The sequence below is a fragment of the Ochlerotatus camptorhynchus genome, unplaced genomic scaffold, assembly GCF_037179485.1.
Source record: "Ochlerotatus camptorhynchus isolate MF236.1 unplaced genomic scaffold, CSIRO-AGI_Acam_v1.1 ptg000586l, whole genome shotgun sequence".
Taxonomy (NCBI): domain Eukaryota; kingdom Metazoa; phylum Arthropoda; class Insecta; order Diptera; family Culicidae; genus Ochlerotatus; species Ochlerotatus camptorhynchus.
In genome coordinates, this window is record NW_027041066.1 from 255,224 (window position 1) to 327,312 (window position 72,089).

The following is a 72,089-nucleotide window of genomic DNA, read 5'->3' on the forward strand; positions in this document are numbered from 1 at the left end:
CATGAAAATTCAATATCATTGGGGACTTGTGCAATTGTCAAACTATATTGTTATCTTTGTCGGACGACAGGGTATTTGTGTTTGAATGCCCAAATTTGATCTTTGACGCTAGCAACAAATATTTACACGATTGAAGTAGGTACTACATGTCGAAATAAACTTGCATTGTGACATGCTTCTCCTGGCACTTGGTGTGGTTGGACTTTAACGCATTTTTGTGAAATCATAAAATAAAATACTGTATGGTACAATTTTAACAGACGCATTTAAATAGAAAATGCTTACCAACTATTGAAACGCAGCAGTTAATTCAAACAGTAAATGCACGGATTCACAGATGAATTTTTTGATAGATAAATTTTGAAAATTGACAACTCAAAAAAAAAAGAACGGCGATACGAAAACCTCAATGAGGTCTTGCAACTTTTTTTTATCATTTCAGCTATAAACTTTCTTCAGTATTCGAGACTTTTGACTGCATAGAATGCAAATGGAATCTAATTTGCAGAGATCCTGGAACTTTTTCATCTTTCAGAATTGGAAAACTTGTCGAAAATATTGAGCTTATTATATAATCTTTGTTCGACCGTTCTTCAGTACTAGTTCTGTATTATGCATACATCCACAGATGCAGGGTACGGCGTATTTTTATTAGTTTTCAACTAACAATAATCGCACCTCCCCCCCCCCCCCCCCAGCGTATTTGCTATCATCGATGCCATTCATGCTAAAAGTCACGAATGTCCCAAGACAAGTCACGAATGACGTTAAAGTGATAATTGAAAAACAAAACAAAATTCGCAGATGAAATAATTTATTTTTCAATATTTGACCATCATGCGTATGGTTTTTAAGCAGATTAGCAACTTACCGAAAATATTGTTTACAATTGCATACAATATTTGGAATTTTTCATACAATATCTCACAACTTTAAACTTTTTTTATAGAGACTTTCAGCCTTTAGCTGGTTCGTCTCTTTAATGCAAACTTTTTTTTTTTCGAACAGTGTATGTATGTACAGAGTATGTATGTATAGGGTTTTTTCTTTTATTTTATTTTTTCGATTTGTTTTCCGTACTGAGTACAAATGCTACCGACGCCAGGGAGGCAGCTCCCACTCCCAACCCTACCTATCGACCCATCAACTCATGAACCGGGGATCAACGGCTCTTAAGCCTCAGAACATCCCGGCGGCGCCGACTGGGATTGAACCCAGTCCTTTTGGGGTGAGAGGCAATCACGCTTACCATTGCACCACCGGCACCACTTTACGTCATTTTGTAGAACGTATATATTTTTGAGAGCAGATCTTATGTTTTCACTCTTTATGTCTATTTTTTAGCCAGCATGAAAATTTACAATAACTTCTTGGATATTAAACCAAAAGGAAATGGAAGGTGGGTAAAAGTTCGTTTGAAGGTTTTTGCAGATCGTGTAAAATAAAACTCAATTGTTTTGGGCGGTCTTTTAAAACCAGACTTTCAAAAAAAAAAAAAAATCACAAAAATTTCCGAAGAATTATAAGTTTGTGTAGGAATGATAAATTAAAACATTTTAGCCAACTTTGGGAGTGTACAACTAGAAAAAAATAATAGTGAAGGGGTAATTTTATTTCAATAAATGGAGCAGAATGTGCCAGAAAACCATTATCTGAGCACAAACATGTAGCTGTGGATACGTCTATTAACGTCTCTTTAAACTGTTCCCCTACAAGAGGAGAATTTAGTTCATTCGAGACGGGTTTTAAACATCAGCTGTTTCATCATTGTGTCCCCCGTTAGGTCGGTCGTCCTCCCTCACACACCTTGGTCTTTAGGACCTTAAAGACTGCCTCTTGTCGAATGAAGTGGCATGACTACCAGTCATTTTCTTTCTAATGCCACTTCAACTTACTCATGCTTATATCATATCGTATAAGTCTATCGCCCTCAGGAAGTTGAGTACAGTTTACTCTGTACTCCTGTCGTTGAACAATACCTCACGGATTGTACCAACGACACCCATATCTTCCCTTAATTGTGCTCTTGCCAGGCACTCCACTAATAGATGATTTACATCTAATACCACACCGCATCCCTGGCAGTAGGCCACACTGCCGCTAAAACGAGGTCCATGAGTGAGCCGTGTATGACCAATCCTCAGCCGAGTCAGAACTTTCTGATCTCGAGAATTAGGTGCATCCTTCCACTCTTGTGTAGTGTTCTTGATACGACGCAGGAATTCATCATGGTTGTTATGCCAAGACACATTCCATGCGTATCGCGAGGTCTGCTTCACCCAGCGGGTAGCGTCACTATAGGGCACCGGAGTGGCCTCTAGTCGAGCAAGACGACCCTGGTTAGCTAGTTTATCAGCAGCCTCATTCCCTGGTATACCTGCGTGTCCAGGTACGCATGCAAAGGTTATGTTAGCGTACCGTTGCACCTCTAACAGCCACGGGTGTCCAACCTGCCCATGCTCAAGGGCAGAGAGACAACTCGCAGAGTCAGAAAATACAACAGCCTGAGACCCATTTGCTAGCCTACAAGCTTGCAGGAGAGCATAGGCCTCAGCTGAGAAGATACCTCAGAGACCGGGTAACCGGCCGCAGCGGCTTATGTCCTCCCCAGACACCCAATAACCAACCTCCTCTTCGATTAATGAACCGTCCGTAAATAGCTTGAGCCTTCCCTCGTATGAGGCAGCGACCTCCCTAAATGCAGCTTTCGCCACACTAGAGCTAGCCCCCGCCCCGCACAGAGCTTTAACCCTCGAATCAACTTTCGGGGCAGTAGCATCCCATGCCCGTTGCCACAGCCTAGCTCGCTGAGCTAACGTGGGAAAATCTACTCCCGTCAAGTCGCTCCACCATTCTCTCGCCCTTGCAACCGTGGGCCTATCATTGAGAATGGGATCCCTTTCTAGGAGCCTTAGCGCCTTGGTGGCCAGGTCTTCGGTGACAACATTCACCAAAGGAACCTTTCCATTCTCCACCAACGGAGAAGCTATTGGTGAAGACCTCAGCGCTCCCCTATAAATTCTGTACGCCTCATTGTACTGAGGTTCCAGAATCTTGAGCAGGGAGACACCACCCCTGCTCCACAGTTCCGCCCCGTAAAGGATGCTAGGGACAAACAGAGCCCTAGCAACCTTAGTCAATGTACTACGAGAGGCTTCAGAGAAGCGACCATTTAGGGTCCGAAGGATATTCAACTTGTTGTTGACGTTATCCTTCACCAACTTGGCGTGCTTAACAAATCGGAGTTTGTTATCGATAGTCACACCAAGCAGTTTCATCTCGCGTACGGCCTTGACCGCATGCTCACCGATACTAACATAAGGCAGGTTCGGTCTGTGATGATGACCAAAGCAGACGTGCAGCAGTTTGGACTTCTCGGGGGAAATCACAAACTCAACACCATCTGCCCAGTCAACGACAGACTGAACTGCATCCTGCATCTTGTGCCTAACTACCCTACCGTATTTACCTAACACGATAAGGGTAATATCATCGGCGTATACAATGATGTATACTTCCTTGGGAATGCGTTCAAACACTGAGTTCATCGCAATGAGAAACAGTGTAACCGAAAGGACAGACCCTTGCGGGATGCCATTCTCCAGCAACCTCGAGGAAGAAGTTGCGCCAGCGTTCAATACTCGGAACCTACGGTTCTGTAGAATGTTTTCTACGTAGTTAAACATACATCCTTGGAAGTCCCAGCTCTTGAGGGAAGTCAAGATAGAAAGCTTCCATGTCATATCATATGCCTTGGACAAATCGAGGGAGACTACATCTACATGCAAATCTTCCGACGAGGCCTTGTCCAATAAATGATCGAGCTCAGAGAAGAACGTCTCTGAACCATAGCCGCATCGAAATGCGTGTTGCCGTGAGTGGATCCGTCCTTGCCTCTCCAGCTCGGTTGACAGACGACGTTTAACCATCCGCTCGAGTGTTTTTCCCATGCAGCTCAGCAGGGTTATCGGTCGATAACCCTCTGTTAGGGTTTTATCCTTCCCAGGTTTGGGAATAGGAATAACCAACCCTTCTTTCCACTCGTCCGGTATCTGGCCAGAAAGCCAGACTTCGTTCATAGTAGCAAGAAGAGCCAATCGGCCGACAAGGGGTAATCTCCTAAGCAAGGGATACCCGATGTCGTCAGGGCCCGCAGCCTTACCAAGGCCGCGGCGCAGGGCCCAGTTGAGCTCTTCAAGCACGAATACCCTGTTGTAGTCTTTAACTAGACTACCCTGCCTGTCACGGGAGTAGCGGTACTACCCCTCAGCCAATGACTTTACACGCAGGAACTCATTACTGTAATTGCTGTTTGTCGACACCTTGGCAAATTGATCAGCAAAGGCCCCAATGATAAGTCCTGGGTCTTTCGTGTAATCGCCATCCAACTTAACAACCCTCTCAACATGTCTGTTCTTACCACCGACAGACTTTACCTTTCGCCATAGCTCACCCGAGCTAGTGGTTTCCGATATGTCCACGGTGAAAGCAGACCATGTATCCCGCTTTGCAGCTTTGATTACGCTTCTAGATTTAGATCGAGCAAGCTGAAACTCCCTCAATCTATCGGCCCTAGAAGGATCATCAAGCTGCAACCTACGCAGCGCCCTCAGACATTTACGTCTAGCCTTAATCGCTGTATGAACTTCTGTCCCCCACCAAGGGACAGTTTTCATACCTCCTCTCCCTCCAGCCTTTGGGATGTGACGATGAGCGGCCTTACTCAAGATTTGGGTCCAGTCACCTGGTCTCAATATCGTGTCATCACCAGGCAGTTGGCGACAGACTCCTTTGCCAAAGCTGTCCCAATCTGCCTTCTCAAGGTTCCATCTCAGTCTTGTCACAGTAGACGGGAGGTCTACAGCCTGTGACAATGAGATAGGAGGGTGATCACTTCCGTGTAAGTCATCGTCAACCCGCCAGATAAACTGGCTGGCTACATCCCAAGAGGCTATGGCCAGATCAATCACGGACTCCACCCCGGTGGTGGGATCGAACCGAGTCGGTCTGCCATCGTTCAACACTGAACAACCCAACGTGTCCAGTAGCTGATACAACCTCTCACCACGAACGTCAGTCTTATGTGATCCCCAGGAGGGGTGATGCGCATTCAGATCGCCCACTATCACATAAGGGACAGGCAGCTGCGAGATGAGATCTTGCAGTTTGCCGATGACGTTCACTTCCTTGCCAACCCTATTCCTCGGAGCCATGTATAAGCTAACAATAGTCAGCTTATACGGCAAATGGAATGGTGACCGCGGTGGCCTCCAGTTCAGTATCCAACTGCTCTACCTTATGTGGTATATCTTCTTTAATAGCCAATCCAGTGCCGTGGATGTAGGCATTAATGTGAGGCTTAATATACCATTTATATCTACCACCGAGATAGTTTGGAGGTAGATCTGCTACCTTGGCCATCGTTTCTTGGAGAGTGACGACACAAGGGTTCAGTTTCTTTGTCAATAGCTGGATCTCAGATAACTTTGATCGCAACCCATGGACATTCCATTGAAGTATTACGTTCGATGCTCTTTACCATTCTGTTGTGGGACATCAGACATGGTAACTACTTTTTACCGGCAACAGCATCGCTTTCGCGCTCTTATACCGAGTCCATAGGGGGAGAAGGTGCTGTATTTTCTCCTTTTTTCCGGCTTTTCTTGCCGGCGGTTTGATTCCGTTTTCTACGGGTCACGGGAGCAGTAACCTCGCTCTCATCAGAGTCGAGGTTAACGCCAACTCTTTCGAGTTGTCCAACAAGGGAAGCACATTCCATCTCAAGGCGAGTCTTGGACTCCTTGAGCTGTTTGATCTTCCCCTTGCCAAGGGCGACCTCTTTACGTAGACTTTCCACCAACTTTTCCAGGAGCTGTTTGTCCTTATCGGTTGGTGTTTCGGCATCAGGCAAGGGGTCGGTGCCAACCTCTTGGGTTAGCACTTTGCCCTCCCTACCAGTAGTCTTTCCACTCTTGGTGGCAACTTGCGTAAGACCAGCAGGTGGACTAGCACCAACCTCAGTACTCTTGCACTGGGTAGTCCCCTTTTTGCCGGCCTTCGCACCCTTTGCAGATGGAGCTCCGTCTGTTCCCTTGCCCTGAGGGTTCGACTTCGCAGCACCCTGCTTGGCCTTCTTCTTCTTCTTCTTCCCTTTGGAAGACAAAAAGGGCACCTGCTGACCCTTACCAACAACAGGTCAACAAGTCAACAGGTGCCGTCCTAGCAGCAACCGCTGCATAAGACTTCCCGCTTCGCTCGTCGCTATAAACCTTCTTGGCATCCCCAAAGGAGACACCAAGGTTAGTTTTGAGCACAAACATGTAGTGTCTTCGCACCGGTATGGGGAATTTAAATACTTGTAGTGGCAAAACTTCTCAAAAACTGCCATGAAGTTTGTGAACCTTTGTCCCATTAATAATTAGAACTTTTGCCCCATCGGCACGCCAAACACTTCCGAAAAAAAAAATCGTTTTAGCTACGAAAAAACTGGAAATCATCAAAGATTTGTAAGAAGGGATGAAATTGGGATTAGGTTGATTCCAAATGCTTGCAGTTCTGAGATAATTTAATTTATCAAGTAAGATCGAACATTTGCCCTAACTTACTATATTTTTTTTCGAAGCTCTTAGCTTTGAATAAGTTGAATCAATGATTATATTGAATTGGTAATGTTTCTTTTGATTTTTTGAACAGTTTGATTTAAAGTTGGACTTGATACCCCAAGGATTAGACACACTTAATCCGGAGATGTGTGTGTGTAAACAAAAATAAAACTCTGTTTGGGATACTTGAACCCCCAGAATTTTCACACTTTCCTTCCCGGGATGTGTGTAAAAATTAATTTGAAAATACAAGAGGATCAAGTGTAACTATAGGAAACAGAGTTTTCTGGAAAATTTTAGAAAAAAAGTACCGTAAAACGGGGTAACTTTGAGAGTTTTTTGAAGTGAATTCTAAATATTTTTCACAACTATTATTGTTTTTTTTTAAATATTATTGTTTTAGTACTGATGATCCTAGAGTCAATTTGTTAGTAATATGTTTAACTGAAATTATTACATATGCACTATTTTTTTGGTCTTGTGACAGAGAATCAGGTTTTTGTTTGTTTTGGCGTTACTTTGATAATACTCGATGAATTCAGAGAATCATGCGAATCTCGAACAATTTAGTTCAAGAAACATGAATCTTTGAATGAGTATATAAACAGAAACAGCATAAACAATAAGAATACGACATTGAATTTGTGATGGGCTATTTCGGAAATACATTTAATAAGTGATTGTTAGAGTGCCTTTTAAATCAGGCGAAAAACAAGAAAATGTATTTTTTTTAGATATTTGGAACATATGTAAAACATACTTTGTAAAAACTCTATACGATATCAAAGGTAATACCCTTAATATGGAATAGGGATCTATGAGATTAAGTAAATCCAGACATTATAATGCCTTTTTTTAATGAATTATTGACAGTGTCCGTCTTGCCATGATGGTAAACTATTAACAAAAATGTCTCTAGTTGAAAACGTAATAACAAAATTTAACTGAGGTCCAGAAACAGGAGAGTACACTATGTTGTAAATATTTTTCTGTTTTGGTGCTTTACAACCTAGGAATGGTAATGTACATCACAGCACCGTTAGAGGAATAACTTTTTGTTCTTGTTTATATTTTTCGTGAAAAGTAGAATATTGGAGAATGCTTTAAATATCGTTATTAAGAGTGAGTGTGACCAAAACCCGACTATTCAATAGTTAAGCCTTGAAACAATCAGGAGTCCATGTTACCTCCACTATCCGTCTTACCTCGAATACCCCTACTTTTGAGAATTTATCATTTGGAGGTTTTAGAATATTTATAAAGTTACTGTTTCGGCCAGAATATATTTTTATACGTTGTGTCTGATGGGGAATGTTGGAGTTCAGGAGAGTCTTAATTATATGTTCTGGAGCACAAATAAAACAAATATAATTATTTCAAATTTATTTGTCTCCGAGTGGCATCTTCCCGGCTCGGAGGTCCGAAAACTTGTGTTTTTTACATGTAATTTTCTTAACTTGAATAATACAAGCAATAATTAATTGTCTAAGAACACAAGTTGTATCTAAGAAATCCATTCTACAAATAGTACACGGAGGACATTTGATATTGTCATTTTCCAATATTCAAATAGAGCCCGGCGCCAATGGTGTGATCCAACAGCGACATATGATATTTCCTGACATACGAATTTGCTATGAGATCCCAAGACTTGTAAAAGATGTTCAAAATTCTGTCATTTTTGATAAGACATCGTGATATCGGATCTGAACAAAATATCATGTACCAAAACACAGAATGTTTTGTTTTTACGATTCAATTCACTGTTTTTTTTTTCAATTCTTGCAAATTGGTTGTAATTTTATTTTTCGCACAATATTAATGCATTTTACCAAATTTAAATTTTTGGTGAAGCACAGAAGGAGAATTATAATCCACAGATTTATTATAGAATTGATCCAAATTTTACATATAATAAGTTTAGTTATCAATTACTCGTTTTTCACAATCATAACGAATTCCAGAACTGCCGCCATAATACCATCCCCCATTACCGTGTGTTTGTTTACAGTACCGCTCACTTATTTGAACGACTTCAAGTCAGCTACCTGATATGTGTCATGTAGACGACGACAATACATTAAAACATAACCAAATTGCTTATTTTATTATGAATGGGCAGAGTGCGATCTTCTTTCGGTGTATAAAGCTTCCACTTGCATTGCGACAGAAAACCGGCAAAATCGCAAACGTCCTTGATTCAATTACAACCAGTCAGTAAAGCAGCTGTGTGGTGAGAGCGCAAGTGAGTGCTTATTTTATGAGCCATATCACGGCTCAGCGCGCAAACCAAGAAATACTTGCACTTTTACTTAAGACCTAAGACCGTAAGACTAAACTGGGGTGGGATGCTTCAGTGTATTAGTAAACACAGTATGAATTGCGCCATTCTTGCAGTGCAGTGCTTAAACCCAACCTGTCCGCCTGGTTTCGCGTACGCGTTTAGCGTGGATGCAACTGTATGCACTGTATGCAACTAAATATGCAACTTAAAACCAGCGCAGATCGAACTTACCGAAGCCGGTTTATCTTTCTTTGGCCTTTCTTGAACAAGGTACGGTGACCCTTTTTTCGGAAACAGAAAAGTCACTTTTACTCAGTGCGACAACAATATGCCGTATTTGTCATAATCAAACATGTACAGTAGAAGGTTTTCCACATGATTATTTTCAACGATAAATAGGATCCTAGTCGACATCTTCATGCGGAAAAATATCGAAACATGTGCATTTTAACTTTCATGATTTTCTAATTGAAATTTTTCAAACAAAGTTTTAGAAGAAAGTTCAGATTTTTGCTTCAACACACATTTTTTTTCCTGCATCTCGGAAAATTCTTTGCTGAGATCTCAGTAAAATTGATTGCCGAACACTCAACTGTGCAAATAACGGCAAAAAAATACTGAGCTGACGAAAAAAAAAACCAAGTGCGTAGGTGATGCAATTCCCTTATGCCAGAATAGGATCGTATAGTCATGGCTGGTACATCTAACCTATTGGCAATTGTTACCACGTAAGCATAACGCATATTTTCAAACATTGGCGGAATCTAGCAATATGCAGTGCAAGTATTTTGGTATATGGTTGCGAAGGGGCGGCCTGATTTGTTCACCATTTTTTTATAATTTTTTAACTGTCATATATATATATATATATTGTACAGTACATATCGTTACTGAACTGTCTGCTCGTTTTTGCTTGTTTGGGAATTATTGGTATTGGAAGTTGCGTGATGGTCTGGAGTAAAGTTGTTTAGATTAACACCCTTATACCATATCATGGAAGTTTTCATACCAAGAAATACTTCTGTAGACATCAAACTTCTTGAATCAACCATTTCAGCGTAAATAATAAATCGTGCGTTTTGAAACCCCTGGCCCCACTGTGCGTCGCTTGCTTTTATTGATCTATTCCTGAAAAACGAAAATCCTGAAAAACATAGAACGTACACATCAGACAAACATGAATCAGATGTTCCGTCGGGTGGTTGTATGAACAACAGGTTCCCTATGGTTCGAAGGATAACCTCTAATATTTTGAAATAGTGCACAAAAAAAAAAAAAAAAACACCAAAAATGCATTAAAATCCCTAAAAAGGTTTAAAGGCGGCCTTTTTTTGGCGATTTTAATGCATTTTTGGAGTTTTTTTTTGTGCGTACTATTTCAACAGCATGATACAGTTTATGAGCAAAAGAGGGACGCACATTTTTTGCCTGTAGACTTGGAGACATACATCTCCGCGTACATCGTACGGGTTAGGCAAAAGATGTGCGTCTATCTTTAAAAACTGTCGCATTAATGGTCTTTCGCTCATTTTCAACTTCTATCCAATTTTCATACTGCCGTACTCTAACGGAACTATCCACCTACCCTCTTCTAAAGATCATTCTCTAGCTAATAAATTATCACACTAAAGCTTCATGTTAGCATTTCCAACCAACTCTGAACATCGCTAACTTCGCGTATGAAGTAACATAAAAAACACTTTGAATGATACAATAGCCTATTATCGTCAATGACTTTAAAAACAACAAAAAAAGGCATAGAATTGCCATAATAAATTTTAGAACGCAAAATATACAGTGATAGTGTCAATATATCCTTTAAAACGACAAAACAACTCTGAAATTAAATGAAAATAGCCCTAATAACGCCCAAAATTTCAAAAACATTTAAAAGTGCCGAATTGTTTAATGCTGATAGAGGGATGTTTTAAGAAGTTTGATTAAGTATAAGAAAATGTGCTTCGTTAAAAATTTCAGAAACTTTACGCCCAAAGCTGAAAGTCTCGTTAATAAAGAAAACTAAACTAAACTAGGAACTTTTTAATGATTTGAAATTCAATCAGATTTGATTTATTTATTTATTTATTTATTTATCTATTTATTTATTTATTTATTTATTTATTTGTCGTCAATCACTGTAGACCGTTTTACAATTGTTGTCTTAAGTGCTATTTTTACAATTATGTCTTTGTTTATATTTTTATAATATGTCTTAAGAACAAGTTAAAACATTACTTCTAGTTGACGTTATGCGAGGAATTAAAATATTGCTTTAATTTGGTTTTTGTCATTGTAAAGTCAATGTTATCGCAGTGCTTATTATATGTATCCATCATTTGGTTCAAGGGTCCAAATTTGGCATAATTCGTACGATGACGATTTGTAGCAAATATATTTTTATTTCGTAAATGCCTAGATGGTGTATATAAATTTAAGGATGACAAAAGTTCTATTGAATCAATTCGATGTGATACGATATCGTTTACGAAAGAAATCATAGCAAATTCACGACGCTCCTTTTATCATTTCATTTTAACCTAGGTGCTCTATATCGTGGTAGGGGTAAACAATAGTTGCAATTTCCAAACCTACGACTGGATGCCTTCCTTCAAATAACAACCGTAGTGCGGTAAAAAATCGGTAGAACTGTTTCAAACACACAGTTGGTACTTGAGCGGGTCGGTTTTCATCTCTTTTTGCCAGTGGTGGCCGGGGGGACACCCCTCACCATCCCTCTCCAAAGGGGGAGTTTGGTAAAGAGAGAAGAAAAACCGATTTGTACCTTCCTTAAAAGTTGTCCTAGCTCGCTGTTCTAATATCTATATGCAATCTTCACACTGCCGTACTCTAACGGAACTATCAACTCTATGCTTTCATCTACTCCATCTATCGTATAAAAATTACCACTACAGTCTGTTATTTGAAATTAGCATCTTCAACTATGTAGGTGCTCCAGTTACTGCAGTAACGTACCAGCCTTAATTGTTATGATATATATCTAAGTGTTTTTACGTTGTTCATGTCTTGACAATTCAGTATTTTAAACAGGTTTTTTAAACCTGCATGTCAGTATAACAATTGATATCTTAAAACTAAAAACTAAAACTAAATCTTATCTAAGTATAAAGGGAATTAATCGTTGCAATTGAGGATTGCAACGATTTTTGCCTGAAGTTATTAATTATTTTGTTGGACATTTGTTCTAAAGTCTCAACATTCGAAATTCTATGTACCTGTACCAGGGAGGCAACTTCAAAATCATTTTCAGAACTTTGTTCTGAATCCTTTGAAGTGCTTTTTTCCTGGTAGTGCAGCAGCTAGACCATATTGGCACAGCGTAAAGCATTGCCGGTCTAAAAACTTGTTTAAATATTAAAACGACGTTCTTTTAATGTTTGAATATTTATGAGCATACACCGAGCTGTGTAAGATGGCAGAGGAAATACAGTCCAACCTTACTTGCGGAGAGCATACAATAGAAACTGCTTTTGAACGGACTCTATTCTTTCTTCGTGTGTGATTGAAAAAGGAGACCAAACTATGCTGCAATATTCTAATATCGACCTTACATAAGCAATGTACAATGTTTTTATCGTATACGGATCGTGAAAGTTATAGCAGATACGTTTTATGAAACCAAGCATGTTGTTAGCTCTGTTAATAATTGTGTTATAATGATCGGTGAAAGTAAGTTTTGAGTCCAAAATAACACCTAGATCCCTGACTCTATCACACTTTTCTACGATCTGGTTTCCTAAAGTGACTGTTATATCGGGTAGCTTTTGTTTTTTACTAATGGTAATGGAGTTACATTTTTTTATATTTAATTGTAGCAGGCTTTTTTGACACCAAGTATGGAATATTTGAATTTCCTCTTTGAATGTGATGATGTCTTTGGCATCTTTTATTTCCAAAAAAAGTTTAATGTCGTCAGCATAGATTAAAACTTTCAATTTCTTAATAATGAAAGATATGTCATTGACGAGGATAATAAATAAAAGTGGTCCTAAATGGGAGCCTTGAGGAACTCCTGAAGTGACATCAACGGGATTTGATATCTTTCCTTTGTATTTTACTATTTGATGGCGGTCAGTTAAATATGATTCAAGCCACTTGAGGAGTGCAGCTAGCTAGCAACTCAAAAATCAATAGCACAAATGTAATTCAATTTTTTTTCTCGATTAGTGATTTTTGGCATAGTTCCCGGCAAATTAATCGAAAAGTAAGTTGTTTTTTTTGTTCTGAGAAGAGAGTGTGGCATCGTCGGAAGAAAAGATAAATCTGTGCGATTGGCCATTTGAAAACCAATTTGCGCATCATGGTTGCGTGGTCACGCATACCTGCTCACGTATCATCATCATCGAGTGTGAGCACCCAAGGAAGAAGTGTTAGTATGTTTACTAAAATGAACTATGACGGATGTATATGGCATGTTTTGTGCTATAATCAACCCTTCTCGTGTTTACTCGTGAAATTCACATCAAAGATTGATCACTTGTGTAGGAAATGAATTTTGCAAGGCATTTGTGACCAGCATACACCTTACGGTTGCATGAAACAGGTCCAAATCTGTTTCAATTCGTCCGTATTTTTTGTTTGTTTTCGCACTGAGATTTATCGTAAAAAGTCCGAAGCGTTTGAGTTTTTTTTTTTCAAAAACGTGGAACACCCGTGCATTACGAAGCGTACTCGGCTCTTGCACGCGAGCTCAAGAGCCTCATCAAAGCCAAGAAACGCGAATACTGTCGGCAATTTGTGGATGGATTATCGCGCGTCGATGGAGAAGCTTTGGAACGCGACGCGAATGATGTGTAACCGGTATTCAAACAATTCAGCGAGGAGTACTCGGATCGTTGGATTCTTAAGAAACGATTAATTCGGTAGATGTGATCAACCGGCTTTTTTCAATACTGGAGCTCTCACTCGCGTTCCTTTCTTGTGGCAATTCGATTCCGAGGAATGATAGGATTAAATTCATCTTGTTGAAGAACCTCGAATATGTCGATAAGAGGCGCATGTTGAAATTGTTTGGTTAGTTCCTGGAGCATAATATTTTCCCGGATGATTGGAGGAGAATGTACTATAAGTTAAAGCCATTAAAAGCCTGGAAAACCCGCGTCAGATCATAACTCGTATCATCCCATCCCGATGTTGTCGTGCATACGAAAATTGTTGGAAAAAAGATCTTTTTTCGCCTAGACAAATGGGGTGAAACGAAGCACGTACTCTCAGATACGCAATTTGGTTTTCGTAGGGATAACGGAACGAACGACTGTCTCGCGTTTCTTGGATATCAAGGGAACTTTTGATTCAGTTTAGGTTGAAGTCCTTCAGCCACAAACTTCACGCTTGTGGCCTTTCTCTCAATAACTTTTTGCATAATTTGCTGTCAAATAAACATATGAGCTTTTCTCTTGGAAACTCTACAACTTTTTGATTTAGCTACATGGGTCTCCCCAGGGCTCATGTTTAAGCCCCCATATGTATAATTTCTATGTCAGAGAACTTGCAACTTTCAGATGACGGCGTTGCGTCTGTCACAGGGCAAAAAGGTGTCGACCTGCAAGGAAGCATAGCCGAAGCTTCAACTTTTGCGTAAACCGATCACTCATTATATGTTTTTCAAATATCTTGGGGTCTGGTTCGATACCAAATGCACCTGGAGATCCCACATTGAGTATCTGAGACGGAAATGCCAACAAAGGATCAATTTTCTCCAGACAACGGTTTTATCAGTTTTAGAGTAGGCGAAAGTAGGTGAAAAGTAGAAAATATGGACACTTGACACTTCTCATAATTTATGAATAAAAATGTTGTTTTATGTTGTATTTTAATGATGCAGCATCGAATCTGAAAGCGTAGCAATAATTTTGAGAATCACTATTGACATCAAACAAGCAAACTGTCAAATTTGTAAACAATGGATCTAATTTTGCGATTTTATCGGTTTTAGAGTACGGCAGTTTTTTTTTTTTCAGTCGGCAGCTAACACTCACATCATCATCTTCTTTCCTTTATTCAACGTCGGTCTCTGTTCCACAATCTAGTGCCAATCACCGACGGACATCGATTGCCATCCATTGACGACAATCAAATGTGCAGGAAGGCAGCTTCCACACCTGCGTAGGATATCGCACCCATTCATCAACACACATGGGCCGGGACCAACGGCTTTACTTCCCTTCCGAAGGAAGACGTGACCAGAGATTTTTAAGCCTCAGAAAAATCCCACCGACCTCGACTGGGATTGAACCCAGACCCATTGGGGTGAGAAAGCAGTCACGCTTACCACTACACCACCGGCGCCGGCTAACTCACATCATCAAACTGGAACGGTATATCGCTATCTTCGTATCGCGTTAGGATGCATGCACTCCTTGATCTGTTTTCGAATTTGTCCCTCAGGTGTGCAATTATGAATCCACTGTACTGGTGATTGCAAACTTTGAGAATCTTCCTGAGCTAAGCCCTCAAACTTGTTTTATGTCATTGTACTACGTGTACATAACACAGGATATCAGTCCTTCGCAGCATAATCCCAATCGTGTTTGCTTCTCCGACTTCGGCAATTCTGTTTAATTGGATTTATCCATGACGCGGGAGATTCATGAGATCCCCGAGCATCATCGCTCCATGATTGCTCCCTCAATTTACTCTGCAAAATTTGGCCAAGTTGATTCCTCAAGATCGTTCTTCGCAGATGGATCACTAATAGAGGCGACCGCCTCTCGATTGCTTCAAGCTCCTTGTTCCGTATATGTTGCTGAGCTGGCTGCAATATTCAACGCTACAAACTATCGCCTCACTTCCAATGGATTACTATTTCATTTTTACTCCTCGTATTTGCTCATGAATAACGAGAACTTCTAAATGCTTTATCTTAAAGATCTTATGTCTTCATCTTTGCATAGGTCCCATCTCATTGCTCGATTCGGGGCAAAGGTGGTGATATTTACAAACCATAAATGGCCTAAAATGATTTTTTCTTCAATTATCGTCAACAGTCACTCGCCAACTGGCAGAATAAATGGAGTGAAAGGAATTTGGGATTATGACTATATTCGATCATCCCTAAGGTGTCGAAGATTCCCGTCGGGCTCGAGATAGACAACCAAATGTACCAGTTAGGAATATCTGGAGACGCGATCTGGAGTTTATGAAACTCATATATGTTTCTTGAAGAAAATTAACCTTTGATTGTATTTTGATTAACATGTGTTTAGTTTGTATTTTGTGTGAGTGAGTTTTTTTTTTAAATGTTTGTTTTTAATAATTGTATAAATAAAACTGCTGATATCAAGTTGAATAAAAATAAGTTCATGTTTGAGGAATAATTAAATATTTGTATCTTAAATCGACAGCAAGTATTCGGTTTCATTCCTTTAACTCTAGATTTAAAACATTAATTATGTATAACGCAAATAATAACTTAGCTCTGTCAAGTTTATTCAATTGAGCCTGTACAAATAAATTAATTTAAATAAAACAATAAACCTAATGAATGTCAACCAATGCCAATTAAGGATAAAACAATACAAATACAACAGAAGGTATAAACACTAAAATTATCTCAAGTGCGACCATGTTATATCGAATAAATAAAGTCAAGCCTTCAGTCTGTATCAAAGTCAACTTAATAACTACTGCTTAGCAAAACCAAAGGTCACGTAGCAGTAAACCCTGTTCGCAACCCACAAGAAATTCAACTAGCCAGCAGCGTTCAATCGTGATATGTACCGTGCACTAATCGAATAGAGCCATATTTACTGGCCAGTGATGCTTACCATAAGGCCTCTTTGCTCGATGCACTCGGTCCATGGAATTGATAAAGCTATGCAATTTTCTTGTACATGCAATTTTTGTTTGCATAATCCTACAAAAGGTAGGTGTTGTTGTGACTCGTTGAATCGGATGCGGATTTTTTAATCGCATGCCCGATCAATAGTTTGCAGAGGTGGTGATTATGAGGGAGCAGGTGACTTTGTGACACTTGACCATGCACCGCACCGTGATCGACCGGCATGTTGATAATATATTAGTTAAGTATACCAATTGATCAGTAAACATTGTTGCTGTGCTTGTCAAGAGTTAACAGTCTGTATTTCTTCATACACACACTCTTTGGTTGATGAAATATTTTAAGGTGCAGTACAGGTAACGTAGTACAAAATACAACCAGAATACTTTTGCGAGACGAACTATACCAGATAATCTAACAAAGGTGTATTTAGGTTTATAAATAGGGAGGGGGGGTGTGATTTTTTTACTATGGAGGATCTAGCCGAATGTCAAAAACCGAACGCGAATTGGCTGACCGCTTTAATGTTGCTGAGTTAAGGCAGTCCCCCTTCTGCCCGGACTTGCTACGTCTATGTTATTCATAGTTGTTTTTGTTTTGCCAGTTTTCTCTGAGAATGAAATGAATCAACTATCTTTCTAATGCTCTCCCCAAAAAAAAAACTTCAACACACTCTCCAGACCGTTTGCTCAAGTTTAGTTCACTCTCCGCTGCGGCGGTTGGAGTGCAACAGAAAAGTGTTAACAGCTGAACTGGTGTTGAGCCACGATCTAGGTTTTGATGCTCCTTGCAACTTCATTCATATTCCGAACGTCGAGTTGTATGTACGTTCGATTGGATTCGCGGTCGCGCGCGCTTATACATGTGCCTCTGGAAATCGTGTGGTGAATCGGTTGCATAATTTTCGCAGCAATCTTTACCAAAGATCCACGCTTGACTGCATGGTTGATGATTTGCGAAAGTGGCCTATTGAGTGAACGGTGCTATTTTTTGGATTGGTTGCCAGTGTGATATAGGCAAACGAGTTCAGCATTTGACAGCAGCTGTTCCTTTTAGGAATTCCTCGAGCTCCAAGAAGATCAGCGATGGCATGGAAGAGATTATAGTGAATCTTTTGTTATGAGTTGAACAAGTTGCTTAAGATAAGCAACGTTTGATTGGAGTGTGGCGTGTCGGATAACTTAGAGTTTCTTACAGTGCAAAAGTCTATTCGTAAAAAGAAATCATGGTGATACCAGGGATCCCATTCATTAAGCTTGTTCCCTTACTAGGGGGAACAGCTTTGAAGGCTGTCCCGGCCGTAGCTGCAGTTACGGCAACTGTTGCGGCTGCTGTTAAGACTGCTACCGCGATAATAGGGGTGGGAAAGTTGGCGATCATACCGATACTGATTGCATCGTTAGCGTACTACAACTATGACCTGTTCGATCCCGAGAATCGACCGTTCAATGTGAAGGAGGTGGATCGAGAGTATGATTTCATCGTTGTTGGAGCAGGGTCCGCTGGAGCCGTGGTGGCTTCGAGGTTATCGGAGATTGGCGACTGGAAGGTGTTACTGCTAGAAGCGGGAGGTCATGAGACGGAAATTTCGGACGTGCCAATATTGTCGCTGTATTTGCACAAAAGCAAGCTGGATTGGAAATACAGGTAGGACATTTTTCTTTCTGTTTTTCATTGTTTAAAATTTATGTGGCAACCTTTATAGATGTTATATTTTTCTCCCAATTTTTGTGGGGATTCTTCAAGATACGTGGAAATAGTTATTTACGTACATTTCATGTAAAACTCAAAACATCAAGATTTCTTGCAAAACATGTAAATGTGATATCAATTAAAAATGATTTCATTTCAGCTGGTTCTATTATTCTGATACGCACTTTATAACACTCGTGATTGTTTCTTCATTGTAGGGAAAATAATGACGGGTGAATGCAGAGATGCCATTCATACGGGAAAAAATCGTAGTTTTACGGAATTGTTAAATATCTACTGATTTAGGGATTTGATTTCATCCTACAGAAATTTGCGGTGTGATTTTTTACATGTCTTTCTAAATATTTGCTCCAGAAATTTACTTTCTTAAATTAGGTTTCAAGTAACCAACTTTTCCAGTCAGTATCCTATAACTTTTCCAAAAAATCAGTTAATAATTGACTTCAAAGTCGTTAAAATAATAAAGTAAAAATCCCTGATACATAGGATAAGGTCCAGTAGTATGAGGCTCAATATTGACGAAATCCATTTTCCATACAATTTGTATTACCACAAATTTTCAGTTAAAAGACATTTATCAGCCAAAAGGACTTGATTGTACACTGATACATAACGCATTACCCGAGCAAAGTCGGATATCAAAACACTATCAAAATGATGTCTAATTTTGTTTTTGAAATCATGTTGACAAAATATTTTGATATGCTATTTTTTTTTATTTCGGTTGAATTCATAATTTGATATTATTTTGATATTTCTAAAAAATAAAGTTAAAAACATAATTTGTAATTTTAAATGAAAAAAACGCATCCACATTTATCACTGAAATCTACATTTTTTTTCGAACAAGTCAATCAGGTTCCTTTATGAACATCACAAAGACAATTATGGCATAATGAAAATTTTACAGTGTTGTTTAACAACATTTATTGATGTTAATCTACCTGTGCATTGAATTTATAAATCGATATAAAATTGATTTCGTCCTGTTCGTCTGTAATACTTATACTAATACATTGTTGAATATTGTAATTTAATTTTCGTAGGTTTAGTCGGTTTCTTAGCTCATAATTAAACTTGTTGTCATAAATCTCATTAACTTTCAGTTCTCTCCCAACAATATAAATATCGTCATTATCGTCGTCTGATAAAATATGTTCGATGCGAAGGAATTTATCATTCACAGTAATATAAGGGCCATCGTAGACTAATTTTTTTCATGATTCATGTGTCTTATTTCTATATTGAATATAATTCCACTAGCATTTGTCATTAAAACGAAACTCTAAATTTAAAAACTTCTCATCGTCTTTTTCTATGCTATTGGATCTAATAAACTTCAATCGTCGTTCAATTTTAACTTTTGTTATTTGTCTATAATGATAAAAGCGATTCTTGTAATTTGTCCCACTGGGTGATTATTTCCAGTTCTGTACTTTAATATGGCACCATTCGCACTTGATTGACAACATTTTTTTGATTTTGAAACTTGATATCAACCAAAAGATTTCAAAACATTCAGATTACTAAATTTGATGTCATGATATCAAAATAATAACTAATTTAGTTTTTTTTTTTTACTTTTTTGTTTTCCTACCATATTTGTAATAACATATTGATTACTTATTTTGTTTAGTTTTAACACAATTACTAATATCAAAACGCATACATGGATTTGTTATCAAGAAAACATAATTTGTTATCTTTTTAATATCCTTCATATACCATTTAGATCTCATTTTTGTTATGATTACTGTTAACTTGTCCACACGGTAGGCAACATATGTTATCACGAACGCTTATATCAAAATATCAAACTTAGTTTTCATTCTTTGCTCGGGTAGACATCTGGTTTGAAATATGAAATGCATTTCAGTTAACAATGCTGTTCGATAGGTGAAAAGTCTACATTTCTCAGTTAGGGAACGTCAAGGGTAGTTGTTATGAGTGATACTATTGGTAACTGGTTTCTGGTACTGGTGATTAATGTTTCATCATAGTTTGTTCTATATCTGATGAAATTTCAACGGCACCAACAGTAGGGAATTTATATTTTAAGAAGTTTTTATCGTTTATGTAAAGTCTGTTCCAGTTAGAATTCGGCCGCTTCTTTTTAATTACTGTAGCGCCTCTAATTGTCGTAGCAAGAAACTATTGACAGCGTTTTGATCCGGAAGGATTGTTTATTTAGTATTGAAAATTCATCAGGATTTATATACTTGTTCAAAAGTTATTGAAGATTGAACGTGATCTGCACTCTCAAATTTTGATGGACGATGAAACTTACGTAAAAATGGACTTTGGACAAATCCCAGGCCACAAATTTTACTTTGCTAAACGTAAGGGGGATGCTCTGGATACATTCAAATTTGTCTTTGCAGATAAATTCGCTCGCAAGTTGATGATTTGGCAAGGCATGTGCAGTTGCGGAAAGAAAACAAAGATTTTCATCACTGGAGCGACTATGAACGGACAACTTTACAAGGAGGAGTGTCTCCAGAACATAATTTTACCGTTCATTTAATCACAAGAAAGTCCCGTAACGTTCTGGCTTGACTTAGCCATCTGCCATTAAAGCCGCGATGTCATAGAATGGTATAAGCAAAATAATTTCGATTTTATTGTGAAAAGCATCAATCCACCAAATTGGCCAGATTTTCGTCCCATTGAATTTTTTGCCATAATCAAGCGCAAATTGAATAAACAATCAAAACACCATCTGATTTGGAGAAGTTGTGGAAAAGGATGGTATATGAGGTTGACAGTAATACTGTGCAAGAGGTATTCCGCGAAGAGTTCGAAAATTCATCCGAAAAAGCCGACGAATATTTTTTCTTGTATTATTTACTTAAAGCTAAATAAAAATCCTACAAAACTAATACCTTTAGCGTTTTTTTACAATATATTTACCCTTGGAGAAATGACCTATTTTGTGCGGCCAAATACTAAATGGAACAGACTTTAAAGTATACGATACGCTGAATAATCCCCAAGTCGAAACCCAAGAGATGTGCTCATGTTTATAATGAAATCGATACGACATTTACGGTCGTAATAATTATAATGTGAAGGAACCTGAACCCACCAACACTCAGTAAGCAAAAACAGTCACATTACAACACATCACTTATCGCGTTGTAGCTATTATCATTGTAACCCTGCGACGAGGATGAAAGCTTAGAGAACTTAGAAATAACTACTTTTACACGAGACGTAATCCATATTGGGCGTAAATTATGGAAAGTAAATAATCATTTCATGTAAAATTGAGTGTACTCAAATCTAAATATAAGCAGCTCGACGAAGAGAACGTTTGAGTGATTTGATTTTCTTGTTTCTTTCAACTGATTTTAGTGTCAAAAAGCCGCTTCCATGTGTCGGTCTCAGGAAACTGAAATTTACATGACTTTTTTGTAGTGTGTATATTGTGAAGAAGCCTGAAACTGAACCTACTCTATTCTGCAAAGTAAGCAAAAACATTCGTCATAAGGCCTCCGATTGCCTTAAATTGCAATACATTAGAAACCTCCAGATAAGCCTCATGAGTCCAGTGGCCTTGCCGCTTAATTTCTTTGACCTTAAGGTGATTCGTTGAAGATGCCACTAGAATGAACACGAAAATTAAAATGTTTTTGCCTATCTGTAAGCCTCATCTATTAATCAAATTTCGATATCTTTGAACAATTCCTGAAGTTTTGCATCTTAATTAACACTAGAATTTTAAAAAGATTAAAAACTGTTGGTTTTGAGAGTTTTTGAATGTAATAATTTAAGAGTAGTAGGAGTCTACAAAAGTTGTTACTGGTCATGTATTGAAGGTAGGGAACAACGTAAGAACATAGATAGAACAAACAATACAACGTTAGAATGTAGATGTTTCCATACATACACGCAAATAAATCCATGAAAATTTATTTAATATTTTAATCATGCCTTAGGGGTTAAAAACTGGAGCACTAATGTTATAACTGGCACGCTTACCATATAAGAAAATTCATCACAATGTAGATTTAATAAATTGATCATAAAAATAAAATTTGGCTTATATGCCAAACACAAAACACAATGTTTTATGCCATAAATCAATAGAATTACGAAAATATCGTAAATGCAGCTATGATAATTATCGTTGAAAGTGATGCCATTGTGTTTAAAAATTTCTAAACATTTGCTCTCGAAAAGCGGATATTAGACAATTATTTTTTATTTATATGGCATATAAGCTATTTCCAATTTTCAATCCGTAGCCTCCAAAATTCAGTTATCAGCAATATTTTACCACACGGTCATGGATACAGATTATACCTGCCACGTGATGCAGTTTTTGGTGATTTGACATGGGTGGCATAATAGCCGTTTCTTCGTTTATGGGCAGATCTGGTCTTCTGCATTTTTAAACAAGCAAGTCAGAATTGCTTTTAAATTATCTCGGATATAAGCACATGATTGACCACCCGCTGTTGCTTCTTCGTTAGATTAGATCAGTTTTCTTTATTATAACGACTTTTAGCCGTGGGTTGGTTCGTCTCTATGCTACTTCGTTATTGGCAGATCATCTGTTATCACACAGAAAACCAACAGATGATGCTTGCCACTAGCATTCAACCTGAATGTGTAGAAACAGGTGACATAATACCATAATTGTTTTATATTATCTCGGACATTTGCCAAATAATATTCTGAATCTTTTGTTTGTTTCAATTGAACTTTTATTGATAGAAATTTTAATAAAAAAATCAAATAAATTACAATCTACTGGTATGAAATGAAAAGGTTCTCTACTCATGGCTCTAAAGTGACAAAAAAAAAATGATTCATTAATTCATTAGGTATCGCCATCGTATCGGGGTACTCATATTGGATACCTCTACCTCGAAAAAATCTGGCATCACTGATGTGGTGATATGAGAATTAACAAAAGGGGCTACCCAAGTAGACAGTTTTTGAGGGACATTAAACCCCCTCTTCTCCTGCATATACACATTTTTCAAGGCTCATAATAGGGTGCATCCTGTTGTTAAATAATAGAAATACAATAGCAGCTACAATTTGATTAATATGAATATACCTACATTTTGCTTTTGGAGGATATTAATTGCAGTTCAATTATTTTGACGCAGCTTCACAGTCTTTAACGGAATTGATATTATCTTTACGCATTTCCTTCTCGATATCACCAATTGATGGATTTTTTTAGTTTTACTTTCATGATCCCTCACTCGTAAGCTAGAACACACGATGATGTTCAACACACTTGTAATGGTGTGATTAAATCACTTTTTTTATCGGAAATTCTATTTTAAATAGTAAACGTTAATTTTCGCCTTAATGGTGGTTGAGACGCATTTGCGTTTAGGTGTCTGACCCATTTTTTCTGCGTTTTCACCTTCAAACTAACTAAGATCTTTAAGTTAGATCACAGCGTGCTATTTAATAATTTACTCCACCAGAAAGTGATCACTTGGAAACGAACACTTGCTGAAGCGAGACGTTGATCAATTTTTTTAGCAACTCGCCAATCCAAGCAAAACCGACATTGAAATTTGGTGAACGAAATGGAATCCGTTTTCGGTTCGTTCGCATAACGACGTTTGGTATTAATAAAAGCATAATAACACCTTTGAAAAACTCTTCAACGACTGAGACCTACATTTGATCGTATTGATGAGTATTGTACACACATACAATAGGCAGCGGGAAGAGAAATCACCATGATTACTATGAGCAGGTGGCATGTAAACACCGTTGGGCATGGCTCACTATTTTCCTCGTGATTAGATACTGGAAGGTAAAATGATGAAAGTGTGATTTTGTTGGTTCCGTTGATTATGCGTCAATCTCACATAAGTTATGCATAATTTATTTACGTACCCAGCACAGAGACTATGGGCAAGCTATGGTGGATTAAAAAAATACCATATTGATCCGCCTGCCGATGCCTATGGTATTTTTAGATTAATAATATAGCCATGCGCGGGTGTGACCAATATGATATTAGCGTCACTGCCGTGCAAGACATTGCTGCTCAGATGGACATCGCGTTAAATAGGGGGATGGGAAACATTAGCCAAACGCAAATGGTCTTGAAAAAATAATTTGTGAGAAATTGGACAGTATGACAAGCTATTTTTTTTTAAAAAACAAGCAGAAAACAAACTAGCTGTAACAAATGATCAGCGCAGTGCATATAGGACGAGTTAGTCGAAATTGAATCAAAATACCAGACGCAAAAAACGTTAATTCTAAAATAGTGATAATGATGATGATGTTTTTTGTTGCTATTTATGTCAAAGAATTAGTTCAATTCAACCTTTGTACCAACGAAGCTATTAATGGCAACTGGTTCTTGGGTATTACAGTTGTGCGGAGCATGAAGATGGATAATTATGACATTTTTTATCGTTCTCCCAGTTCTAGCGACCAGCGTTTTGTTGTAAAACTTCTGAAAACTGGCTCCAGACATTCCTTGATTCTAGTAAATTAAATGTATTGGTTGGTGATTTTAATGTTAATTAACGTGATAGCTATATCCTTTGAAGCGATTAGCTGATTTTTTTTTCAATTTAAAACAAACGGTAGATAAGTATAAGCGAATTTCCCGGCACAGAAGCACTATAATGAATCAAGTTTACTCAAATTTTGATTTAATTTGTCCAGTTCCAGAAAGTGAAAGTGATAATCGATCATGAGACCTTATAGATTAATGTATTGGATATTATTAATAATAACGAGAGTTTTGTAAAATTGAAGTGCTGGAAGAAATATTCAAAACAGTCTGTTTCGAATCTTGTTGAGAGAAACTTGAAATTTCCATTCGTGACCTGTAATTTAGTTGAATCTACAGCTGTTATAACTAACGCTTTGAAAACGTGTACCAATCAATTAGTTGAGCAAAAGTTTGTTTATTTGAAAAACTCGACAATTTGGATATTTTGCATCTTAAACGGAAAAGGGAAAATGGTACAGTTTTGTAGATCAAATAGTGACAATCATTGGAACAGGTACACAATCGCGTGTAATAAACATTAACAATCGATAAAAACACACACAAACGACTAGAACTGATCAGCATCAAAACAACAGAAAAGAGTTATGGAAAATTTGAAATCTTAATTGCTGCCTAGAAATTGCAAACCGCGGTCAATAACTTTTAATAGCACATTAGAACAATCAGAACAAGTAATTGCATCTAAATTTAATGATTATTTTGTCAACAGTGTTTCATTGATTAATCTATACATTGAATTGGTCGATGAACCTCACGAAATAAAACAGCCGGGTTATAATATTTAGTTGTAGATTTGAAGATTTTCACCTAATTACATTAGATGAACTTAAAGTTATTTGCTTTTTATTAGGAAAATCGGATGGAGTAGGTAATGTTAATGCTGAAGATATTCAAGATTATTTTCATGTAACTGGCCACATTTTGCTGGACATTATAAATGAACCATTGCAGACTGGACATGTACCAAAAATTTGGAAGGAATCCTTTGTTCCTATTCAAAAAGTTGCTGAAACGATTAAAGCCGAAGTCGAACATGTTGCACACATTAGAGAAAATTTTAGAACTTGTTGTGTAAACGCAGCTGCTGGAGTATTTAAATAGTAATAGTTTATTGATACCAGAACAACCGGGATATTGGAAATGGAATTTTTGAGAAACCGCGTTGAATTTGGTATTGGCGAAGTGGAAAGATACAATTGTTGCTGTTTTTTGGATCTAAAACGTGCGTTGTACAGTGCTGCAAAATCTCGACAATACACGGCGATATTCAAAATTCTGCTTTGGTCACTCATTCGAGCTAACAGTCATCGTCATGGCGAACGATGTCAATTGTTTGTGACAATGCTTGTCAGTGGCGAGCATGTGCTGATTTTTGTATTTATGTTTTAATTACTAAATTTGTAACGAAATTAAATGACTTGCGCAAAGCAATTACATGGAGCCGTTAAAGCGAATAAGCATCTTCGTCTTGAACTGCTTGGATAACAATAATGTGACACAAATTGTACGAGATTACTCTGTTTTTACCAAGTGAATCTTTGTCATTGACGAAAAAATTAATGAGATTTTGACAAAGGTTTTTTTTTTGAGGATCAAGTCTATCATTGGCTATTTGTCAATACCGCGCGAAAGTCTGTCAATGACAATAAAAAACGCAGCACTGGCGTTGTAAACCATCTAGGCCCTTATTGTTACGATCAATCAAGCGCTTTGAAGTTACGAGTAAATATTTTAAAAGCTATTTGTGTAACATATGTTTTTAATGATTGTGTTTCCAGTCCCGTGGAGAAAAACCTTGGAGTGCCCCAGGGAAGTGTATTAGAACCCCTTTTTATTTATTCTGTATATTAATGATTTGCAACGTGTTTGCCAATTTTGTCACATTCATCTTTTTGCAGATGATACTGTGTTATTCATTGCTGCTAAGGATTTCAATTTTTTTCCTTGATTTGTTTTCCGTCGATCTTGTTTTCCGTGCACCAATGCTACCGACGCCAGGGAGGCAGCTCCCACACCTGGACCCTACCTATCGACCCATCAACTCATGAACCGGGGACCAACGGCTTTACTTCCCTAGGATTGAACCCAGGCCTCTCTTAGTAGATGGTTGAGATTGAATATAAGTATTGATCGCGTATCTTGGCATGATTATTAATGACAAACTTAAGGTCAACTCTCACATTGACAATGTCATCACGAATTTAGTATGGAATTCTATGACGATTGAAAAACGGTTTAACTATTACCAGTAAAATACAGTTATACAAATCTATCATAGCTCCTCTTCTAGACTTCTGTCCTCCCATTTTATGTTTGGCCAATGCAACACTAATACCGAGATTACAGCGCTTGCCGAGAAAAACGTCGTTGAAATTTATTCCTCCGTAGACTCTTGGGGACAACCAGAAGGAGCTTCTTAAGAAGATTCTGAAAGAAGCTTATTTTGGAAGCTAGTTCCAGATGCTTACCCATCGCTCCACTCCTCTAACTAAAAAAACACGAGCATGACAGTACATCTATAGCTACAGTCTACAATCGTTTTTAATGGACAACGGCTTTCTGATAAAAACCTCCACATGGGACTGTTATGCTTTTATGTGCAGTATACTAATAACAAGTGTTTATTTTTTTGAAAAACGGATGCTTAGCATAAAGGCGTTACATGAGTATTATTACAAGACACTGAAGAAGTCTGCACATTGTAGACGAAATACGCGTATCTGTCAAGGATAAGCAAATAAGGTAATGAAATTAAATGTAAATTACTAAGCCTTCTCTCTCTCTCTCTCTATATATCTCTCTCTCTCTCTCTTTATACAGGTATTCCACTTAGACGCCCACAGGATTGATATTTTTATTAATTATCTTATAATCAACACCAATAATCAATTAAATCTGCCTCATTATGTTTTACTCTTAAAAAACAAATCAATTTTAAGAACATTAAAAATACCAAAGCCCAGAATCTTCTAATATGTTTGAAATGCAGTTTCTTGTTTTTTTTTTAACAAATATAACTACAAGTCTCATTGACGGGAGAATTTTTTCAAGCCTGTATACAATCTAAGTCTTGGAATCTTTAAAATTTCAATAAGTCCCAGAATCTTCAAGATCTTGTCTGCAATAATAAAAAAATGTTGTTTCCGCGATCTCGAAATGCTTTCAAGAAATTCAGTTTGTTAAATTGAAGGATTAAAAAAAAATAGTCAATTCTTCACTATTCTTCTCCTTTAGCATTATTACGTATCTACTGGGACTTTACACAGGTTCTCAATTGAGCGTTATTTTTATTGTTAATTGAGAACTTTCAAAGTCAGTACCATTTTTGCATTAGTATAATTGTGTGGCAGCAAGTACAGTCATACATATGCCCAGGAATGTTGAGAAATTTTTCATCACGAAAAATGTTTAGACCGGACTTGGAATCGAACCAAGCCGCCTCTTGCTTTATAGCTGCGCCTTTACCGATTGAGCTAAAGGAGGCCCCAATCTTCACTTTGCAATATAACATCGTATTTATGCGACTTTAGTCAATTTGAATAAAAAAATTGCACAGTGGCACAAATAACCCTGGCAACCATGCTTGGCATGCACAGTAGTACACACCAACTGCTCATTTGTTAATAACTTTTCATTCAGTTGTTGAAATTTGTTTTTCTTTAAAGTAATTGATAGATTAGGATCATAGCTTACTATAGATATGCAAAGAGTAGGTAAATTTTAACATTTGAATCAACACTAATCAATTTAACACTTAAATTCCGAGATGAGTAGTGAGCATTTCTCACCTCATTTGTACAACTTAAAAACAAATACAGTTCACTACTAGCACTAAAATCTACTTTTTTTTACATATCTATAACAAGCTTACACTCTATTCTATCTACTGCTTCAAAAAGAACTATGTTCCGTCAACTGTGTGCACAGTTATTAGCAAATGAGCAGTTCGTGACCAAAGCTGTGTATGCCAAGCATGCTGGCAACACCTATGATGAGCCTAATGTCCATGATGATGTAAAAAGAAAACCAATGAAGAGAAACGATCAATGGATTTTTACTATGTATATACAAAATGGAATCTGTTGGAAACAATATCTAATCAATAATTAAGCGAATAATTGAGATATGATGCACAAACAATGCGGTTGAGTTTCAGAATTATTCCAAATCTAATCTTCAGTTTGTTTAAAGGAAAAACAACTGTCCTCGATTTTTATTTCTTTAATTTTCAAACTGGTCGAGCATCGTGGAGTAAGAATCAAAAGGTGTTTTAATAGAATCAACCGAGCGATCGTGATTGTGATGGACAATAAATTCAAGCAGAACATGATATGAGCCTTATGGTTAGTTTATTTTCAATAAAACGCGTTGTAAATTGTAGAGGATAGCATCCTTGCCTCTCACGCAAACGTGCACGTGTTCAAATCTCATCCCCGGACATGTCATGAATGACCTAACATGTTTTAGAGCGACTTTAATACACCAAATTTGAAGTATAAATCTTCCGCAACCAAGTCCTTTAGAGCTGCAGGTGGCAAAATATTGATGCAATCCGAGTGGATTGGAAATTTCCCAGATTACCAGTATTGCCTAAAACGCATGCTTCTAATCGTGTCATAAATTTCATCTACCTAACAAAAACCTGTTCCATGGTTATCTTGTGAACTTGACACGCTGTATTATGAACTTCGCTATTTACACACACCCGCCTGTTGAAGCATTTCTTTTCCCCCATAAATCAACCATCCAAATCGAACCGGTCTTCGTGACTCGATGCAACAAGGAAAAATTGACTTCACTCTCACTGACACACAAAAAGCACGCCTTCCTCGAGTTTTCCTGGCAGTTATCTAATCGGAAGTGTGCATATCGTTCACACGCATTACTCAAATGTGCACGAACGATCAGACCGACTCAAAATAAAGTCGAGTTGACTAAATTTCGTCAAAAGTGAGATTAATTTTCCGGGCTTTTCCAGGAAAAACTTCTCGAATATGAGGAAAATCGATAGAGGTTTCACTCAGTCATTAGTATATTTTTAGGCTGAGTGAAACCTCTTTCGATTTTCCACATATTCGAGAAGTTTTCCTGGAAAAGTCCGGAAAATTCAACTCATTTTTGAGTAAATCCACCCTTGACGAAATTGAGTCGACTCGACTCAATTTTGAGTAGGTCTGATCGTCCGTGTGTATACGCATATGAGTTTCCATGCTTTGGCTTCTTTTTGGGTTTGCAACGTGCCGGTCGCTGCATTTCGATTTGACCGATAATCGGACACACAGAAAACTCTTTCTTTCTTGAGTGTGGCCATCGGAGCGTTCCGCCGTATGCCAAATGTTCACGCAAGACATGCCTACATGAAAAATGGGTGATGGCTGGCACGATGGACGAAAACCCGTAACTGAATGTGTAATATATCAGTAAAATACACGTGTGTGATAAGCAAGCAACTAGTGAGCTAAACGAGAACATTCCACTTTACGGACTGCCTAGGAAATATGATTGCAATTGGCGGGCTAAAAATGGGGAAGGGCCTAATGCGTATTATGTGTGGAATTTCCTGGTCATAATTGATACGATTAGGAATTCAAGTGGTTACCAGGTCTATGTGTGAAAGCACAAATACATTTTTAGTTTTTTTGTAGAGTATATCGAAGTTTAATTCATATAATACACTAAATAAAATGTGAATAATATCTGTGCGAATAATAGAGGTATGAAATGATGATGTTTGTTACTGGACAGGAGGCCCGAAAAAATCACATACGAAATATTTGAATATTTAAACCTTTATGAGCGCGAGAAATTTATTACATTTTTCTACACTGTGTTATTGAAAGGGGAGCTGGGTACCCCGTCGTGCATGTAACGGATAACGATTAATATAACTAAGGGAATATGCATAAATGACGTAGCAAGTAGGGGTTCAAATGTTGTGGCCGGCCAATGTGTTCCGTATATAAAACGAGGCGAGAAGGGGGATGCGAGTATGAAATCGGTCAAAACATGCAACGTCATTTATCGATGATCCTTTAACAGATCACGAGGCTCATCGAGCCGTTGATGCACAGACGAAGGGCTGAAAATTCGGAGTGGAATGGTAGAAAACCATATTTTTAACGCTGAATAGGCAATGATATAGGGGAAGTAGGGGCATACTGAATAGGTAAAGGAATAGTGAACATTTCGCACTTTGATTCTGGATCTCCAGCTTCATGAAACAAATCAACTGGTAGTAGGTTCAATATCGTTATGATATTGATCCTACCACCAATCAATTTGTTCCGAACGGCAGGAAGACTAAGCTGGGGCATGGGATGCTCACTATGCCCCTCTTACCCCTACCACCTATTTGGTAAAAAATAACAAAATAACTGGTTGTTGAAAATTGATTTGCGTCACTCCACCTTGAAGGATATTTTTGATTTCTTGGAAAATCATATCTGACAAATTTCACATACAGTGAAATCTCGTTTTTAATTAATTTGTTTATTTATTTATTCATTTGTCGTCAATCAAGAGAAGACCGTTTTGTTACAATTATAATTAAATTTTATGTCTAACTTTTAAAATATATACTATAAAAAAGGCAAGACTAAACAGTATCTTGTTTACATTGTATTACTTTTGCGTGTTCGTAATTAACTAATAGAATTGAAGCATTACTTAAATTTGATTTTTGCAATTATAAAGACCTGATTTAAAAGTCCAAATTTGGCATAATTTGTACGATGGTGGCTTGAAATAATTATGTTTCGATTCAATAGTTGCTGAGTTTTGAAAAGGGGGTTTTTTTAAATTATCGTACAGGTTGGGGTGAAGGTTCTGGCTACTATGAAATTTCGCCTACAGGTATAGATTATGATCATATGAACCAAACATAAATTCGAAATATTTGGCCTCATAATAAGAACCAGTACTCCTAAACTGTATCTTATTGAAAAAATGTTGAAAAAAAATGCCATTTTAAAATATTTACAGTTCAATAAAAAAAAATTCGAATAAAAGTTCAAAATCGTCAAAATCGAGATGTTTTCAACTTGTGCTATAATAATTTAATACCATTTATAAATATTCCCAAGCGTGTAAATTCATCAAATGGAGCATAATTTTTGAAAAACAAAATAATTTTAGAATTCATTCTGTAAAATTAAATTTGTATGTTGCCAAAAACGAATACTTTACACTTGCAAATTATTACCGACTTCGGTAATTTTTTTGAGAACTTTCAACTGCTGTACGTTTGGTAAAACTTTGACCCTCATTCCAAAAACTGTTCCACTTAATTTTAATTTCAGAACACTGTCAGCCTTGTTTTAAATAATCAAGTCTTGCCATTGTGGTGAAGTTTTCCTAATTTTGAAACTTTAAAACTAACGAATTAATATGCCTGACTTTTACCAAACAGTGCAGCTATTGAAAGTTCGGTAAAAATTACCGAAGTCGGTAATCATTTCTAAGTGTTTAGGGAAAATGTCTCTAATGTTGACCTAAATATTGGGCCCATGGATAGATTCTGTTTTGCAATTTTTCCTAGAATTAATTAATTAATTTATCTATATTAGGGAGGCTTTCAGCTGGTTCGCCTCCATTTTTTCCTAGAACAATACGTCACAATGGACAACATAAATGGATATTTTGCTGCTAGTGAAATAGGTCAAAAAATACTTTCCTTCGAAATTTATGTATGGGGATCTTAGACCGACATTAGGGATACTAATCCTATATCCGAAACAAATATTATGTTCTGAAATTCGATTAAAGGTTGCGATTTAATTATTTTCAAATAAATAATGTTTTATTTAATATGCAATTAATTGCTAATATTAGTAATACTTGCTTTATATTGTTGACTGTCTGCAGTACCGTACTCAGAAGGTGGCGAATGTGGCACCAAAATAATCCCAAGGGTGGAATAGCTAGGATTTTACAAAACTAAATAGAGATATTTTTTATTTAAAGGCGAGATCTAAAATAAATGGCAACCATGACAAATTTCTATTCCACAACCTTTAGATCAATAATGTCGATAATACAGGGATATTCGAGATTGATTTTCAAACTGTCGCTAAGAAGCTGAAAAACTACCGACGAACCGACATGCTACTGGAGCACATGCTCAATGAAACTCTTCAAAGTCACATGTTTCTAAGGAAGCTTTCAGGAAAGTTCTGATACTTTCGAGGAAGTTCTGTGAACAATAGATAAGTTTAGCGAACTTCATTGGAACTGCAATGAACTTTTGGAAAGTTCTGAAATTCTAAAAACGTTCTGCGAACTTCAGTTCAGAAAAATATTACATTCTGGAAAATTTTGCGAAATTCAATAAGAACTTTAGTGAAGATTTTCGACCTTTAGAAAAGTACTGCGAACTTCAAGAAAACTCTATAAGCAATACACCCAAAATCAAATGTATGGATAGATTTCTTACATCATCTGCACTCTTTCATACAACACATGAAATAACAATTCAAACAATGGACGGTAGCGTTCGAGCATCTTCACGAGATGATTTTCTAGCTGCAGTGCATTTGGAAAAAAAAACATTGTAGATTTACTATAATTTAGCTTGCATAAAAATTACAAATCAGTACAGTACAAACCAATTATTAGCAGTTTTTCCATTACATATTTTTTTAAGACACTAAAACGTCAATGATATCTGATGGAATCAATAGTTAAAAATAAAGATAAATAAATAATGTAAATTAATTGGCCGAATATAGCACCAATTGAAAAGATTTTGTGGAGTAGTCAATAGATGAATATTGTACCACTTTTACAAAATTGTATATTTAGAGCGGTATAACATTAATTTATTTATTGACGTCAATCAGATATAGACCGATTAGTTACACTTTCTCACAGTTTTTGTCTTATTAATAATATGAAGTACTTTTTTATCATTACATAAGTTTGTCGAACAGTAAAATCTAACGGAGTCGTGATCAACTCCACTTCAATGATCAACTTCAGCCCGTTTTACAATACATTTCTATAACAGGTACACCTAATAGATTTCAATTGACGTCTTTACGAAGCACAATTACTACAGCAGAACGGGGAATATATTTTATTTATCGCATGAACTACATTCAAGCGTCAACAATAGATGACATTGCACTTCTTAAGCTGCATTAAAACAAACAATGATTTTTTCCTAACATGTCATTGTATTTGCTTTTCTAGTGACATTATGATTAAATTCCTCATATACCATTTCATAATGTCTGTCTCCATCGCATTAACACACACGAACCGTGAATTGTTTTAACTGAAATGCCGTATATCTTTCCAACCTGAAGAAGCCGGTTGATTATTTTAATGAGATGTACAAAAGTTGCGTGGTTTTCATGAGCTACGCTTCTGGTGTGGTATACGATACAACATGAAGTTCATTCGACTAGCGAACAGCTGCCCTCCACCTTCAATGGGTTAATAAATCAGGCGGTCGATCTGAGAAGCGATGCGGTGCAATATTCATAGCTATCATAAATAATTATATAATTGAAACAAAACATCGATGGACCAGTCATAATGAAAGAAAAACACTACAACTGAATGTATATCGAATATACAACTAAAAACTGAATAGCTTGCTGATCAATATTATTAGTAGTGGAATGCAGTCGACGAATAAAAGGCGTTTATTTTCAAGCACTTTTTACATACATAACTATGTTTATTGATAACAATCCCTCTGAACAAAGTATTAACAATAAAAGCGCTTGAAAAGAATTATTTGACAATCGTATAAAGATTCATCGTTCTATTTTCAAATTTCCCGCTACTTTTAACACTCAGTGAACAAAAAAAGATCAATCATCTGGCACAAAGCACGTGGTTGATTAATGCGTTAGATTATCTTGAGTTAAGCAGTCAGTTTTTTTATATTTCAATTTAAACCACCTGAACGGCTGCTTCTAGACCAATTGACATTGAATTTTGTACGATTTCCCTTTTACCATGGCTGCACAAATCAAACCACCACAATGCCGTTTTGTTCCGTTATTTGGACAAGTACGTAAAAGCAAAGGAATTCTCCAGCTACAAGTTGTATGGACTCACTTTGGGAGTCAGTAATTTGCTTCATTATGAATTTACCAAGATACAGTAAATTATGTTTTTGTTTTCCTTTCTCTTATTACGAAGAAACGGCATACTGTTGCTCAATATTGTGCGATAATAGAACTTTCGACTCAAGGTACCGGGCGCAAAACAACGTAATTGTACGATGAAAATCCAAAATGCAAAACAGATTAAAGGTACAGAAACAGTTTCTGATGACTGAGTAATTAATTTGCGAAGTAAAAAAGAACACACAACAACAGCACGGTTCCTATGCATGTCTGTTCGGATTTTAAGTTGGAATCATTGAATGAAAACGGCGTTTTAAGATTACTGATTTAGAAAAAAAGCAAGGTCTCAGGTTAAACAAAACATTTTAGAATCCGACCTAAGAAAGGAAATCCGATCGGAAATTTTGAGATTCGGGCAATAGCATATAATTTAATATCTTGGACTTAGACTAATCTTAAAGAACAATAGATAAAATAATCGTGGTCCTTATAATTAAACAAATAATATTAGAGCCAAAAACATTTTTTTTCTGATTCTGTACTGAATTACCAATCCCGGTTTGAGAATTTGTTTTCACCTTTCTACAATAAAAAAAAACTGGGATTTCAAACTTAGATAAAAATGGCTTGAAAACCTTTCATCCTTATTTTAGAGAAATTCACACTCTACCGGTTATTTTTTCCTTGATTTGTTTTCCGTCAATCTCCGACACAGTAATCGTCCACCCACCGGTGTTTCTCAGCTGTCGTTCGACCAATTACACTTTTGTATGTGATTAGATTAGCAACCATAAACTAATTATCTACAGAACATCAGTTCAATTGCTTGAAGGACGGTGATGATACATTACGGTGCATGGACGGTATCACCCACCGCATGTATGGAGGGATTACTGTATTCAATTTTGACACCATTTGAGAAATTATTAATACGTGTTTCGTTCTGGCACACAAATTCAAGCTAAAACTATTTGTAACGATGTTGTTGCGTAAAAGTCAAAAGAATTAAATAATGTTTACATTAAAAAATCTTATTTTTAAGCGATCCTGCTACCTAGTGAAGATCGAAACTGTCATTTCAAACTGACATGTGTTTACTGTTTACAGTTTGTTGGTTTGTTTGTCAAACGATTCTCTGGGATGTGGTATTTTGTCACAAGGGTCCCAGTTTATACATAAGTACCATACGGTCTATTATGCTAATTAGTTAACTGTCTTTAGATAGCGTCTATCGATAACTGTAGTATCCAATGTTTATGTCCCTAAATGCGTCCCATTGGAAATTTGTGTTAATTCCTTTCACTATAATTTATTAACACCCTTTCGCCCTTAGTTCAATATACAGTAAATTCTATTTTTACGCAATTTTCATTGTTTTCTATTTTGCCCTCATTCAGGATGAGTAGAGAAATTCAATACCACCTTATTTTCTTTGATCTTTTATGATGTTTTGGCACAAGTTGCACTACTTTTGTTACAATTTGTGATCACGCGATAAAAAAAAAAACGAGTCAAATAAAAATTTCCAGAGAACTTGAGTGTAATTATTATTTGAAGTTGATCTTTATTAAAATTTTCATGGAACATCTTAAGAGTTCAGGTTTTTAAAGCGAATCAGATCGATCCGTAGGTGGATTTAGTCAGTATTTTCAATTTCCTTTGCCACTCAATTTCTTCCATGTTTTTATTCAACATTACAGAATATCAATAATTTCACCATTCATCAATCGCTGCTCCAAATCATCAACGTTATTGCAGCCCATTACGACATAACCATTGAACAATTCACCATCACAAATATTAACCTAATCAAGGTGCGAACCGGCAATATTTAATCTACCCACCACACACCCACAAGGTTACACCTTGCAGCATTGCTCCATCTTTCAGATGCTCGTAAAGCGATCGTTTAATTTTGTTTGTTGAAGCGTAACGATACGGTCGGCACTTGCTTCGACACTGACTGCAAACAGCCAGTACTGTCCATGTTCGCAATCGGATTAAAATCAGCCATACTTCTACTGTTCATTGAGCGTCGTAGTGGTGACCAGCCATTGCCTTTGGAGGAGGTTGATTCGACACCAACCTACTGCTTCACCCCATTTAGGAATTGATGAATGATGATAAAATCCTTGAAAATTTCACAAACGATATGACACATGGACATGACTGTATTCGATTGAGAGAATTTAGTTTTCCGAGTATCATGCACCGGAAATCCATTTAGCTCATGGATTGATTATTAGTTGGTTCAGGTTTTTTTTCCTTGATTTTTTCCGTCGATCTTGTTTTCCGTACTGAGTACCAATGCTACCGACGCCAGGAAGGCAGCTAGCACACAGACCCATCATCAGCTCATGGACCGGGGACAACGGCTGTACTTTCCTTCCGAAGGAAGACGTGATCAGAGATTTTATGCCTCATAAAATCCCGACGGCGCCGACTGGGATTGAACCAAGACCTTTTGGAGTGAGGGACAATCACGTTTACCACTACACCACCAGCGCCGCTTGAACGTGACTAGGGTTGAATATCGTTAAAACCAGTAAAAAAAGGTATGACAAAAATCGTAAATGGGAAACGCTTCTCATAATCAGACAATATATGTACAATATTCTTTCTATATCATATCCCAAGTCACTAAGGGGCTGTTCATAAACTACGTAGACAGTTTAGGAGGGGAGGGGGGTTGAGAATTATCCACGGCCCATACAAATTTTAAAATGTTGGTATGTACAATTGTCTACGCAGGGGGAGGAGGGGGGTTAAGAATCCCAAAAAAACTGTCTACGTAGTTTATTAATAGACCCTAACAAGACCGCTAATTACCCTTTTGCGGTATTTTTTGGTTGTTCTATGAATAATATAAAGTTTGGAAGTCCTATAATATTCTTATTGTCCATAAAGGACAATTAGTCAATTGGTCCTAGGTATAATAATTATAAGCTTTCCAAGAGACACATCTCCTATAGTAAGAGGTATCTTTGAGGAGAAAATTGCTGCTCTGTTCCTTTTCAGAGATAATTTCTTATTCAAATAAGAGGTATTAAATAGCTATGAAGTCGAATTATGCAACGAAATTCTGGTTCTAAAGCTAAAATTTGATGTACAAATAGAGATACGTTTTTGAACCAAAATTTCTTTATCGCAGGTAATACGAGTATCGCAAGAGCGGCTGAGTAAGTTGTAGCCACTCCTGAATCGAAGTCTCGCTTCCCGTCACCATCCCTCGCCAACTGGGGAGTTTGGTAAAGATAGATGATCAACCCGATTCGTACCTTCCTCAAAGTTGTCCTTGCTCGCTTTCTACTCTCTATATACAATTTTCACACTGCCGTACTCTAACGGAACTATCAACTCTGTACTTTCATCTCCTCCATCTATCGTATAAAATTACCACTTTAATGGCGGTAAGCTCCAACTCAGATTAACTTATAATACCGTCCCTGTCTTGATGATCTGCTAAATGTTTGCTTGCCCCATAACGTGGGTAGATTACCTTTTCGTGGTACGTTACGGGATGTAAGATCTACCACCGATTCCTAGTCCTGACTACTTCAAACTAGGGGAACAGGATTTTCAGTAATCCAAGGAACACATCTTAGTCCTTGTTACTTTTTATGCCTTGTTGATAGTGACAATACTCGGCTTTGCCTACCGAGGATGATCTTGAAACAAGGAAAAAAAAATGAGTTAGTTGTCTTCATCTATGTGATTCCTAATCTTCTATTCGTTGTTCCCTAGTTTGAAGTGGTTAAGACTAAAGGGTGATACGGTCAAAATTTGGTCAAGGGAAAACGCGTGTAAATCGGTGAAATCGTTTTTTTTTTTAAAAATAAAATTAAATTTCTTTTTCAAGTTCAATTAGTATAAAATTCAGGAAAAATATTCAGTTAGGCTTCCGCTTTTCCAAATCCGAATTGCCGGGCCTTACGCTTGACCCCTGCCATCAGATTTTGTACAGCCACCTTGTCCACCTTCTTCGCCGCAGAAAGCCAGTTTGCCTTGAACTGCTGCCCGCCCTTAGCAGTTTTTTTGGTCTTCTTTAGGTTCCGCTTGACAATAGCCCAGTATTTCTCAATTGGGCGGAGCTCTGGCGTGTTGGGAGGGTTCTTGTCCTTGGGAACCACCTGCACGTTGTTGGCGGCGTACCACTCCATGGCCTTTTTACCGTAATGGCAAGATGCCAAATCCGGCCAAAACAGTACGGAACAACCGTGTTTCTTCAGGAAAGGCAGCAGACGTTTATTCAAACACTCTTTCACGTAAATTTCTTGGTTGACAGTCCCGGAAGCTATGAAAATGCTGCTTTTCAAGCCACAGGTACAGATGGCTTGCCAAACCAGATATTTCTTTGCGAACTTTGACAGTTTCATGTGCTTGAAAACATCTGCTACCTTTCCCCTTCCTTTTGCCGTATAAAACTCCTGTCCCGGAAGCTGCTTGTAGTCGGCTTTGACGTAGGTTTCGTCGTCCATTACCACGCAGTCAAACTTCGTCAGCATCGTCGTGTACAGCCTCCGGGATCGCGCTTTGGCCGTCGTATTTTGTTTATCATCGCGATTTGGAGTCACTACCTTCTTGTAAGTCGATAGTCCGGCTCGTTTTTTGGCTCCATGCACGGTAGACGATACACCCAGCTTATTTGCGGCATCTCGGAGAGAGAGGTTAGGGTTTCGCTTGAAACTACCGGCAACTCTCTTTGTCGTCTCAGCGGCTTCCGGTTTTCGATTTCCCCCCGATCCAGACTTCCTGGCTGTCGACAAACGTTCCCCAAACACTTTAATTACATTTGTAACGGTTGATTTGGCAACTTTTAGCGATTTTGCCAACTTTGCGTGCGAGTAGCTCGGATTTTCGCGATGCGCGAGCAAAATTTTGATACGCTGCTCTTCTTGCTTGGACGGCATTTTGAAAACTGAAGAGTGAATTCCAAAATCAAAATAGGAGCAACATTCTACACACATACACCTTCAAACTGAGGGGTGTTCAGGTTTTTTAAATGCAAAATTGAAAGAAATACGTCAAGTTGATATTGACCAAATTTTGACCGTATCACCCTTTAGGGTTCTGATGCATGGTCATTATCAGTGTCATACCTTAATTATGTTGCTAAGGAATCCAATTTTGACTGACAAAGGGGCGAGCCTTTTGAGGGTGTTTCAACACTCAGAAGGGTATAAATAGCGGGACCTTTCAATAAGAGTCAGATCCTTGCGATAAATGCAAGAGTGGCAGCTGTAAAAAATCGAATACTTCATCATTTCTCAATAGTGATGGAGTAATACGACATGCACTAAACTAAGGACACGGGATATACTACAATAGATAAATTTACTGGTCGCAGTAGTGTTAGGTCCCGAACGGCGCCGATGGTGTAGTGGTAAGCGTGATTACCTCTCACCCCAGCAGGCCTGGGTTCAATACCAGTCGGCGCCGCCGGGATGTTCTGAGGCATAACATCTCTGATCACGCCTTCCTTCGGATGGGAAGTAAAGCCGTTGGTCCCCGGTTCATGAGTTGAAGGGTCGATAAGTAGGGTCCAAGTGTATGAGCTGCCTTCCTGGCACGTCGGTAGCATTGGTGCTCAGCACGGAAAACAAGATCGACGGAAAAAAACAAACCAAAAGGAAAAAAAAGAAAAAGTGTTAGGTCCCGAACAGAGCAAAAAATGTTTGCTTAGAGTCGTGTTGATTAAAGGGCGAACACGAAATTATTGCGACACCGAAAATGTCATGCCAATTTTCTTATAATGTTTAGAATCAAACCAAAATTTTAGGGTAGTTTTATACATATATTTACTTCAAAAATCAAAAGAAAAGTTAATCGATGGAGCCTTGAGTGTAAAATTGAACGCATTTTCGCTTGATGCCCTCCATCAAAGTCTTTACAGTGTCATCCGGTACCAGTTTCTCAGTTTTTTTTTTCCATTTTCTTAACATGTCCTTCTCGTCTTTGACTGTCTTCTTGCTCTTCCGAAGTTCCCGCTTCATTATTGCCCAGTACTACTCCACCGGGCGCAGCTCCGGACAGTTTGGCGGATTCATGTCCTGGAACAAAATGGACAGAATTGGCCTCATACCACTCCAGGACACTTTTAGAATAGTGGCATGATGCCAAATCTGGCCAAAATACGGAGCTTCGTCGTGCTGCTGGAAGAACGGCAAAAGGCGCTCAGATTTGTAGATCTCGCCATTTACTGTGCCCTTTGTCACGAAAGGCTCACTCCTCAGTCCGCAAGAGCAGATGGTCTGCCAAATGAGATATTTGAAGGCGAACTTCGACATTTTCTTCTTCTTAAATTTGTCGTCCACATCGAACTTGCTCTTGCCGGTGAAAAACTCCAACCCCGGCATTTGCTTAAAATCGGCTTTTATATACGTTTCGTCGTCCATCACACAGCAGCCATATTTTGTCAGCATCTTCTCGTAGAGCTTCCGTGCCCGAGTTTTAGCCGTCGATTGTTGCCGCTCATCGCGGTTTGGGAAGTTCTGTACCTTGTATGTATGTAGTCCAGCTCTCTTCTTTGCATTCTGGACGTATCTCTGCGACATGCCGATCTTTTTAGCCAAATCACGGCTTGAGACGTTGGGATTTTCTTTAATCATCCACTTCACCTTTCCCTCCGTCTTTTTGTTCTCCGGTCCCGGTTTTCTTCCAGCTCCTTTGCCGTGGTCCAACATCAACCGCTCCTGGAACCGCTTCAACATTCACCACAACACGGTTGAATGGTGAATGTTCAACATTTTTCCCAACTGCAGGTGCGACAGCTCAGGAAATTCCAGGTGTTTGGAAAGAATTTGTTCTCTCAACTCGCGTTGGTTCACCTCCATTTTCGTTGAATCGAAAAACACGACTTCGAGTTTGACAGCATGTACACAATACACATCAATGAGAAAGTGTGCAAAATTTGGTTGATTTTTACCCAATGGTAAAAAAGTTATGCCCTGTTGAATGTGTCGCAATAATTTCGTGTTCGCCCTTTAACTCTGATGTCGACATCAAAACAGCCGGACTTTCTTGATCGGGATTTAATCCAAGGATAATACCGGTTGGAGCTTACCACCATAAGTCTGTTATTTGACACTTAGCATCTTCAACTATGTAAATCTTTAACTTCACGCAGAAGTAATACAAACAAAATAGTTAAAGAACTAAATGATGGTTAAAAAAACTAAAGATGGTTAAAAATAAGATGCAAACATGTAGCAGTAAAGCTCTAGAATAAGAGAGGAGTGGGTTTAAAAAAGGCAGTTTCTGGCACCACTATCATTGAAAACAAGATTAGTGATACTCGACTGGCTTTGGTAGTGATGAACTAAACTGAACTAAAAATCATTCTGATAAAGTTTAAAACACAAAAAAAATGGCTTTAATTTTAACAGTTGACTTAAAATCAGTCAGACTCTTTTGAAGTGCAATAACTACCAAGTGTTAAAGATACGTATGTTCTAAACACTATCTGGACAAAGGCTGTGAAGGATTTATTAGATTTACAACAAGCATTAATGTTAATTTAAGCTAAACATGCATCCACCTAATCTTACCAAATATTTATTGCTAGAATTTGAGCAGTCCAAATAGAGCTCAGTTACTAGGCCAAGATATTTAATATAAAAAAATATGACCGTTAGATAATGTCATAGTTTTGAATCACAAAAACAAAATCATTTTTATAAAATATCTACTTTGCTCAAATCTGAAATATTCTAAGAAATTCAAGGTACAAGTAGTTTTTAGTTCAAAATAGTGTTTTAAAAGCTATTTTTAGATATATTTTTTATAAAGACATCCGAATAACCTTTGGAGAATCTTAATATTACTTAAGATTTTTTGAGTGATTTATTTTACATTTATCAGTCTTCTTTCAGCTGTGAACAAAGCAGCACTTATTCCTCGGTGTCGATCGCGGTATCGACAGTTGTACACTCGGTCACAATATTTTTTGTGCGCTTTATTCTTTACTTGCAGCCGGTCAGGCATGCTTGGCATACACAGTTGTACACACCAACTGCTCATTTGTTAATAACTTTTCACTCAGTTGTTGCAATTTGTTTATCTTTAAAGTAATTGATAGATTAGGATCATAGTTTACTATAGATATGCAAAGAGTATGTAATTCTCAACATTTGAATCAACGCCAATGATTTTTTACACTTAAAGTACGAGATGTGGAGCGAGCATTTCTCACTTCATTTTTAAAACGCAAAAACAAATACAATTTATTACTAGAATTAAAATCTACTTATTTTTACGTATCTATAAAAGCTTAAACGCTATTCTATCTACTGCTTCAAAAAGAACTATGTTACGTCAACTGTGTGCGAAGTCATTAGCAAATGAGCAGTTGGTGAGTACAACTGTGTATGCCAAGCATGCGGTCAGGGCTCTTTGCTGTCGCCGGCGCCGTACGTTGGTTGCAAGCAAAAATTTCGATATGTGCGAAATAAATACACTTTGTGTTTTACCTATCCTAATCGCTCAGCGAGCTCTATAATAGACAAGATTGCAATTTTCGTGAAATCATTAGACACAAATCCTGCTGAAATGATCGCCAAATATTGCATGGGAAAGAAAAAGGTGATCTTCATCAAATTTGTATATGAAGCAAGTATGCGCTATGCCTTGACCCATAACCCGGAGCAATTATCGTTCCATGGCAGTGGAAGTACGAATGTCGCTTGCGGGGGTAACGTTCAATACGTTCGTGTATACGATTTGCACCGGAGCTGTCTGATAAGGATCTTACGTTGGTGCTGGAAAAATACGGGAACATGGATGTGGCGACCCCAGAGACTGGAGTCCAACAGTCGAAACCCAACTGACGGCAGCAAATTGGGCGAATCTTGCGAACACGAAGCGATGGACAAGTAAAGGAGAAGAAAATAGAAAAAAATCAAGATGTGAATAATTGTATTAAAAAGAAAATATTAGTCCGTCGGCTCCGTTTAGCTCCAAGGAACAATGAGCCTACCAAATAAATATTATGGAAAAAAAAATATATTTTTAGATAATAAGAGTGTATGGAAATTAACATAATTCGAAATCCCCATATTTCCAACCCTCGAAATTAACATAATTAACAACATCTTTACAATTGCTCTATTTGAACTAAAGATTGTTCTCGAAAAAAATGCAACACTTTTTTTTGTGTATGCATTTTAGTGCATGGGTAAAAATTTATGAAATTTTGAGTAAAACTAGTTTAGAGTGTAATGTTTACATGTGCAAAATCTCGTCACATTCTGTCAAGACTAACCGTCCCACAGGTCGATCGCGAAACAGTTTGGAATCGACATTTCGACCGTGTCCCGTGTGGTAAAATCGTTCAAGGAGACCCATACGGTGAGCTGGCAGCGGAATAAAAGCGAAGACGACCGACCCCGTGAACGTAAGGAAGGTGACTTCAATGCTATTATGTAGTCTACGATTTGATTGATTGACGAATAAATAAATAAAATAAAATAAAAATTACTTCAAGCGCAATCCGAACCTTTCGATTCGGGGCGTGGCCAAGAAGGTGAATTCTTGCGCTTTGTTCGTCCTGCAGACAATGAAGCGGGCCGGACTTCATGTCTTCAAGGTAAGGAAGGCGTCTATTCGAACCGATAAACACAATACGTTAGCCAAATCCCGCGCCAAAAGCTGTACCACGAGTGGTTGGTGCAGACGAAATGCATTGTAATGGACGATGAGATATTCAAGTGGACACCAAGCAGATCCCCGGCCTAGAGATTTTCGTCGGCAAGTCCCACCTGGATTTTCCGGAGAAGTTCCGGAAGAAGAAGATCAACAAATTTGCTAAGAAGTACTTAGTGTGGCAGGCGATCTGTGGGTGCGGTAAATTCAGCAAGCCGTACATAGCAACCGGCACCATCAACAGCCACATATACACCCAACCGAGGAATGTAAAATTCGCTTACAATTATGTGGGATTCATCATCAGAGGATGTTAGTGGAGACCGCATGAACCGAGGATGCGATATACCTAGCTGCGGTCCAATGCAAGAAAATTGGAGACCGAAAAATGTAGAGTGTATTAGTGAGTGAAATTAATTATGTCGAAAAAAAAAAATAGGAAACAGGTTGCCGACTGGACTCGAACCACGAACGTTGCGATTATCAGACCTGTGCTTTCTCCACTGCTCTCTCCATGCTTCTGAATATGGTTAGCCTAAAAGCAAACATGAAGCGCTCATTTTCTCGCATACTCGACTTCGTATGCTTTTTCTGCTGGAGAGATTCGAGGCAAGTGTGTGCGTCGTTCTACAATGTTCTACAATGTGCGTCGTTCTACAAACTTACTGGTATAGTCGAAAGCGTAGATAGAGCATGAAATAAAAAAGACAAAAAACTATAAGGGACAGCCCTATGGGATTGTACGCAATGGGGACGTAGGACTACGTGGTCTTATATAGTAAATGTTATTTGTTAACTGCAGCAGGAGCTTGTGTTTTGTGTAGGAATAGGAATGTGAGCGGGGTTCTCTCTGTTTATACTTTTTAGTATGACGCACTTGGCATAGATGACCCACAGCGACTCACGAAGAGCTACTGATTCCAATCAATAGCGGTGCGGCTTCTTCCTCCTTCGGTGGATACTCATGTGGGATGCAGCTCGCTGCTTGCAGGCTGCTTTTCGTTGTGTAGTAGAGAACAATGTTCAACGTCACGTACCGAAAGCACTGCTGCTGCTGATGCCGACGACAGGAGATCACCTCACACGATAATTGGAACTAAATCCGATCAGCGGTTGAGGTCAGCCTTGATCGCTAGCTGCTTGCGGGGAGCCTTTCATTGTGTACCGGAGAACACCACCACTCACCACGCGGTGATTGAATAAACACCGTTTGGTGAGACCGGATGCAATTCAACTTTGAAATCTGTGTTAGCGAAATCGCTTTTCGCAGGCAATCGGTGATAATTTTAATTATCATGGCATTTAATTACGTAAAAAGCAAATTAAAATCTGACAATTTTCCTTCAATAATGCAACTCGACGAAAGTGTCGGTGATACCTCGGAAAAAAAACTGCAATCTATTTGCAAAATTTTTTCAAGAAATCTATACGACATTTTCTAAAGAATATCGCGATCGCGATTATTTTGCATTTTTTTTCCAGAATGTTCAAGGGACATTGGCCTCAATCAATATATATATTTTGCAGGCTTTAAAAATTTAGGTCCTGGACCTGACGGAATTCCTCCAGTATTTATTAAATGTCTAGCAATGGAACTCACTGCTCCATTGTTCTGGATTTTTAATATGTCCCTGGAATCTGGAACCTTCCCAAAAACTTGGAAAAGCTCATTCCTAGTGCCTATCTTTAAATCTGGCCGAAAATCTGACGTACGTAATTATCGTGGTATAGCCATTATCTCTTGCATTCCTAAACTTTTCGAGGCAATTGTCAACGAAAAATTATTTCTCCAAATCAAAAATAGAATTACTGACATGCAACACGGCTTTTTCAAGGGTCGCTCGACCTCGACAAATTTACTTGAATTTATAGACCATTCATTGAATGCAATGGATAATGGAAACCACGTAGAAGCTCTCTATACAGACTTTAGCAAGGCATTTGACCGCATAGACATACCAATGCTACTTTTTAAATTGCAAAAAATTGGAATTGAGTCAGGGCTCCTAAAATGGCTTGAATCATATTTAACTAACCGCCAACTAATAATTAAATTCAACGGAAAGAAATCTAGCCCAATTCAAGTCACTTCAGGCGTCCCCCAAGGCTCTCATTTGGGACCTCTTCTCTATACGTAAACGATATTTCTTTCATTCTCAAAAAAACTTAAATTGCTTATTTATGCCGACGACATGAAGCTCTTTTTGGATATGAGAAATGAAGAAGACATCAATATATTCCGGAATGAAATACCCATATTCTACATATGGTGCAAAAAAAGTCTACTAGAATTGAATGTAAAAAATGTAAATTAATATCATTTAGCAGGAAAATAACAACTTCAAATATTTCAATTGCACTAGGAAATCAAAATGTAGAAAAATGTGAAAGAGTTAGGGATTTAGGAATTATCTTAGATTCTAAACTAACTTTCATAGACCATTACAACACAATTTTTCACAGGGCAAATAAATAACATGGCTTTATCAAGCGCTTTTGATATAACTTTCAGGACCCATACACAATTAAAACACTATATATTGCCTATGTGAGGTCAATACTGGAATATTGCAGCATTGTATGGTCTCCTTTTTCAATCACGCACGAAGAAAGATTAGAATCCGTACAAAAACAATTTCTATTAAACGCTCTTCGTAAATTAGGTTGGACATCATTTCCTCTTCCATCATATGAAGCACGCTGCATGCTTATAAACATACAAACATTAAAAGAGCGTCGTGAATATGCAATGGTTTCATTTGTAAACGATATCGTTTCGCAACGCATTGACTCCACAGAACTTTTATCAAAATTAAATTTCCATGCACCTACTCGGCAACTCCGAAATCGAAATTTATTTGCCATAAAACATCATCGCACACATTATGCAAAATATGGGCCATTAAACCGCATGATGGCCTCTTACAATCAATACTGCGAAACCATTGACTTTACAATGTCTCGGCATAAACTAAAACAATATTTTTACTCCATAAGGCATTATAACTCATAAAAAATAGGAAAGCTGACACTGCTTAATTTTTATTAAAGAAAAAAAATATACTTTTAACCTTTTGTCCAAAGTTGACGAAATAAATAAATAAATTCAAGAAAACAAAACTGTATTCTAATGTGTACTAGTCTACGTTGGTTGACGAAATAAAAAATAAATAAATAAATAGTTGCACATTCGTACATTTTTCAATAGTGACATTATTAAAACTGATAAAGTCTAAGATTTAACAGATGCGTAGGAATATTTATAGGAGTTATAAACGATCAATTTCTAACATTTGTTGCTATGTTCATGAACAGAGGATGATAGGAAACGGAACTAACATTCACTGTAATAGACTTTTGGTTTGCGTGTATAAATAAGAATGTCTCCAGAAGCATCTGCTGTCCTTCCTCCGGTCCCACGAAGGTGACATTCTGTTTTCGCCGGATCCGGCATCGTGCCATTACGCGAAACCGGTGATGGAGTGGTACGAAGCTAACGATGTTGTTTTTGTGCCGAAGGAGGCAAATCCGCCAAACTCGCCAGAACTTCGCCCAATAGAAAAATTCTGGGTGATTATGAAGGGCAAGCTGCGGAAAACAAAAACGACAAGGATTTGAAGAAAGAGTGGATGAACATGTATAAGAAAGATGGCGCAAGTGTTGCACAGGATTTGATGGGTCTTAACGCTAAGGTACGGGCATTTAGGCTAGGAGAGCCTAATGTGTCTTTATTTATTCAAGGAAAGTTTCCAAAATATCCGACTTAAAATTAATTTTTGGTGATAATTTTTGTCTGTTGCATTTTTTTCGAGTACAGTCTTTATTTATATTGGATATAAAATTACCGAAAACCGGTTATTTCGGTATTGCATAATGTTACGGTATTACCAGTAAAACCGGTTAAACAACCCTAAGCGTGACCCATAAAACCGACGCCCCTGAATTTTGTTTAGAGTTCAAGAGCATTGTGAAGTGTGAAGCGGTCCGATTGTATTGAGGCCGCGAACATAAGTAGATTTGAACTTAGATGACGAACGTATAACCAGAAAGTCATAAACAAATATAAACCTAAACGTTTTGAATGTCACTTCATTCCCATTAGTACTTTTATAGAAAGTCATTCGTCATCTGAGATATGCTGGTCCAGAGTGATTATCACATTTTACGACTATCTTATGTCATTTGCCTAATGCAGAATTACGAGCTCAAAAGCAATATTTGCTTGGGTAATAATATAACGCGAAATGATTCAAACAACAACTTATCTTTGTTGAGCTTGAAATACCACACATCATTTAAAATGCAATGAACGAAGTGTTATCTCCCAAGTATGCCTGTGTGTAGCCAAGCATCAATGGTGTCTTAATGAAGGAATCAAAGGCGCAACCTTCACGACTGAGTCGATTCGAAATTGGTACATGACCTTATTTCTGTATGTCTACCTTTACTCCCGCCCTCCCCGATAGTTTTGAGGCGATAATTTGTGAGTACGGATTTTTGCAACAGATCAGATGCTCGAGGAACCTAACTGTAAAGTGTTTTTAGTTTCTACTTACTGGCTTTTATATTCGTCTTTACCATAAGAGGTGAAAGTAATGCTTCGTCAGTAGAGACAGAGAAAAAGATGCATGAAAAGTGATACCAATAACTAATGTGTAATTATCACAATTTCGGTGTAAGCGAAGAAACATCATTAACGGGAACTGACAAGGGATGAACAAAGTTAAAAAGGGAAAGGTGGATTGAATAATAAAGAAATGAAATAGCTAACTGCACACTGCTCTTAACGTGAATCCATTTAACCCATTTTTGGGATGCATGGTTAACATTGCTCATATTTATAACTTGGGTGCTTCATTTTGAAAAAAGTTATGAATTTCTGATAGGCCATCCCCAAAATATGAGCCTGTGCAAAAAGTGGTAAAAGTCGATGACGGTTTAGAGGTCACGCAAATATTTTAAGTTTGTATGGAGATTTCGGTTAATTAGTATGGGAAATTATTGATTTTCACTTAGATTGCTCTCACTTTCATTGTAGTTGTCATAACGTTGAAAAAATTGGTATGTGGTTGTTATGACAATGATCAACAAGCCTGTTGTTTTTGTGATTAAATTTATTTCGTATTTCTTTTTCGCATTTCTATCTTTTTTAATATGCTGTAAAACTGATCGTAACAGTATCAGTACAACGGGTAAACGCTCCTATAGTTGTGGGTGCTTCTGTAGTTGCGGTACTGGAAATAATGCTGACTTTCTTTACAAACGGTGTTAAATGCATTTTGATCGTTTACTTATTCTCTTATAATTTTATTTAACACGTTTTATTTGTTAAGTTAGTTAAAATTGAAAATAATACCAAGATTTCCTTAACATTTAGTTTCCTTTGAACCTATAGTTGCGGGTTCATTCAGTATTGTGATCAAAGCCTAGCATTTGGCGTAGTTAACACATGTGTTCCCATCTGTCAAGCGCAATTTTGAGTATTGATCCACGATCTGAATAGGGGGCGGCTTGCTATCAAACAATTGGTACCACAATTATACGAATCAGAATAAATTACTGCAACTATAGGTACACGATTCCTAAATATGGATGATAATTTAGTAACAAAATTATATGTTCACTGCTAAATGAACATGTTTCAAGTAAAATTAAGAAGAAAAGCAACAAGTTGGATTCCTGATAAGCTACACACTTACGTTTTTATATTGCCAAGATCTCAACTGCCGATTAGTTCTGCATTCTATTTTGCTGGTACTCAGCAAAAAAAAAAAACTGTCGAGACTCATCTAACAAATAAGAATTTGCTTAAATCTCAGCTAACAAATTGATATTTTGCAGAGATACCAGCAATTGTAACTGCGGAGCTAATCGGCAGTTGGAGATTTTACCGAACTAGATTGAGTTTGTAGGACGAATCCTCATTTCATTTTATATAAATAAATCACTCCACTATTGGAGCACTTACCATTCACACTTCTGTTCCTTCTGTAAACCCATTATTAGTATTAAACTGAAACGAATGGTTTACTTCTGACGATGAGTCCAACGATGAAGACGGAGGAGCATATTTCTTGGAAGATGATGAATTTCAATTAAAAAAGTTCGTGACATTGTAAAACTTTTCGGATGGACTTAAGTTAAACGATATTCTACGCAGGGCCTATTTTAATTACCCTTGGGGCCCCTGTACATTTTTTTTTATTACAGGGACCCCTATAATTTGATATCATTTTTTTTTAAATCCAGCACACATTTAATAAAAATAGATACATGCGACAATTCTTTTGCAATACAATGTATTTTTCTAACGTGCTTTTATATTAACCCTTAAATGCATAGTGTTGCCATTTGGCAACATACCTATGTTGGTCTTTAAACATGGTGAAACAACATTTTAATAGTAAGAGCAATATATACTACAAGAAAAAAAAATCACCACAAAATAAAAAATCATGCATTTAAGGGTTAACACACATTTAAGCTGAATAAACTTAATCTGTTTACGACTCCTCACACTTGCAAATTTGTTAATAAGAGTCAATTTTCATTAATATTTGGCACTCAATATTCATGATCAACAACCAATTAATTCTGGTTTACATAAATCAATTTATTTTTCACTTATATTTAATTTATCTTGAGCAGTTGGAGGTCAACATTGAAATAAATATCCTGAGGATTATTTCCACTGGGGGAAGTAAAGTCGTTCGTCCCCGGTTCATGAGTTGATGGGTCGATATGTAGGGTCGGTAGCATTGGTACTCAGTATAAAAACAAGGTCGGTGAAAAACAAATCTTAGAAAAAAAAGACTCTCAGCTATATACGTAAAAAAATGGTGACAACGCTTTAATGCGTTTTTTGTGTAAGTCTGCTTTTTAAAATCATATGTGTTGGGCAGCAAAGCCCTCTCCATAGGACGCTCTATTTAAGGTGATACTTTAATGAAACCTTAGCGTGAAACTTCATAAGCACAAATATCAGCTTTCACAAAACAAACAATAATGAAATTGCTACTCGCTGTTTGTTGTAACCTAGCAACCAGGGACTAACAATTTCACATTTGTATGATTTGTAGAAGCTTACATTTATGCTCATGAAGTTACACGCTAAGTCTTCCTATCACCTAAATCAGTATCACCTAAAAAAATTAAATTGGGTGCACTCTAGGCGGTGGGAGCAAGAACTTAAAAAAAACTTTAAAAAGTTTGTGGTTTGTAAATCGAACAACTTTGTCAAAGACCGTAAAGCTGTAGAAAATATGCCCACGACTCTACACGCTAACTTGAAACTACCCATTAATAGGTAAAAAATACCCAAGTTGTTTACCCATTAATGAGTATATGCAACCCATTAATGAAGAACTGTTACCCAATTAATAAGCTAATAGCGAAAACTTCATATCCAGAAGACTGGCAACTTTGCCAGAATCCAAACAGATACAGTAGCGCTGCGCTTGAGTGAAGGTGGTAGTAACGCATAGAAAAATGAGCAAATACACAAACCTTTCTTCTGAGGATGTAATCTTTGCTATCAAATTCGTTCGAAGCATGAACCTTTGAGCCGCAGATGACGCGATTGTACCTGTCGCGCTGTCGCATAGCGTTCGTATGAGAAAATTGAGTGCCCTGGCATAAGCCCACCAGTGCCCTACACAGCAAAAAAATAATTTTGATATCACGTCAAAGTGGATGCACTACAATCATGTCGAAAATATGGTGTAATATTACTTGCTAAAAAGGACAAAATTACCATTAATACAATGCATGAACTGACATTACGCTGCTTCTACTGCATTTGTTTATTTATGTGGTCATAAAAATTACATGAAATTTTCGACATGATTGTAGTGCATCCGCTTTGATGTGATATCAAAATTATTTTTTTACTGTGTACCGTTAAAACGGCATGGATTCTGCAACTACACATTAAGTTGAGCTTAGAAAAGAAATTCAACTATCATGGACGAGGGGCCCCGTAAGCTTAGTCGGTAAAGGCGCAGCTACAAAGCAAGACCATGCTAGAGGTGGCTGGGTTTTATTCCCGGTCCAGTCTAGGAATTTTTCGTGTTGAAAAATTTCTAGACTTCCCTGGGCATAAGAGTATGATTGTACTTGCCACACAATTATACTAATGCAAAAATGGTACAGGCATCGAAAGCTCTCAATTAATAACTGTGGAAATGCATCTAGAACACTAAGTTGAGAGCACGCAATAAGCTAATATGCGATAAGCCATAAGCTTGAAATTAGAAGAAGAAAAAGAAGAAGAAGAAGGACTTAAGGACGAGGTGGAATTAATTGATATCGATAATCAAGCAATTCCATGACCTGAGTAGGGCTGTTCAAAAGGTGCTTTTAGATATGGGTGACAAATTTACCCTGGAATAAACTGACATACGGCATATTATAAACTTTGTTGATGTGATGGAGCTTGTACACGCTACTTTTCAGCATATTTGCCGTAAGGATAACAATATCTATGAAGCAAATATTGCCCTTCTGTTATGTTGGAGCATTTGAACAAGCAGAACACATCAATTTCAGTTCTAATTTTAAACGCACCTGGCTTCTGAATCTCAGGATTCTGTCCAACCCGAAAAATTGTTAGACTGGACCGGGAATCGAACCCAGCCACCAGTATGGCCTTGCTTTGTAGCTGCGTCTTTACCGACTGAAGGAAAAATATTAGACTTTGGGAAACAAATACTGAAACTCCGATCATTTTATTTATTTATTTATTTTATTACAATTATTGACCATTAAAAAAATATAATAAAGTTCCTGGAACATCGAAAAAATTAAAATAAATTTTAAAATGTTTCTAGACTGAATCACTGAGTTATTGCAATTTTTTAGATTTTAAGCATTGAAATTAGTAAGCTATCCCAGACATGTACAAACTTTGAAATACCAGAAGTTTTCAGAATTTTAAGAAAATTCAGGACACCGAAGTTAAAAAATATTAAAGTTCCGTTATCTTGATATGTTTTTTAAAGCAGATTTATCATTCATTTATATATAAAATATTGTTATATTGTAGTAATTATTCTGGGCATCATGGATTTTTAAAGCACTAAACTTACTTGACTATAATGACTGTTAATTGATTGCAATGGATAATCGAAACCTCGTTGCTGTTCATACAGACTGCAGCAAGGCATTTTATCGTATTGAAATATCATGCTACTTCTCGAATTGCAAAAATAAAAATGAATTGAGCCAGGACTACTACTTTGGCTTGAATCATATTTAATTAAGCGCCAAAAAAACAAAAATGACCAATTAATACTGAATGAAACATATTTGATTTGGATTTATAGAACAAATAGAAAAATACTATCACCCTACCTTACCCTAAACCAATTAAAGGACTTCTCCTACTGAGAGCATGGAAAAGTGAGGTAATAATCCCCACGGGGTAATATGACCAACAGCGTTTGTTTTTGTGTTTTCAAAACTAATTCTTTAAGCGGCGCCGGTGGTAAGCGTGATTACCTCTCACCCCAGCAGACTACCTATGAGTCGATAGGTAGGGTCTAGGTGTGGGAGCTGTCTCCCTGACGTCGGTAGCATTGCTGCTCAGCAGGGAAAACAAAATCGACGGAAAACAAATCAAAGGAAAAAAAAAACTATTCTAAAGATTATAATTTTACAAACGTCTTCAAAATGCTCAATGTTGAACCCACCGGAATTATTTTAAAATGTGAATCACCAAAAATGACCTCACATTCGCGAAACTAGTTTGATGTACTAATTACTCTAAAATGCCAAAAATAAACCCAAAATGTCAAAATGGTCGACACTTTTCAAACTGGCCTCAAACTGCCAAAATGGCGTTGAAATCGTCAAAATGGCCTGAAAACGCCAATTAGTCCTGAAAATAAATAATACAACAGCAACAATGACATGATGAAATCGCCAAATCATCTTGAAAATGGCACAAAATACCTATGAAGTTCCTAAATGATTTTGTAACTCCAAAAGCTTGATTCCTTTAAGTTCAAAGGTGTAAATTAGAATATGAAAATGTCAATGCTTCTATCAACTTGGTTGAAAGTTTGTTTTAATATTAATGCAAATTAATAAGCCGATTCAACCAGCAAAAAAAATAAATCCAATATTCAGATAAGTTTTGCACCGACCTGAGGGCAGCCGGCTATTTGCAAAAACTGCTAGGAATCGTCTCTTTCCATTAAAAAAAAAGCATTTCGTTAATGCGCGTATACTCTGGTTCAATATCCTGACTGTGTTTTTAGTTATAAAAACGTAGCGATAGGTATGTAACATAAGTCTAAAACTTGCCAGGAAAAAAATATCTAAAGAGAGCTGCTAAGCTCCTTTAAGATGCTTCATTAAAAGATACTTCTACAAAAATTGTCTTAAAACAATAGCAGCTTTAATTGTTTGCGGTACCTTGAAGTTACACTCATCAAACTAAAACAAACACGGGCAGAGTAGTAATCTTGAGTAACAGATATAGGACTATCACGGGATAACATGGTAGTCGCGGTTAAGTAGTTCGACTAATATAGCGATTTTAAATGATTTTTGGGGACAATTCTGCATTACTATTTTTCTCATAATTAGACCACATCAGACAGGTAGCTACAAACAACCAAACCAAATGCACAATTGTCCGGGTGTGTTCATATAAATCTACCACTCTTCAACTGGTTTATTTGGAAGCCATACCAATCCAATATAATGCTCAATAAATAGCAATCTTTGTCACTTTGCCTCTGGGTGTGCCGAACACGTATTCGGTGTTGAAAACAGATTATGGCGCACTGCTCGATACGTTTCAGCGTGAACTTCAAGATAAGTTATAAAACTTGTTGTTGACAGAGGTGCACATGACTGGTCATCTAGGAAATGTCCAGCCGAAACCCCCCGGTTGATTAGTTTATATTTAAACTGTTTGCTAAATCCATCTCGTTTCAAGGACTCCAATTTTGCTTAGTCACAACGAAAATTCACTTTTGTTTCCATTCAACCTACATTCGTTACAGGTAAGGTCTCACAATGAGGTTTTGACACATGGAGAATAACGAATGATTTAGAAAAACGGCTATGCGGGTATGCTTAAACGATGCTCACCGCTTGCATTTCATGTTTACGTTGAACAGGTTGAAGTCAGGCAATTAACAAGCTGTACGCATGTTTTCACTTACTGTGAGAAAAAATCTTCAGGTAGGGCGCATCATTGCATTCAGTTAACGAATAAACTCCAATTTGCTGCATGAACAATGCCACCCTTTATTTGTATTCGTCTGTTTATTGATATCATTATAGAAATAACGATAATTAGCAAACATCATATAGGTAGCATCAATTAACCTTTTTTTTTGTTGTTCACATTCACTTCGCAGAACCCAACCACAAAAAACCGCATGCCAAGCAATGAAGGACAACCGATGCTGTTGGACTCGTGGAAAAGTTTTAGGTGGCTCGTCGGTCCTCAACACTATGTTGTATGTGCGGGGAAACAAACGTGACTTTGATCTGTGGCACGCGCTGGGTAACCCTGGCTGGAGCTACGAGGAAGTTTTGCCCTACTTTAGAAAATCTGAAGATCAACGCAATCCCTACCTGGCCCGCAACAAGAGACAACATGCTACAGGTTAGTGCATACATTACTTCAATGTGATCTCTTCAATTGACAATATTTGATTTTTAATTTTTAGGTGGTCTCATGCAAGTACAGGATCCACCATATTTAACTCCATTGGGTGTATCGTTTCTTCAGGCTGGCGAAGAAATGGGTTACGACATTGTGGACGTGAATGGTGAGCAGCAAACCGGCTTTGCGTTCTTCCAGTTTACAATGAGACGAGGGACAAGATGTAGCATGTCCAAAGCCTTTTTGAGACCGATTAGGAATCGTAAAAATTTGCATGTCGGTTTGTTTTGTCATGTTACCAAGGTTATCATGGATTCGGATAACAAGCGCGCTTTGGGAGTGGAATTCGTACGCGATGGAAAGAAGTACGAGGTTTATGCAACGAGAGAGGTGATTTTGTCAGCTGGAGCTATCGGCACGCCACATCTTATGATGCTTTCGGGCATTGGACCGAGAGAAAATTTGCAACATGTTGGAATCTCAGTGATACACGAGCTACCAGGGGTTGGACAGAATCTACAAGATCACATAGCAGTGGGAGGTCTAGTGTTCCGTGTTGATCAGCCAATCTCCGTCATTATGAATCGTTTGGTAAATCTTAATTCCGCAATTCGGTACGCTGTCACGGAAGATGGACCTTTAACCAGCAGTATTGGTCTGGAAGCGGTTGGTTTTATCAATACTAAATACGCTAATCAAACTGATGACTGGCCAGATATAGAGTTCATGTTGACCAGTGCTTCAACGCCTTCTGATGGAGGAGATCAGATCAAGAAAGCTCACGGCCTGAAGGATGAATTCTACGAGTACATGTTCAGCGAAATCAACAATCAAGACGTATTTGGCGTTTTCCCGATGATGTTGCGACCTAAAAGTAGAGGTTTCATTCGACTACAATCCAAAAATCCGCTTCGTTACCCACTGCTTTACCACAACTATTTGACGCATCCCGATGATGTGGGTGTTCTTCGTGAAGGAGTGAAAGCTGCTATCGCATTCGGGGAAACTCAAGCCATGAAACGTTTCGGAGCTAGATTTCACAGCAAACAAGTGCCAAACTGCAAGCACCTACCGGAGTTCACGGATGAATATTGGGACTGTGCTATACGGCAGTATACCATGACGATCTACCATATGTCAGGCACAGCCAAAATGGGTCCTCGAGAGGATGACTATGCTGTAGTAGATAACAAGCTACGCGTTCATGGAATTAAAGGATTGCGTATTATTGATGCAAGTATAATGCCACGAATCACTAGTGGAAACATCAATGCGCCGGTCGTCATGATCGGTGAAAAGGGTGCCGATTTAATCAAGGAACTCTGGATGCAAAGACCTTACTACAATCGACGGGGGAAACGGGAACGTGATTCGCTATCTAATGTTACCACTACAACCGAACCGAATGCAACCACAACCGAATCGAATGCAACTACAACCGACTCGTACGCAAACGAAACAACAGTTAGCTAGGACTAAATTAATGCGGAAAAGTAACTTAGTTCAAAATCATAAAACTCATTTTTTAAATAGCATCACGCCAAAATTCAACGCGAATTGTTTGTACTATTTCATTCATTCCCTAACTAGAAACTAAAAAAAATCATCTCGTGTTACACGAAATTCGTTACCAGTAAGCGCTCTACAAACGCTATGATGTAAATAATCTCTATTAGATATCAATGAAAGCCGTGTTCATGATCTGCTTGGAAGATGTGCGTACAATAGTTGAATGTTGTAGACAAGTATCAAATTGCAATGACTGACTAATTAAGTTAGTAGTTCTATGTAAAATTTAATTTGTCTTAGGTAGGATTGGAGGTGAAAAGTAAAATTTCAATTAAAAAAACTACAACTGAGAAGTTATACTTAATGTTGATGACAAACCGACGAAAGGTTGACAGTGATGAATGTATACGAGCATTTAGAAACATCAGATTTTGTGATAAGAATGAAACAGAGTTTGTAATATTAAACAATATGCAAGTTTAAAAAACTTTTCAGAACGACATCATCGTATGTATTCTATACGTTTATTCGTGTAAAACAAACATAGCTTCAAAACTGCAATAAGTGTAACACTTACCCTGGATCTCCGACGAGTTTTGTAATCCAGCCTGCCTCAAAGCTCTATAGAGGACGTTGAACGTAAGCATTTAGGAGAGAGAGTCTTTCAAATTTGCTTATATGTTCTTACATGGGAGGGAAGGGGTCAATTCAATAAAAATGATAAATTAACAATAAATTAACCAATTCAGAATTTCCCAGAGCTGGAATGTTAAGACTCATTAAGCCATGATTCACCAAATCTGGAGATATGTAGGGAAATTGACGTATTCTCGTCAATCTATGCAGCATCCATGCTTCTGTTAGTATTTTTTCAGCGTCACGGAATATGTCGCGTTTGTTTGTTTACATTTATCTACTGCTTCTTGCTCTATCCCTTTCAACCGACAGAATTGTCCAAAACCGTTTGAAAGCGTTTTTCAATGCTCCAAACTTCTCAGGTGAGTGTGACTATTGTTGGCAGCCTCGTTTTCCTCCATTTCAACTGCGGCAACTCGAAATCATCCGAAATTTTTGATGCGCATATTTCATTTAAAGGAAAATCTAACATAACATTGAAGCTCAATGACTTAGGAATCTTGTGAATAGAAAAACTGGAAAAGTGTTTTGATGGGAATATACAGTAAAATTGACGTTTAAATTTTGCTTGCCAAAAACAGTCAATGGGTGCCCAAGTCGAATTTTACGCTACTTCCATCATTTTGCTAGTGGATCATCTGATTTCAAATATGAAAATGTAAAAATAGCTTTTCCACAAGCTCCGAAAGAAATAAAACTAATTGACGAAAAAATCCAGACACCATAAAAGATAATTCAATGAAGAACCACATTTTGACGAAATTAATGATTTAAAAACAATGAATGCTGAAATAATTAAAATATTGAACATTGGACAAAAAAGTATTAATTTTCCCTTTGGAAAATGGTAATAATAATAATATTGATATGAATTTAAATTTTGTCGATTTTTACTTTATAAAATATATAAATTACACTAATATACGTTTTTTTTTTTACGCGGTTTTTTTACACGGTTTTTCGCGATTCACACGGTACGTTTTTAACGATTTCTCGACAACGATACAACCTATCGACTTGATTCCAATCACATTATCCGTTTCAAGCTATAGGTAACCGAATGGCATACCTGAGTGTACAAATTTGGAGGGGGGAGGGTGTTGAAAACTCTATAGTTCTTCCTCGTCCGTCGGCTTCACTTCGTAAATCAGAACTTCTCCAAGTCATTTTTACTATAAATTAACGCGAGACAGAACATTATTTGAAAAACAATCCAAGGGCTCTCGTATCCTCAAATAAAAAAAAAAAACTAAAGTCAGGAACAATTTAATTTTAAACCAAATAAAGAGTTTCAATGAAAAAGTGGAAAAAATATTAAAAGGGGTTAAAATAAATAAATAAATAAATAAAATTAAAATAAGTAAACAAATAAGTACATGTGAATTAATAAAATAATAATATTAATTAAATGTATGTGGGAAAGAAAAAGACTAAATACGTATGATATATTTAGAAAAAATAGTAAAGCCGTTGGTCCCCGGTCCATGAGTTGATGGGTCGATAGGTAGGGTCCAGGTGTGGGAGGTCCCTGGCATCAGAAGCATTGGTACTCAGTACGGAAAACAAGATCGACGGAAAACAAATCAATGGAAAGAAATATATGTATTTAGAAAAAAGAAATAAAAATCAAAAGCATAAACTTTCATTGAGGTCATTAGAAACCTGGTGGCCTGGTGACCAGACCCCTCCTAAAATCTATTTCCTCCATTTGATGTTTCTCATTTTATTTTAAGATACCACCAGGCAAGAGTATATGCAACGCACTTAGTTTAACCGCTACGTCGATGGTGTACCCAACTCGCATTTCAGTAACCCGGTGTAGGAAAAACTTACACACACAGTTACACACGTAGCTGCATCATCAGGATGCAGGACTAAAAGTATTTAACGGTCATGATTGAAGACCGACGCGCTTAGTAACGTGAGGTAGTTTAATTACACCCACAGCTGCGTCATCTTCATGCACTTAGGGGCTGTTCATAATCTACGTAGACCGTTTTAAAGAGGTTTTAGATCCCCCTTACTCTCCCTGTGTATTACAATCATCTAAACATATTTTTGAAAACATTTATGGAACGTGGACAATTGCCAAACACCCCCACCCCCTTCCGCTAGTGTCGAAGATGGCCCAGCCTACGGCTGAAAATCACCTAAATAATATAAATCAATCAAAGTATCTACGTGGTTTATGAACAGCCCTTTAGAACTTAAAGCAAATATCGGTCATGATTGATGACCAATGACCTTAGTAGTGTAGGATAGATTAGGGAGGAAAATAGAAAAGGGACAAAATATAATTTGTTATAAATGTAGGTGGAACAGCGTTTCAATTATTAGTCAAAACCTTGAGTTCTATTTCGAGTCATCCGAAATCATTGGACGAAAGTCACCGCCAGAAAGAAAATGCTATACCAGGTAGCGTTTGCAGCAAAAGTGCAACTAGGTGAAATCGATTCTCCTGGGATTTTGGCGGAATTACTCCTGAGCGAGTTCTTCGATCGAAAAGTTTCCTGCATCTTGGATCCCGTGTTCTTCCACGAATTCTAAGCATTTTTTTTTACTTCAATTACACAACTGAAGCTTTTCATCATCGGATGGGCCTGTGGATAGGCGATAAACTGTCTGAACCTATCGACGCAGATCGTCAAAGCGCAGCGATAAATTTCAGAGAATTTTGCAAAACAATTAATTGAGGAAATTTTCCAAAATTTCAGTAAATTTTGTAGATGTTTAGGAAACATTGTTTAAGGTATAGGAAATTCGTTCAAGTATAGCAAACTTGGTATAAATTCACTGGAATTCCTAAAGAATTAGGAGACTTTGTATAAACCAGGGATAAATAGTAGAAGTTCATTAAGCTTAGTAGAAGTTAACAAAACTTACCAGAAATTCGAGAAGCTTGATGAATCGGGAAACTTTATAGAAGCTAACGAAATTTCGGATAGGATTGAAGTTTATGTTCATAAATTCATGAAACTTTGTAGAAGTAAAGGAACCTTGTTTTAATTTAACGAAATTTGATATTCACGGATTCTCAGGTAAATAGTAGTAGTAGTAATTTCAAGGCGGTTAAATTCCAAGGCTACAGGTAGATCAATTGTCCGAAAATTCATATGTCGTATCTCAGATTTCCTTCCTAGACGACAAGTTAATCAGGAAGTATTCAAAAGATCTTCAGCTGATCTAAGGTTTCAGTAATGTTCGCTGGACATTTTTAAACACTTCAGGTTGATGAAGTAGGGTAAGTGTGCCAGTTTTAGCACAAGTACTCAAACTGTTGGTGCTATGGCCTGAATAAAATATGAAATGTATTTTTATGTGTAGATCAAGGAATCAAAAATATCTCAAAATGTCAAAATGACAAGCGATCAACGAGCGAAATGATAACGCTTTGTCAGCAATGGCTAGCAATGATGATATAATCTTCTTCCCTTTTTTAAATGACGAACTGCCTTTGTAATTTAGCTCACTTGGGCCGTTAGTTGAAAAAGACCTAATTGTTGGAAAGCTGCTTCACGAAGTAGCGCCGAATACACGTGTGTTGATGACATTTTTTTATTGTTATGTTTTTTCTCGTTTCCGATCAAACTATGTCCTTAGCTGTGTATATTGCAACAAAACAGGCAAGCAATATATCATCATAGTTCTACAACTAGGAGCTATATTACAGAGTGAAATTACCGTTTTATGGCCACCCGGTAGCATAATAGATATAGTGATTGCATATTTCCGTCAAATAAACAATTTTTTTTTAATGAACTGCTAATTAAAAAAAATTAATACATAAATTTTAATTTAGGATAACAAAGCAACAAACAGAGAACTGCAATGTTAGCTAAAAAATAAAGAGATAAAATATGCAAAAAAACGATTAAATTTGTTTTTTAGATAAATACTTTTTCCAGCATAAATCATTGGCTAAAAAACGCCTGACAGTGCTCCTCCTTGTACCATTAAATGCACGCATACACATATTTATTGATTACATCGTAGTTCTTTTCACCACTACTTCGTTGAATAGCTTTCGAAGCGAAATGAAAAGCAAAAGCCTAAAAGCTTAGCATGGCATAGCAGCGCTATCTGTGTAAGAATAATTGGACAGCTAAAGCACGGATTCCAAGGCCGTTGAATTCAACTCAGTTACTGAGTGTATTGCTAAAATATGAAAAAAAGGTGAAAAGTGGGGTTACTCAAAGTAATCTCGGTTTATACAAATATACCATATAACTGAGTAAAAGAGATTTATTCGCTGAGTTAGTTTCAGCGGCCGTGTGCATGTCACATGATTGAGCATATCTTTTAGTTAGGTATTTTTAATATAATCAGCCCGCTCGACTGGAAAACGATGCAGATCTGCTAGATATATAGATTTATCGGTATTATACAAATTTTTAGAGGCCAATAGGCCTATAAACTTGGCCTATCGTGGCCATGTTGAAAACCATCGTAATGATTTTGAACTGCGAGGTATGGGAATCAAATCTTAAAAGGCGTCTATTTCTTAAACAAAGCTTTCATTAAAATTTTCATTGATTTTATGGGTGATAAAAAGTCAAAATCTATCTACCTTTACCACTTTCAGTGATTTTTTTTTAATATTATAAGCACATACAAACAGACATAACACTCGCATACTTTTCATCGAATAGTAAGCAACGGTCAATTTAATGTTTATTTGGGTGGTAGCATCGCAACCTGTCGCAAACTCATAACACTGTTTACAGCATATTTGAACTTTGTACGCTAATTGTCATTTCCCATGCAAAATTGTGCGCTGAATCCTAAAATATAGTCTGAAAAATCTCAGTAGGATAGACTTTTGGTATCTACAGCTAAGAAATGAAATTTTAGTTAAAAAATTTTTTTTTAACTAAATTACAAATATTTTCGGCTGTAAAGAAGCGATATCCATTATTTTACCGTCAAATTGAAGGTGAGAAAATCTTCAGCTCAATACTATTTGTCAGTGAGATTAGTAGTTTTGTTTTAAATTAATAGTTTGTTGATTTAGTTTTATTTAATACTCTTTGCAAATTTCCAAGAAAAAAAAAAGAATTTCAGTTATGAACATCATGAATACACACAGCATTGAGAAAGTATCAAAAAATCAGAACTCAATCTCACCGTGATCATGTTTGATTTTCGTGGACAAATATCACCAAGAAAACAATTGCTCCAAATATCAAGCTAATCAAACTCACCAGCTATGATTTTCACCAAACTGTGGTGAGTTTGAGTTTCAAGTTTTTTTGTTTTGCACTCAAACGCGACCCGAAACTTCGAATAACTACTGGCAGCAGTAACTTCGTGGATGAAGAGTAACGAGAGATAGCAAACTATTCTAGGGTAGAGTGCTACTTCGTCCTAATCACAATCAAGAAAATCAATGAGTTCACCGTGCACGAATCAATAATACATTTGTTTCGATGCAGTATCTATTAGGCTACAAAACAAAGCCTTTACGAGCGCGTTGTATGAATATTAACACGTCCATTGTTCTCAACACAAAAGAAACGCTCCTAGAAAATCCTTGTTTCTGCCTACATTCGTAGAACAAAGAAAAACCTAGAAAAACCGATGGCGTTTCAATTAAAGCCTTCTAGTTAAAGTATGGACGACTGTCACCACAAAACTGAAAAAAGCTGTTCCAACCGAGCAAAGCGGTGCATTTTGACGGTTCGATTGGAACAAATTTTGACAGACGTCCACTCTTGAAACTCATAGAATGAATTTGGAATCAAGAAGTCGGCATCAACATTTCAAAAGGGCGAAACTAACAATGATGTCAAGCTGTGAAAAACGCTGTCAAAGTATTCGAAGCGAAAAAACGGATTTATTTTAAATCAGTAAGCAGTGCAGCTCTATTATTTACACACTTTAGTTTGAGTTAACCCTTGTTAATCAGTTCATAGAAGTTTAGTTTTTTATTTTGTGTTTTTAATGTCAAAAATCATCAAAATTAGATTTTGCCCTTTATATTCATCAATTTTGATTACGCCCTTTCGTTTTTTACCTTTTGTTTGATAAACTGTCAATTTTGCAGCACCTGGTTTTCCGTTTGCGACGATTGATGAACACATTTCATGATCATTGGACATAGTATTGGATCACTTGCTGTCCATTTCTATAAAAAAAAACTCAGTTTGTTTATATTTGTCAGTTTCGCAGTTTTGAAATGTTGGTACTGAAGTGTTAAATTTAGAAAGGTAAATAAAGTTGGAAGCCATGAATAGTATAATCGCTCAAAGTTTGGGATCATATCCGTTCGAAAAAGACAGGTTATGTGTGTCTTGTGCTTAGTTGAACGGAAATTAGATCAAAATCCCTACCTCTCCTAAGATGAACTAGCCTACGGCTTAAAATCTCATAAATAAAGTAATTAAATAAAACATGTGTCTTCAATACAGGGTCGCTCCTTACTAACGTTGTTGTATTCGATGGAATATTCCGAGTCAAATCACAGAAACCTTGACAAAAGTTGCCAAAGAACAGACAAAAGTTGCCGAGGCTAGGCTGTAGTCAAAGAGAAGGGGAAATGAGGGGAAATATTGCAACATGAATTTGATGCAATTGATTTTGCGTGATATCTTCATTAATATTTTGTTCGACTATATTTGCATCAATATGATTGTCAGCACTATTGAGTATTGACAATGTTTTTTTTTCCCGTGTGGTGCTTGCTTTAGCTGCAATTTCACATGTGATTAACACCCCCGTAGTATGAATGCAGCTTGCAAAATCAATATAAAGCGTGATATTGAGAGCGTATGAGAACAAAAAAAAATTGCAAATTACTATGCCATCACTGAAAACAAATATAAAAATGTATAGTTTAGACTTGTATGAAAAAATTAAAAAAATTATCCTATCACTATTAATTTCATAACGATAAAAATATGAGTATAGTTTTAAATCTGTGCCATTTTTTCAATTTTAAATGCGTTAAGAGAAAAGAGAAGGAAGGTATGCAGAAATAAAATACAGTTTATGGAATGAAAACTTAAGTCGTTATCAACACGGAAATTATCATGGTAAACATGTTCATTAAACATGCGGGTGCACTTTGGTCATGACTGGATTAGTGAATGTTAATTTTAAACCTTACCATCCTATTGCATCATCCGCAAATTAAAACAAGTTTCAACCACTTTCAATGTTAGGGTAAATGGCCTTCCTTTAAATTCTGTAAACCATAAATGGCTGAACCTACAAAAATCAATTCATGACGGTTTCTCATCCGGGTTAGTTGATGCCCTCCATCAAAGGTCGATAGCTCACCTGCAAAATAGAAGAAATAAATTCGAAATTAGTTGGATGCTGAAAAATATGTTAATTTTTATATCTACCTGAAAGATCCAACACGTTCGAATTTGAACTAAGGCATTGACAAAACTAGTTTTAAAGCCAGAGAGTTTGGTTTTTTTCAAGGGCGATTTCACATTACGTAACATACGTAAGGCCCCATCTGTAGATTCTACATTTTGTGAATTGATTTTTCTCAACGGTAGACTCACATTTGACTCATTGTGGTTGACAAGCATATTTAATGACTTCACCAAACTTGCATTTATGTCTTCACATTATGACTGATTGGCTATTTCGTTTGGAACATTGCCACGTTACAAGATGAAAATGGCTGAATGATGATACTGAGTGAATAAATATTGTATATTTTTACAGAAATCTTTTTTCCTTGGATTTGTTTTCCGTCGATCTTGTTTTCCCTGCTGAGCAGCAATGCTACCGACGCCAGGAAGGCGGCTCCCACACCTGGACCTTACCTATCGACCCATCAACTCGTAAACCGGGGACCAACGGCTTTACTTCCCCGAAGGAAGGCGTGATCAGAGATGTTATGCCTCAGAACACCAGGCGGCGCCAACTGGGATTGAACCCAGGCCTGCTGGGGTGAGAAGTAATCACGCTTACCACTACACCACCGGCGCCCCTTTTACAGAAATCTAAACTTTTTTTTTACGTAGGACTACGTCTGTGATTTCTATATGGGGGTGCACTTTGTGAAAACCGAAAATGAAACATGAAACAAATTATGAAAGATTTTGAACGTTAATAACTCAACTGCCCCTGGTACAATTGCAATAATTTTATCATCAATCGATCAGAAATATGACTACGCATCGATAACAATGCTTCCGAATGTTGATTTTCAACAAGAAACTATTGAAAAACTGGTAAATGTCTAGCATTGTCCAAAAGTGTCGAATTAACTAACAAATCCACCAATTACCTACATGCATATGCTGCTTCCCCAGCACAGTCGTCAGAGAGTAGTAAGTAGATGAAACAAGTCGAAGTGGCATTCGCCTCCTCCGATCCTCGGGCGCGTGCGAATAGGGAGGATGGAATTGCGTAATATTTTGCACACTCATCGCCATATTCAGAACCACACGCTTCCAACGACCACACAAAATTCTCTCCAGAGTTGTAATCTTGTAACCAAACTTGGAAACAGGGGATACACTCAAAAAATATATCACATATGTAATAAATGAATTTCACATAGCTTTCACAAAAAAAAGTTGACGACAACCTAAAGAAATCGTTTATGGACTTGGTCGTTCAGTTTTTTCCTGGAAATTTTTGTTAAATAAGCTAGAATTAAATAAAAAAGGTTTTTTTCCCATACATTTTTTAACTTTACTACCAATCCTCTGAGAAAAAAAAATCAAATTTGAAAGAGAAAATTCACTCTCACGATCTCAATATCTCAACATTCCATGTATTTTGATGACTTTCTGTAACAGTTGGTGGGCGAGGGAGGATTAACATTTGAAGTCCCTCCCATTTTGCATATTCTGCATAAAAAATACATAAAAATTCCCTCCCTTTTAACATATTCTGCAAGAAAATACTATTTATCAAAAATTTCTAGGAAAAAACTGAACGATAATGAATGATTTATTTTGACTTATTTTGACCATAATATGCATCCAAAGCGTTCCAACCACTTTTCCAAATTTCGAACTTACTATCAATGGAACAGCGCCATCAATGAGAAAAAATAGATTTAACTTAATAGTGAAAACTATTTTTGTAGTTCTTTAAAAATTCTACTCTAACTCTTTTCTTAAATGAACGTGGTGGCCCTGAAAAGGGCCGTTTTGTTACTTGGTTGTTGGTGATAATGATGCGTAGACGACATCCATGGCCGGGACTGTCTGCTCTGCGTGTTCAGTGACGGCATCACGGATCACATTTTCTCGGCACATCTCGGGTTTCCTCGTACATGCCGACTCCTTTAACAAATCCTTTGCCACCCTTGCCACGACCAGTCATGCCTCCTGGTTGTTTACCGTTGAACGGACGTTGCGAACGTTGTTGTTGTTTATTTATTTTTGAGGGATTTTAACCTTTAAGGTCATTCATCCCTCTAATGCGAACGCGCAGTTAGCTACCTGTTATATAGACAACCAGCTCTGCCGGTACCATATTTTCTCACTTCTCTTTGGTTACTGTGTATAGCCAATAGTTGCGATTCACCCGTTCAACGGTAAACAACCAGGAGGGATGACTGGTCGTGGCAAAGGATTTGGTAAAGGAGTCGCCAAGTGTCATCGTGTGATAACATCCAGGGCCTGCCATTCGTCGTCTGGCTCGACGTGGTGGTGTCAAGCTTATCTCCGGTCTGATGTACGAGGAAACCCGAGGTGTGCCGAGAAAATGTGATCCGTGCTGCCGTCACTGAATACGCAGCTGCCTACACGTCATCATCATCTTCCAAAGTCTGTACTACCATCGGCCTTTTTCAGGGCCAGCAACATTTTCAAAAGAGTTAATTTTCTGAACATGTCCCAACTAAAATTCATATCAAAAGGTTCTTTTCAGGGCAACCATAGTCATACTAAAGAGTACAAACAGAGAGAACCCCGCTAAAATTCCTATTCCTACCTAAAACACAAGCTCCTGCTGCAGTTAACAAAAATATTTATTATATCATACCACGTAGTCCCAAGTCATCATTGCGTACAACCCGATTGGGCTGTCCCTTGTTGTTTTTTTTTAATCAAAAGAGTCCTGTCAAATGGAATATTTTAAATAGCATGAGAATGAGCATTTCCTGAAATTATAAATTATTTTGTTGGACACTTGTTCTAAAGCCTCAACATTCAAAATTCTGTTTACGTCGATAAACTGTCAAAATCAACTTCGGAACTTTGATCTGAATTTTTTGAAATGCTTTTTTTCCTGGTATTTAGTGCGACATATATAGATCATATCGGTATAGCGTTAAACATATCCGGTTTAAACTTGTATAAATATTAGAAGCTTATTCTTCAGGCAGAGTTTAGATTTCCGGTTTATAAAAGGATTCAAACATGTTATATAGGGGAAATGGCTCTAATGTTGGCCTATGGATCTAAGATAGGGGAAATGGATCTAATGTCGGCCTAAATGGCCCTAAACTGGGCCAATACATAAATTCAGCAATTGACTAAATTTTCAAAAGCGATCAAAAATATCCATTAGTACCGTCCTAATGACGAGATCATCTAGATACAATTGATAAATAGCAGATTTTTACTGTGTGCCCAATCTAAGATCCATAGGCCAACATTAGAGCCATTTCCCCAAGAATGGAAAATCAAACTTTTTTTCAATTTGGTAATCTAACCATCACGCAAAACACTGTCGAATGTGTCCACAGTTAAATTGCATCACTTTAAAAAAGCTGCACCATTATTCTCTTTGCGTTAATTTTAATGAAATTTTGGGTGAGATATCCTTATCGTGTATTGTTTACCCTGCGTGAGTTTCATTGTAAAATTTCTAGTAGTTTTGAAAATGGAGTCGAAGCAACAAAGCGTGTGCGAAAAAATTTTACACACTCACCTCAACAACCCACATCTTTCGCACCGAGCCATCGGAAAGATGTTGGGAATCAAACAATCTACTGTTTCTCGTGTCATAAAACGTTTCGGAGAACGTTTAACTGTCGATCGGAAGCAAGTGAAAAAGTGTTCCGTACTGCGTAGAAGAACACAAGCAAGTGGTTACTGCCTTCAAACGCAAACCCAACTATTCCGTTCGGGATGTCGCGAAAAAACTGCACCTGACAACAAGTTTCGTGCATAACGACAGGCTTGATGGAGCCTCACTCGCGAGTTTGAAATGAGCCGAGCGTAGCATTTTTCTGAGGAGTAGAATGCCTACTGGCAAATCATTCCACTGAGCTTCAGAGCTTGTGACCGAAGGGGGATAAAATAAAAGTGACGTTTGCTGCCATTCATGTTCATGTTTTCTATCACACGCTCTTATAGTACGTTCAGACTACAGAGTTATAACATGTTATAGCGCTATTTTGATGGTGGTTTCTGTGTTGCAATTATTTGACAACCGTTATAACATGTTATAACTCTCCAGTCTGGACAGCGTTTTACTCTCACTCTGGGTGAACTCTGAGCTTCTTGCGTCGAACAAAAAAGTCATCCGGAGTCTCGAAAAGCATACCTCACGTCAAATCATCCTCTCGCTGAAGTTCACTCTCCCTCTCTCTCGAGGAGTTTTTGTTTACTTCTCCCATATTCCTGCCGCAACTCACTCGAGGTGATGGCTGGCTAAATTCGCAGGACAAGAGTGTTTTAAAACCTCCAGTGAGTTTGAAGTCTGCCTGCATAACGAGGGGGGCGATTCTATCTAAGATGCAGCAAACATTTTGTTTTGGTGTTGTTAGCTGCGCGCACGCTGAGTAGATAGAAAGAAGATTGATGACAATTCTTGAGATTTCCAGTAAAAAGATGACGCACGATGCAAGCAGATGCGAGAAATGAAAGAAGATTTTTCGTAGATTGATTTGCTAGTGATCAAGAGCTGAAAATCGTCGTCTTTTTTAATTTAATAGAATTTAACGATGCATTTTGGTACTGAGACATTCCTAGCTGTTTCTCGACTGAAGAAGAGATTCAAGAGCACAATTATTATCATTTTTGGTTTGAAAAGAAAAATAGAAGTGATATTTCATAAATGTTCGATATTGATCGCAATCAGCTATTGTCATTGCTCTGTTGGGGTTAGACATTTACTGGAAGGTGATCAGAATCGAAGTCATGGTTACAAAGTTGACATGAATCAGTTAAAAATCTAAATTAATAGGGTAAATTCGGCAGCCATCGACTGTTTTCGGCAACCACAATTTAAACGTTAATTTCGCTGTATTTTCTCACTAAAACACTTCGCTGAATGCATTTAAACGATTCCTTAGCCTTTCAGGTTCAATCCTAATACATTTTCACGACTGATAAAACCTGTTATGTCAGGTGTTTCTTCAAATGAAACATAAGCACATGAAAATACGGCTGATTTCGAGTTGCCGATAATAGAACAACTGGTTAATCCACAGTTTAAATGGAAAGGTTGCCGAAGTAAAAGAAGCTGCCGACAATAGTCACACTCACCTGAGAAGTTTGGAGCGCCTTAAAAACGTTTTCAAACCGTTTTGGACAGTTCTGTCGATTGAAATGGATAGAGTAGCTAGCAGCAGATAAATTTAAACAAACAAACACGTCATATGTGTGCGTGACACTGAGGAAATGCTAATAGAAGTGCGGAAGCTGCTTAGATTGCCGAGAATACGTAAATTCCCCTAGTTGTGGGATTTAGGGGAGAGGTAGCTCATCGATTCTTCCGGTTCGCCTCCTAGCATCGTGCTATAAGGTACCAGGCGATAACCAGGGTAGTTGATCGATAGCTCGATGACGTCATTTCGTTGGCGTCTGTAATGGGAAATTCTCATAGCAGGCGTTGACGATGGGACGTTGTCGAGTTGTTGAAAAGCAACTATCGTGGTAACTCACCGATTACCTGTCGATCTGCCAAATTTGGAAAGACGTCTGCATTGAATTGTCTCATATAATAATATTCCGCCCACTATATCACAAGAAATTGCGAGTAGCTGAATGGAATGGAGATAAGTTAAGCATTGGGTACAGGACCAAGTCTCCCCTGGGTGGTGCCAGAAGATGAGCGCAATAGAATCATCAAGTTGCCATAAGGCACGGAATGAGACTATTGCATGGCTGGGTAGTCAAAGTCTTCCATTCGTTAGTCATTTCAGGTGGATTAGAACAGGTTTAGGTGGGCGTTGGTCAGATTTGGATTTTTCAGATGTAATCCTGGATAGGACCCTGTCATTGAACGTTGCGTGAAAGTGGAACTTAATGAAGGCCTAAGTACTTTTTCGTAGTTTTTAGTTTTCGGATTTGAAAGATCGTCGGTTACAGTGGCCTGCTTACTGAGCAGAAAAACGCGGTCCCAGGTCCTTACATATCAAAGAGATTTATGGTAAAATCGCTTGTGTATCGTGTATTTTGCGAAACTCGTTGTTGTCGTTGGTTCCGGGTTTGAATGGATACACAAATTTAAGCAACGGTATTATGTAATATGAGGGCAACTCAGCAACTCGGTGATTAAAAAGGTGCTCGTCTGCCTAGTGGCAAACGTTTTTGCTTACTGAGCAGAAGACCGTGGGTTTAGTCCCAAGCTCCTTCGCGTTATATGATCGTTAAGACATCAATTCAGCTTATCGTTTACCAAAACGAACCCTGCTGCAAACCCAACCCTCTTATCCAACATCCCAGTGATTCCTCGTGGAAGTGCAGAGATGTTCTCGGCTTCCATCAAAGCGAGTGTCATGTCAACACAATCCTTCCCATTCCTTTCTTGACCTGTGTTCGGGCGCGG

At 37.5% G+C, this 72,089-nt stretch overlaps 1 protein-coding gene across 1 annotated transcript; it reads left to right on the forward strand.

The window, feature by feature from the left end:
* The first annotated feature begins 17,348 nt into the window (after positions 1-17,348).
* LOC135713822 (glucose dehydrogenase [FAD, quinone]-like) lies at positions 17,349-58,195 on the forward strand. The gene is made up of 3 exons (XM_065237057.1): positions 17,349-18,331; positions 55,996-56,246; positions 56,311-58,195. The coding sequence occupies exons 1-3, from the start codon at positions 17,910-17,912 to the stop codon at positions 57,717-57,719; spliced, it is 2,082 nt and encodes a 693-aa protein (XP_065093129.1). The 5' UTR covers positions 17,349-17,909; the 3' UTR covers positions 57,720-58,195.
* Positions 58,196-72,089: the final 13,894 nt, after the last annotated feature.

Coding starts and splice junctions, on each gene's coding strand:
- LOC135713822 (XM_065237057.1), top strand. CDS start 17,910: ATGGTGATACCAGGGATCCCATTCATTAAGCTTGTTCCCTTACTAGGG. Junction 18,332..55,995: donor AAGCTGGATTGGAAATACAG/GTAGGACATTTT, acceptor TTCACTTCGCAG/AACCCAACCACAAAAAACCG. Junction 56,247..56,310: donor CAAGAGACAACATGCTACAG/GTTAGTGCATAC, acceptor TTTAATTTTTAG/GTGGTCTCATGCAAGTACAG.